This window comes from Cottoperca gobio, chromosome 4 (genome assembly GCF_900634415.1).
Source record: "Cottoperca gobio chromosome 4, fCotGob3.1, whole genome shotgun sequence".
NCBI classification, from domain to species: Eukaryota; Metazoa; Chordata; class Actinopteri; order Perciformes; family Bovichtidae; genus Cottoperca; species Cottoperca gobio.
The window spans coordinates 7,834,893-7,906,981 of NC_041358.1; the positions used below are offsets into that span (position 1 = coordinate 7,834,893).

The following is a 72,089-nucleotide window of genomic DNA, read 5'->3' on the forward strand; positions in this document are numbered from 1 at the left end:
AGCGTTCAACATGTTAGCCGTTCTCCAGCATCAGCATGACGTGAACCAAATGGCACTTTTCCAGCTCCTGTTGTCCAGACGCTCTGATACGTTTTAAATAAGTAAGCGATACGCTATCAATGTTTGACATACGTATAATAATTTGCTATGTATTCGTTATGTATACGTCAGCTACAACACCGCTGTGGAAAAGTTGGACTCTGACAAATTTTGAGCTACTTTTCATATACGCCAGCATGTTTCTGCCATACGGAACTGTGTGACAGGGCCGTATGTCTGGCGTGTTCGGCGTAACGTCTGCGTCCTTCGAACGATCACAACTTACCCTTAATTTATATCAACCTATTGCTGATATTTCGTATGTGCCGGCATACGTTTCTGTCATACGGATATGTGTGACAGGGCCTTAACAGAGCTACGAGGGGAAGTTCATAGAAGTGCAACGGTAACTTGTGGTGGTGTGTCCTGTAAGCGTCATTGTGTATGTTTGTAGAGGTATGTATGTGTGAGATGTGTAGATGAAGATTAATAAGTAATAGAAAAGGAAGTGAAAAAACAATGTATTCCAAGAGACTAATTAAGGATAATACTCGTAAAAAATAAATAAAAAGCATAGTAATAATGAAAGATAAAGTGATAAATATGAGTTCCTTTGAGATTCTCTAATAAATCACATTTGAGCCTTTTTTCTATTATCTTTCTCTTTTTATGTGTTTATTACACAATAATGGAAAATAAACTTTGTTGTATAATAAATCATGCTGTGTGTCATGGTAATAATAAGGCGTATTGAAATGAAGAGAAAAGGAGCGAGGAGACAAACCATGTTTGCTCTTCCATCCAATTATACATCTGCGATGTATTTAGAGTTAAATCTGTCATCATCTCAGTGCTTCTGAGCTCCATGTTTAACAATAACCCCCGGCTCGCTCGCTCACACACACACAATCAATATTCCATCTACATCTCAGCCATCAGCCTGAGCTTGGCTCATCAGAATGCTCAAAAGGTCAAAAATGACGTTTAAAAGGCGGCGAATACACACGCACTCTGACACACGCACTCTCACACACTCACACAACGAAATAGCGACTTCCGACTGATGGGTGGTAATAGCTAGGTTTGGAGCTGCTGATGACAGACATTTGTGTGTGTGTGTGAGTGTGTGTGTAGGCAATGAAACAAATGCTTCATGGGGGGGGCGCTACATGGCACTGTTGGCACTGTCAGTTAGTGCTTTAAACGCACACAATTGCCATCACTTTACATTCAGTCATATAATCCATCTCAATTAGACCTCATGCAAATGTTTTCATAAACACAAACACCTGACAGACTTTATTAACAGCAGTGCAGTCTCTCAATGTGACGGAGAGATGATGGATGTTGTGTTAATGCACCCTCAGCTGTTTTCCATCAGAATCAACTATTTCCACTACAAATGTGCTCGATAGATCATTCTGGTTCATTACAACTTGGTTCTTATGTTGTTTGTGCGTCATTTCAGTAACAATCATATCGTCAAGTGTTAATTATATCTGGGAACAAACACTTCAACAAAGTAGAAGAAACATAAAAGTCAGAAGATCAAAACCAGGAAGTGAGTCTCTAAATTGTGACGGATGACAGTTTCAGTCAGTTTTTGTCAGAATTCTGTTGTGCACTTCAGCGAGGTTTGGCTAACGTGGGTTTGTTTTCAACCCGTCTGATCGTCAGCAGTATCAAAATATTTCTCTTAGCAATGTCGCCATGTTCTCAGATATAAGCAACTACTTGAGTACGATGTTATCTTGTTAAAATATTTCTTATGAACTTGTATTTTGACTTGAGAGTCAATGTCTGAACTGCAGACCCACCATCAAAACATCCTGGGGGCTGGTGGGCACATTGCATGTCCCAAGAGAATACACAAATGGATTCATTTTTATTTTCATTACCAGATGGAGTTTTACCTTTTAAAAGTCTGCAGTGAGTTACCAAACATTATCATATGTTTGACAGTATAAAAGTTGACAATAAGTGACAGATTACTAAATTCAGTCAAGTTACAAGCAGAATTTTAGACAGTAGTGAAACAAGACAAAAGCGTCAGCTAATTGAACTGTAATGTAAAGAGGCTGCTTTGAAGGTGGGAAAATCACCTTTGAAAATGTAAACTCAAATATCAAGCTTTAAAAAACTAAATGTAACAGAAGTATAAGTTGTTCCAATAATTAGACTTCTTGCTTTATTACATCACAGGTTATTAAAAGTCAGAGCTCAAAGGGCAGAAAGCAGCATTTATCCTTGGCAAACCGCCGCGGCTGCAGAAATCCTCAGAGCCCCGAGGATTTGCATACATTTCACTCGCTGCATGAGTTTCCTTCACCGTTGCTCTGCCTCCAGCTCTCTGGGGAAATCTGCAGGCAGCACAAGGCCACACGTGTACAAAAATCTGAGCTACGGTACGAACAACAGTAGCTCCAAGTTTATTTAATGAATAATATGCACCGATAATAAATCCTTCTGTATGAATTATTTCAACAACATACAGTACGGTATGACCTCAAACAATAAATAAAGGAGCACCACTTTGAAAACCTCAGTAAAAAAAAACCTCTTTATTCATTTCCATGATAAAAGATATTATACATGTGTCAAACGTACCTTCCAAATCATCTTACAGCATTTCACCAAATCAAGCGTATTGCTGAGGAGACGATGGTTTCGTGGGACCCTTTTGATTCAACAGAGAAGCACACGTACTACTAAAACAACTAGAGGGAAAATAAAACGCCGATTCTACTTCTGCAGTGTCTTAGAAACCAAACTGAAATGTCCCCGACACAAAGTGACATTGATTCAGTGAAGACACGGGCTGCAATACTTCTGAATAAGTGTTTGTCAGACAGACTGACTGCAGATAGTAAATATGTGATTTTCTGGACACACAAATCCAAACATTAAAAATCAAACCACTCTGCAAATACTGATGCGGATTAGGGAGGAAAAAACGTCGAGTTACTTTGAAAGATATTCAAGTCGTGATCTTGATATAATGAAATACATAAGCAGCAACGACGATCCCTCTGAGCCTCCGTTCAAAGGTTTGAACCGTTTCATGGTCACATCTTGGAGTCTCTATTTGGTTGTTGACAAATGGCCGATTATATTTTAGATCAAACCTCCAAACTTATCCACCACAGAAAATCTGAAAAATAAGGCAAATAACAGAACAAATACCTTCCTCACTTTGTCAGCTGTAACAAAGACGAGTTCACGCCGCTGACAGCAGTTGAGTCATACAATACACAGAAACCCTTAAAATATCTTTAATATTTAAACTGTGCAAGCAGTCGGTTACCTGCAGCCTGCCAATCAAACATTAGCTTTCTGTATTGTACCGACATGAAGAGTGTGTGAACGGGATAAAGTCGCAACGTTCTGTTTAAGCGTTGAAGCCTCCAGCTGCTATGGTGGCTGAAAGAGGCCAAAACCGAGAGAAGGAGCTAATTGTTCACCGATTTAAAACATACGCTGCAAATAAAATACTGCGGTGAGCTCGCATCAGAAAAGTGTAATGCACATTGGTTTCCTTTGAGTGTTCAATGCTATTGCTGATACCAGACTTTCAACACTATACTTTTCCTGGAAGCTAACTTTGATAAAACACATTTCTGTTTTGTGTACGCTGTTTAAACGAAAGTAGCTGTGTAAGAATTTCATCTATTCCAAAATGTTTTAATTCAATTGAAATTCAGGATCAATCTGACCAAAGATATATAATTAGAAGAAAAAAAACTACCTTGTTTTTTGTTTGTATTTCATTGTGGTACAATCAGAATAATTGGACAGTATGTTGCTAAATCTGTGAATATGTTTTTATTTTTCTCTCTCTCAGCCACCATTAAGTTTCCCTCAGGAAACCTGATCCGAGGCCGACCCTTGCAGTCAATAGTAAAAACCCACAGGGCTGTTATCAACTCTTTCACTCAAACTCAATATCTAACGCTGAAAAATATGCTGACCCTTTACATTTTTCATCAAAAAATATATAGGCATGTATATACATTATTATTTCATTATCTGTAAACGTTAGGCTTTTAAAAATGCACTGATCTTGAGAAAAGTGGATCTTTCAAAAAAATAAAAATAAAAATGCAAACAAACCACTAAACTCCTTTTTGAGTGACAGATGGAAAATAAATAGAGATAAGTTAAAACGTATGTACAAAATGAACAAAGCACTCAGTAGTTTAAAAAACACAACAACTGCCTAAGTTCTGGTGAGTGTGTGTTTGAGTCATTTGTACCGTTCTTGCTGAAAAGTCACAGATATGATCGAAATGTAAAAGACCACAGATAAGCACACAGTTGTCACGGTAACAGAAAAAGACAGCTGTTGACAGTCATATACTGTTTCGGTTGTTCAGTCACGTTTAATCAAAACTGGTTTTAGCCTCACCATTCCTCCTCGAGCTGCTGGACGGATGTAGTAGTGCAGTTTGTAGTGTTAATCCCTCTTTCATTTAAAAATAAGAAAGGAAAAAAAAAGAAAATAGGACTCCGTTTCCCAGGTATCCTCTCGTACACACAAGTTCAACCATCTTGAAAAAGACAGAAAAGCTTTGTGGTTGTGGGTCCCTGGCTGTATTATTAGTGGTGGTTGTTGTTGTTGTTGTTGTTGTTGTTGTTGTTGTTGTTGTTGTTGTTGTTGTTAAGGCCTGGGGTGGTTGTAGTGTGCTGGGGGAGAGTGTAACATCAAGTCTACATCTGCTCCACCGCTGCTCCCTCTTCTTTGGGCGGAGGCTCTAAGTGAATGGGAGTGACACTGGCTGGTTTCTTCACACTGTTCATGAGACAGAGACATGGACAGAGTCAGATACATGGACAGAGACAGAGTCAGAGACATGGACAGAGTCAGATACATGGACAGAGACATGGACAGAGACATGGACAGAGTCAGAGACAGAGTCAGAGACATGGACAGAGACAGAGTCAGAGACATGGACAGAGACATGGACAGAGTCAGAGACAGAGTCAGAGACAGAGTCAGAGACATGGACATGGACAGAGACAAAGACAGAGACATGGACAGAGTCAGAGACATGGACAGAGACAGAGTCAGAGACATGGACAGAGACAGAGACAGAGACATGGACAGAGACATGGACAGAGACATGGTCAGAGACAGAGTCAGAGACAGAGTCAGAGACATGGACAGAGACAGAGACATGGACAGAGACAGAGTCAGAGACAGAGTCAGAGACATGGACAGAGTCAGAGACATGGACAGAGACATGGACAGAGACAGAGACAGAGTCAGAGACATGGACAGAGTCAGAGAGGACAGAGACATGGACAGAGACATGGACAGAGACATGGACAGAGACATGGACAGAGACAGAGACATGGGCAGAGACAGAGTCAGAGTCAGAGTCATGGACAGAGACAGAGACAGAGACATGGACAGAGACAGAGACATGGACAGAGACATGGACAGAGACAGAGTCAGAGACATGGTCAGAGACAGAGTCAGAGACAGAGTCAGAGACATGGACAGAGACAGAGTCAGAGACATGGACAGAGACATGGACAGAGACATGGACAGAGACATGGACAGAGTCAGAGACATGGACAGAGACAGAGACATGGACAGAGTCAGAGACATGGACAGAGACAGAGACATGGACAGAGTCAGAGACATGGACAGATACATGGACAGAGACAGAGACATGGACAGAGTCAGAGACATGGACAGAGAGGACAGAGAGGACAGAGACATGGTCAGAGACAGAGTCAGAGACAGAGTCAGAGACAGAGTCAGAGACAGAGTCAGAAACATGGACAGAGACAGAGTCAGAGTCAGAGACATGGACAGAGACAGAAACAGAGTCAGAGACATGGACAGAGACATGGACAGAGACATGGACAGAGACATGGACAGAGTCAGAGACATGGACAGAGACATGGACAGAGACAGAGACATGGACAGAGTCAGAGACATGGACAGAGAGGACAGAGACAGAGTCAGAGTCAGAGACATGGACAGAGACAGAGTCAGAGTCAGAGACATGGACAGAGACAGAGACATGGACAGAGTCAGAGACATGGACAGAGACAGAGTCAGATACATGGACAGAGACATGGACAGAGACATGGTCAGAGACAGAGTCAGAGACATGGACAGAGACAGAGACATGGACAGAGACAGAGTCAGAGACAGAGTCAGAGACATGGACAGAGACAGAGACAGGGACAGAGTCAGAGACATGGACAGAGACATGGACAGAGTCAGAGACATGGACAGAGACAGAGACATGGACAGAGTCAGAGACATGGACAGAGACAGAGACATGGACAGAGTCAGAGACATGGACATGGACAGAGACATGGACAGAGTCAGAGACATGGACAGAGAGGACAGAGACATGGACAGAGACATGGACAGAGACATGGACAGAGACATGGACAGAGACAGAGACATGGGCAGAGACAGAGTCAGAGACAGAGTCAGAGACATGGACATGGACAGAGACAGAGACAGAGACAGAGACATGGACAGAGACATGGACAGAGACAGAGTCAGAGACATGGTCAGAGACAGAGTCAGAGACATGGACAGAGACAGAGTCAGAGACAGAGTCAGAGACATGGACAGAGACAGAGACAGAGTCAGAGACATGGACAGAGACATGGACAGAGTCAGAGACATGGACAGAGACATGGACAGAGTCAGAGACATGGACAGAGACAGAGACATGGACAGAGTCAGAGACATGGACAGATACATGGACAGAGACAGAGACAGAGACATGAACAGAGTCAGAGACATGGACAGAGACATGGACAGAGACATAGACAGAGACATGGACAGAGACATGGACAGAGACAGAGTCAGAGACATGGACAGAGTCAGAGACATGGACAGAGTCAGAGACATGGACAGAGACAGTCAGAGACATGGACAGAGACATGGACAGAGACATGGACAGAGTCAGAGACATGGACAGAGACAGAGACATGGACAGATACATGGACAGAGACAGAGACAGAGACATGGACAGAGTCAGAGACATGGACAGAGACATGGACAGAGACAGAGACATGGACAGAGACATGGACAGAGACATGGACAGAGACAGAGTCAGAGACAGAGTCAGAGACAGAGTCAGAAACATGGACAGAGACAGAGACAGAGTCAGAGACATGGACAGAGACATGGACAGAGTCAGAGACATGGACAGAGACATGGACAGAGTCAGAGACAGAGACATGGACAGAGTCAGAGACATGGACAGAGACATGGACAGAGACAGAGTCAGAGACATGGTCAGAGACAGAGTCAGAGACATGGACAGAGACAGAGTCAGAGACATGGACAGAGACAGAGACAGAGTCAGAGACATGGACAGAGACATGGACAGAGTCAGAGACATGGACAGAGACATGGACAGAGTCAGAGACATGGACAGAGACAGAGACATGGACAGAGTCAGAGACATGGACAGAGACAGAGACATGGACAGAGTCAGAGACATGGACAGATACATGGACAGAGACAGAGTCAGAGACATGGACAGAGTCAGAGACATGGACAGAGAGGACAGAGACATGGTCAGAGACAGAGTCAGAGACAGAGTCAGAGACATGGACAGAGACAGAGACAGAGTCAGAGACATGGACAGAGACAGAGACAGAGTCAGAGACATGGACAGAGACATGGACAGAGACATGGACAGAGTCAGAGACATGGACAGAGACATGGACAGAGACAGAGTCAGAGACATGGACAGAGACAGAGTCAGAGTCAGAGACATGGACAGAGACAGAGACATGGACAGAGTCAGAGACATGGACAGAGAGGACAGAGACATGGACAGAGACAGAGTCAGAGACAGAATCAGAGACATGGACATGGACAGAGACAGAGACATGGACAGAGTCAGAGACATGGACAGAGTCAGAGACATGGACAGAGACAGAGTCAGAGACATGGACAGAGACAGAGACAGAGTCAGAGACATGGACAGAGACATGGACAGAGACATGGACAGAGTCAGAGACAGAGTCAGAGACATGGACAGAGACAGAGACATGGACAGAGTCAGAGACATGGACAGAGACATGGACAGAGTCAGAGACATGGACAGAGACAGAGTCAGAGTCAGAGACATGGACAGAGACAGAGACATGGACAGAGTCAGAGACATGGACAGAGAGGACAGAGACATGGACAGAGACAGAGTCAGAGACAGAATCAGAGACATGGACATGGACAGAGACAGAGACATGGACAGAGTCAGAGACATGGACAGAGTCAGAGACATGGACAGAGACAGAGTCAGAGACATGGACAGAGACAGAGACAGAGTCAGAGACATGGACAGAGACATGGACAGAGACATGGACAGAGTCAGAGACAGAGTCAGAGACATGGACAGAGACAGAGACATGGACAGAGTCAGAGACATGGACAGAGACATGGACAGAGTCAGAGACATGGACAGAGACAGAGACAGAGACATGGACAGAGTCAGAGACATGGACAGAGACAGAGACATGGACAGAGACATGGACAGAGACATGGACAGAGTCAGAGACATGGACAGAGACATGGACAGAGACATGGACAGAGACATGGACAGAGACAGACACATGGGCAGAGACAGAGTCAGAGACATGGACAGAGACAGAGACATGGGCAGAGACAGAGTCAGAGATATGGACATGGACAGAGACAGAGACAGAGACATGGACAGAGACAGAGACATGGACAGAGACATGGACAGAGACAGAGTCAGAGACATGGACAGAGTCAGAGACATGGACAGAGACAGAGACAGAGTCAGAGACATGGACAGAGACATGGACAGAGTCAGAGACATGGACAGAGACATGGACAGAGTCAGAGACATGGACAGAGACAGAGACAGAGTCAGAGACATGGACAGAGACAGAGACATGGACAGAGTCAGAGACATGGACAGAGACAGAGACATGGACAGAGTCAGAGACATGGACAGAGAGGACAGAGACATGGTCAGAGACAGAGTCAGAGACAGAGTCAGAGACATGGACAGAGACAGAGACATGGACAGAGACATGGACAGACACATGGACAGAGTCAGAGACATGGACAGAGACATGGACAGAGACAGAGTCAGAGACAGAGTCAGAGACATGGACAGAGACAGAGTCAGAGACATGGACAGAGACAGAGACATGGACAGAGTCAGAGACATGGACAGAGACAGAGACATGGACAGAGTCAGAGACATGGACAGAGAGGACAGAGAGGACAGAGACATGGTCAGAGACATGGTCAGAGACAGAGTCAGAGACAGAGTCAGAAACATGGACAGAGACAGAGTCAGAGTCAGAGACATGGACAGAGACAGAAACAGAGTACAGAGACATGGACAGAGACATGGACAGAGACATGGACAGAGTCATGAGACATGAGACAGAGACATGGACAGAGTACAGAGACATGGACAGAGTCAGAGACATGGACAGAGAGGACAGAGACAGAGTCAGAGTCAGAGACATGGACAGAGACAGAGTCAGAGTCAGAGACATGGACAGACAGAGACATGGACAGAGTCAGAGACATGGACAGAGACAGAGTCAGAGACATGGACAGAGACAGAGACAGAGTCAGATACATGGACAGAGACATGGACAGAGACATGGTCAGAGACAGAGTCAGAGACATGGACAGAGACAGAGACATGGACAGAGACAGAGTCAGAGACAGAGTCAGAGACATGGACAGAGACAGAGACATGGACAGAGTCAGAGACATGGACAGAGACATGGACAGAGTCAGAGTCAGAGACATGGACAGAGACATGGACAGACACATGGACAGAGTCAGAGACATGGACAGAGACATGGACAGAGACAGAGTCAGAGACAGAGTCAGAGACATGGACAGAGACAGAGTCAGAGACATGGACAGAGACAGAGACATGGACAGAGTCAGAGACATGGACAGAGAGGACAGAGACATGGTCAGAGACAGAGTCAGAGACAGAGTCAGAGACATGGACAGAGACAGAGTCAGAGACATGGACAGAGACATGGACAGAGACATGGACAGAGTCATGGACAGAGTCAGAGACATGGACAGAGACATGGACAGAGACAGAGTCAGAGACAGAGTCAGAGACATGGACAGAGACAGAGTCAGAGACATGGACAGAGACAGAGACAGAGACATGGACAGAGTCAGAGACATGGACAGAGAGGACAGAGACATGGTCAGAGACAGAGTCAGAGTCAGAGTCAGAGACATGGACAGAGACAGAGACATGGACAGAGACATGGACAGAGACATGGACAGAGACATGGACAGAGACATGGACATGGACAGAGTCAGAGACATGGACAGAGACATGGACAGAGTCAGAGACATGGACAGAGACATGGACAGAGTCAGAGACATGGACAGAGACAGTCAGAGACATGGACAGATACATGGACAGAGACATGGACAGAGTCAGAGACATGGACAGAGAGGACAGAGACATGGACAGAGACATGGACAGAGACATGGACAGAGACAGGGACAGAGACAGAGACATGGGCAGAGACATGGACAGAGACATGGGCAGAGACATGGACAGAGACATGGACAGAGACATGGACAGAGAGAGAGACATGGACAGAGACATGGACAGAGACATGGACAGAGACATGAACAGAGACATGAACAGAGACAGAGACATGGACAGAGACAGAGATATGGACAGAGACATGGACACAGTCAGATACATGGACAGAGCCATGGACAGAGACATGGACAGAGACATGAACAGAGACATGAACAGAGACAGAGATATGGACAGAGACATGGACAGAGTCAGATACATGGACAGAGACATGAACAGAGACATGAACAGAGACATGAACAGAGACAGAGACATGGACAGAGACAGAGATATGGACAGAGACATGGACAGAGTCAGATACATGGACAGAGCCATGGACAGAGACATGGACAGAGACATGGACAGAGACATGGACATGGACAGAGACATGGACAGAGTCAGATACATGGACAGAGACATGGACAGAGACATGGACATGGACAGAGACATGGACAGAGTCAGATACATGGACAGAGACATGGACAGAGACATGGACAGAGACATGGACAGAGAGGACAGCAGGTAAGAAAAGGAGAGGAAGAGACATATTTGTTGTGTTTGTTGCTGGGGATGGAGATTTTATCTTTTCTGTTCTCAAACGTTTTGTAAATGACAGATATTCTGAGACATGTTATTTTTGACGTATAGTTTGGAAAAAAGAACCAAATATCAAAATTGTTGTTGATGCTTTACTACAACTAAACTAACTTTGAATAAGACTACAAAAGAGGAAAAAGCCACAAGGAAGCACAAACAAAAGATTCAGTAAATAACTTTGACAGATGTTCCAGCGTTTAACTGGACAAAGGATCCGTCCTCCTTGATGTGCGTTGCTTAAAAAACAGCGACATTAGGACTTCAGTATAGTATTTAGTATAGTAACTTATATATTTCAAAACAGTCATACAAGTGTATAAGCCATGCTGAAAATGGGAGACAGGAGGATTGCACGATGTTTGATGTTGGCGTGTTGCTTTTCCTCCACATGTGGCGCAATAAACTCATGTATGACTTTAAGCTGTCAATCACTTGGTGTCATTCCGGAGACGCCTGTGAGAAACAACCAGTTTCCACGATGGCGCAACCATGATTTCCCTATTCCTTAAGCGGGAACGTGCCTTCACAAAAGTGCAGACAAACAGAGTTACCATTCTTACAAGCCGTCTCTGTTTCAGGTGTCTTTCTTTTTGTCTGAGTGAGCAGATACACTTCAAATGCAATCAGTCCAGCTCGACACAACATGAAAAGGAGACTCACCTCCTCCCAAGTAATCATTACTCAGATATTTTGGGAGAATTTAGCGTCAGGGCTGCTTTCATTATGCAGACGCTGTAAACAGAAGCTGTACTGTCTGAAGCCACAAAATGCAATACTGCAGATCGAACTGTGAAGCCGCCATTCGAGCAATATGTTGGATTTTAGCAGTATAATAAAGGCAGCAGAGCTGAGCACACTTTAATATCTGCTTATTTATCCCAACAACAACGTAATCTCATATGTTCCTCATGTTGTGCAGCCTGAACCCGTGTGTATATAGAAGTGGTGGAAGTGGAGATGGGAAGGTCATGATCCACTTCAACGCAGACAGCAGCTACACCTTATTGTGGAGAACATATTTGGTGCTTGCGTAGCTGGATGTGTTCATAAAAAAGGTGCAATTTTTGGGCTTCACACAAACACATGGGCAGAAGACGCCATTTACATCATGCGGACATAGCATGATATAGCAAAGTATAAATTCAGTTTACTTACGAGTATGGGGAGATTGGTACGGCCACCACCAGGACATGATTCCTTTTTCTGAAGAGTCGCCACATCCCGTTGTGGTATCCCCGAACATCCAGGTCCCAAACATGGAGGCACTGAGCAGAAGACGGAGAAAGACATAAATTTGTTCCTTATGGCATGAGCCGAAAGCATTAAACATACTGCGACAAAGACGAGACGTCAATATCAGTTTACAAAACAGCTAAGAATAAACTGCAGCTCCCCACGACCTGAACTATGACTAAATGTTAAGGATTATCAAGGATCATCTATCCACGATTAGCTGATTGTCATAGAAATTAACTGACACAATTAATAAATAAATTCCAGGATTAGGAATCTATCTTAACTGTTTGATGCGAGATGGAAGAGGATACAGAAAACAAATATTATACAAAAATAAAACGGGGAAAAAGCCAAACCTAATTTTATTTTTTTAAATCATTTTCTGTCATTAAATTGTCTTAATGTACAACTACTACTGTGATTATTAGTATTTCTATTTTTCTTATTATTATTTTCTTTTTTAGATGTTGGGATTGTGGGTTGAGGTGGGAGGGATATACAGTTACAATTATAACGTTTATGACTACTACTCAACAAATACAGAGTATAAAAAAACTATGGTATGATTTGGAAAATGGTCGGCATAGATGGGCTAATATATGCGGGACCACTGACATGGACCTCTTAAAGCTCCAGCAGCCAGAGTTCCTGCTCTGAACGAGTACCTTGGCGAGCTCTATCCAGGTGGATGTGTCCGTCTCCGTCTCCATCTTAATGAACATGACGTAGGTCTTCCCCTCGGAGTCTGGCAGGAACGAGTCCTCACACGGGTTCTTGGTGTGGTCCAGCACCTCCGCTTCCCTGGGAACACACACACACACCATAAATTATCCAACATCCATAAACCATCTCATGTCTTCTAAATCCTGTACAGGCTCAGTGTATCTTCTGTGACTCACTTCAGCAGGGTCTGGATCTCCACTTCATAAGCATCTTTCTTTAAACTGTGAAGAACATCAAGATTTATGGTCAGATTATTTCCCAAACAGTTTTAAGAACTCATGACAGGTTACGGGATCGGTGTTCACTGTGTACACACCTGTAAACGTTCTTCAGCGGCACATTGGGAACAGTGTTGAACTTGTGTTTCTTGAAGTATACCTCCTATGAGACAGAAAATGCTTTAAATATACATCTTAACTATACATCATCAGATAGTGTTTCACCTTGAAGAAAACAATACAATGCTGGTGAGCTGTTATTTAGCTTTTGAGTGCAGAACAGATTTAGGGGTCTAATGCATATTCATTTAATTATTAAGGCTTTAAATTAAGGGGTTTTGTTTTAGATCTTAGAAAAAATTGTATAAAAGAAGAGAATTGAATTGTGTTGCCCTGGGATACAATTTTAACTTGTATGATGGAGCATTACTATTGAACATTTTAAAATGAAGGTTCTCTTAAATCTTACATGGAAATATCCGTTCATGTTGAGGCCGATGATGCCAAAATGGTAAGAGCGGGACACGTCGGGGATGACGCACTCTCTGCCTTTCCTCTGCTCCGGCATTCGCATCCACATGTCCCAGTCCCACAGCTATAAACACACACACACACACACACACACACACGGTTTATAACCTCTTCAACACAATCTCGCACACATTTAAAAGGACCATGACTTCATGTTCCAACTCTACACCAAACCTTTACATACACATTGCTGACCATTTTCCAAATGTTTGACGTTTTCCTTCCTTTCAAGCTGCCACTAGTTTCAGTTAATTCTATGAAAATCAATTTGCAGCAGATAGAAAAACACAGTCGACATTTATTGGACCTTTTTTTTTGTCAACAGTCAAGTTCTCACAACGTCTGTGTTTGATTGTTGTTCTGGTCTTACAATACAGCACACATGGGCATATGCTTATTTTATTTTTTAAAGACAGGCTGTCTTCTGTGCTCTTGGATGTTCCAGTGTTGCTTCCTGCTCACAACTGCAGCAGGGTACATACTCAAGATTATTAATAATTGTTGTGGCCACTTGCTGTCAAACAACATTATCAACAACTTTCATAAAATAAAATAAATACCATACCAGTAATTCACTTTCTAGTTTCAAACTTTGTCTGCAAAAGTACACCTTGTCATTTTTAAAGAAATGAACTGAAACTGTTCATTTGATTTGAAAAATGGTCAGCTGGGATGCAACTGGTTCTTAAATCCTGCACCTTCTCAGGTGTCGGCCACTTTGGCTCCAGTTCATCCTTGTAGAGGCTCTTCTTCAGCACCCAGCCCAGGCCGGGCATACTCTCCACTCTGTACAGCAGGGCCGGGTCCTCCGCTGTGTGCTCATAGCCCTGTACCACAACAACAACAACAACAGCTGTCAGAGAGACATGCCACTTCTCTGTGAGCATCACGACTTCCTGCAGGTCAATCGGTGGGTAGGAATATAATGAAGCCACATCGGGAGGAGGAACATTAAACAAGGAGAGAAAAACGAAAGAGTGCGAGACTTGCTTGGATGTTCAGGAACATAGAACAAGATAAACAGACCCTGTGGTGTTAAGTTACACCCTCGGGTTCATCACATGTTCTATTGTTGAGTTCAAACAATCCTAAAACCTCCAGAGACGTTCGGGTTCAGTTACTGAACCATTACCAGCTAAAGAAAACACACATCTGTATCTAAACTGCGACAGGATAATCCTTTCTTATAGGTAGTCATGCCTGTTGCTGTCTGAACTGGGCAATTTGTAAAAGAGAATTTGTGGAATGAAATGAAGGAGTTACAACGCGGACAGAGACGGATAAATGCTCGTAAAAAAAACAGCACTTTTAAAACAGCTATGTCACAGAAAAGAGATGGGTAAAGGATTGGACAGGAGGAGAGTGGAGGCTTTGGGACAAAGGGAAGGTCGAGTGTGAGCAGGTGGGACTCACCTGGTCATTCCAGGCTGAGATGCAGTACAGGCTGTCATCCTCATCCAACAGGTGGACCGTCTGACTGAGGAAACTGCAGGAGAAACAGAGACGCAACATTAGACACAAACAAAAGCGGGTTTAGGTAAGCTTTCTAGAAATTGTCGCGGCCCAAGTACGTTATTAATAACTTAGAGAAACGTTACGTGCAATAGTTCATCTTCTCTTCACACACTGACAGTTGTGCTACTATAATGTTATTATGAACATATACAGTTGAATTTCAATTTTCGATGAAAGAAAAGTTACAAAAATGTTTGTGCATCCCATCAATTATAGGCTGGTTCTGAGGAAGAACATCTCTGCGACTTTGCAGGTTAATTAGTAGTCAGGTTTAAAACACGTCAGCATGTTGTTGCATTAGATTTGCTAAAATAAATCTAGTAATTGAAGAAATCATAAAATCGATCATGAACTCCAATGTAACTCAATTTCATATATTTAGGACTGTTCATAGCAGTAAAGATACAATAACAACAGGCTCGTCTGTGTTGACAGGAGTGGACCTTTTGGTTTTCAGAGCTCTCTAACTGAGAGCCCGAAGCTTCAGACGTTTCAGAGAGCAAAACAAACGCGTGTGAGGTGACGGCTGCGAGTGTTTCTGAACAGTTTGAAGTTGACGCTTCAAACGGGCCGGTCAGCCCAGGAGGGGAGCTGGATCTCTCACAGCCGCAAAACACACAGTTCAAAGGAGAGTTTGTCCATCAAAGGAAGGTTTGGTGTTTCTAACACAGTTCATAGCAGCTTCATCACTGCGGATCTACTGCCACCTAGTGGTGATTCTAGCAGCTGTGAGGGTCCAGAGCCCATGGAGGCCAAAACCTAAAAGGCATTCAATTTTCTTTCAAGTATGACAAAGAAAAGCAGCAAATCTTCACATTTCAGATGCTGGAACTTAAAGATAAAGATAAATGACTGAATTACCAGAGCACTAAAAAAGTTGTTTACCATTTTGTGCATCTCCTCATTGACTTATTATTTCCGCTCAACTCACGTATATAATTATTGCTCTGTTATCTTTAGTGTTTGTGCACACTGGAGGACGTACCTGAAGAAGTCGATGGAGATATCCAGGTCTTCTTCTAGGACGATGGCGTAGTTGGCCTCCTGATGAAAAAAATCAATAAAACACAAGCTTGGTCAGTGCTGTGGTGGGATGTCTACTGTGTTCACTGACATAACCGTCATAAACAAAGTAAAAAAGGCTTCATTTCAACTACACACATCTTACTGCTCATTCATCATCTACATGTGAGTAAGTGTTTGTACTCACTGGGTGAAGGTTGAAGGTTGCAGTCAGACTCGCCTTGTAGTGCTGTGACAAAGTACAGATTCTCACAATTTAAGCAAAAACTTACAAAAGCCAATGTGCTGGAGGTCTCAGCTACTTTAATGACATCAAATAGAGCTGAACCTTAAAACATATGACAGTTCTGAGTGTCGCACACGGTGGAAACGTGGTTATGATCAGGTGAAAATGGTTATTGGTGCACTTCTATTCAGTGACAATTAGTGATATGAATTCTGTGTCAACCCTTAAGTAGGGGAGACGGCTGTTACCTGGGACACTCTGGCATTCTTGATGCTGATGGGTGTGTGCTGAACTCCCTTCAGTCCAAACAGCTCTACGACGTCCATCGGCTCCTAGGTCAGAAGATACATGCAAAACTGTATGAGCACTGGGCGGGTTATAAAGCCACCAGGGGGAGATGATGCAGAAAGGCAAACTAGAAAATAATATTAATAAAATGATCAGAGCCTGAAATTATTTTGTATCTTCTGATCATTAATAGATTAAATAACAGGTTTCCATTTTTCCCATCCAGTAAAACGTAAGAACTTTTCAATCTTTTCCGGCACCTTACAGCTGTGGCAAATTAAATATTTATATACAGTATACCGATTATTTCCCTTCTTCATCACATTAAATCAGATGTTATTGTGCTATAAACAGCCAAACGCATGTATCGCGACAGCATTCTACACATGGCTGGCAAATTAAAGGCAGTTTCATGTTTCAAAGTGTGTCACCTGTCTGTTTGCTGTTACAAATTTCAAGCAGTTTCAAGCACTTTGTTCAAAATCCAAGCACCTTTTAAACCTTGAAAACGCCACATTAAAATTAAGAAGTGTATTCAAGGATTTCCAGCACCTGTACTAACCCTAAATATAGCCTCACATGGCTGTTACTGCGTATTGAACCTCAATATGATGGCAACAGAAGTAAGTTCACACCACAGACACACTGTCGTATACATGTTATTAGTTGGTGTCAAATTAAGCATCATTCTTTGCCTCGCCCATCATCACATTTGTTTTTAAATAGACCCAAACGTATTTGGACAGAGACATCCACATACTTTTGGCCATAGATTTGATCAATTATATCAAAAGTATTGATTGTGGTTTATTATTGCGTGTGGCTAACAACATAAATATAACTAAACTAAAGTATTTTAACATCCATATGTCACAATAATTAATGATGCATTCAATCTAAATAAAAACATCTGACCATACTTTGTGAGGTATTGAGGATTTACACCCACAGTACCATCATGTCAGCATATATACCGTGTACTGTCCGGCACCAATGATGAGAGAAAAAAGAAAGAGGAAACAAAAACCTGGTACCTCATAATATCCATCGATGAAAACAGTGATCATCTGCGGGTTGGCGCCGTGAGCTGAAAGAAGCGACCTCAGCATCCTGGAAACAGACGACAAGCGGTCGTAATTTTGTTTTTAGGCACAACGGACAAATGAGTGCAATTTACTTTTAGTATGAGGATGTGATTTGTTCCAATTTGACAAAGGGTGGACAGCTAGATTGTAATTTCCCTTCATATTAATACCAAATGTACTTCTAAGGAAGGGGCCGTCATCTTTCTTCATCCTGTTTCCACAAAAGTGGCTTATTGCAGCCATTACTCCGTTTCTAAACTGAGGTTAGTTCCTGTGCAATAAATAAAGAATGGCAACTAGAGCGACAAGTCATTTATATCTCGGAATATTTACCGTGTGTGTGAACCTCGTTAATCTTTATTTCTTTAGAGTAAAACGCAAAGATGCTGAAATGCAGTTTATCTATGAAATACCAACAAATAAGTACAAATGTTTTAATAGATGCCGAGAAAATCAAGAACGTAACTACTGCGTTTGGTAGGAAACATGTTTATGCGGTAACAAACGCATAAACATCTGTTTTGGGGCAATTTCTGAATCGTGTTGCTACCGTTTCCACTTCCTTTCATAGAAAAAGAACAACAATCCTCGTCATTAGTGTTCAGAGCTCACCTGTAGAGGTAGTTGGGTCTGTTCCCTGCTATGACGGCCACCGGGACATTGATGACGTTACTGTTGAGCAGCTGGAGAAAAAAAATATAGAGTGAAACAACCTCACTGTGACCTTGTGAAGAGGTTTATTTTGACGATTAAGTGTAGAGCGAAAATGACTGTGACTTTGGATCGTAAACGTTCTAAAACATGATGAGCTCGCTGTGTTCAAACCTTTGTGGGAAGACCTACAGACAACAAATGAGGTAATATGGATATAATGGAGCAAAAGTGGCTCTTTTCTATGCAAATGAGCCTCATTGCAAAAGAAACGTCCAATTCACAAAGATCAGCGCTAATAGCCGCAGTCACAGTGAAATGAATAGTCTTCAGAGAGCTGCTGGTAACTGAAGCGCATAAGGGGCGTCTGCTACAAGTCATTTATTTTGGGACGCAGTCACTGCACTGACACAGTGACAGTTGTGTCATGAAAAACAAATGAATGAAGCTCCCGACGTGTCATTTTCTTTTAAATACTTAAAAAAGTAAGTAAAAGTAAGTAAAGTAAAAGGAAATTATAAAATAATTAATTACGCTGCCGTGCGTCAAAGAGCACTTATCGTTTCTCCTGCGGTGGGATTGCTGCAGGTATTTGAATTTAGGTAAACTCTTAAAATAAGAGAATGTAATTAATATTTTCCTTATTAATTATGTATTATTATAGGGCTTCTGGCTCAGGCTGTGCATTCATACTTTTCCAAATGGATAATTGCCATCAAATTGAAAAAAGGCACACCTTGCACTAATTTAAGTTCAACTTTATGGACGCGTTTACGCTGTAACATCATTAGTGTAATATTGTTTGTGAATCGGCAGATAGAGGGGGCAACTTGAACGCAATTCATGGAGCCATTAGTGGCCGTAAGACATTCTTTGTGAATGTGCCCGAGGGCATAATCTGATATGAAAAGGGAAATTAACAAATAAATAATATCTAATGTACCTCTAATGTAAAATGTATTGTACCTAGGTACAACTGCTCTTCAGACAGGTCGTATTATCAATTAAAACATTTTTAAATCACAGGTAATAATAGAAAGTCTAATGCAGCCCCTGATACGGGTGTATCACATTCATGTTTTATATGCTGCGATTTCACTTTCAGGGAAATGCTCCATATTGTGGAGAATCTGCTCATTCGCTTCCTGACAGAGAGTTAGATAAGATGATCAACAGGACTCTTGTTTCTGTACGGGAAATAAGAAGAGAACGCCAGCAGCCGAAACAGGAAGCCTGGCTCTGTGGAGCCCAAACAAAATCCACCTATCAGCACCTCTAAAGCTCTTCAGCCTGAACACTGATACTTATCACAATACAAGTGATGTGGAAAAAATCCACAGTACTCTATTTATGCAAATATACAGTCAACTACAGCCTCCTGAGAAAGAGAAAAGGTCCAAAAATGTCGAACCAAAGCTTCCAAAGTTTATTGCGGAGCTTTAGAATACGATGCTAAAAAGTAACTTCATTTGAGAGAACCTTACCAAGAATGCTTTTAATTGATGTTAATTATGTTAGCTCCGTACTTATTTTCTAAGCTCTCCTGTCCGTCTCGATTATGTGCAGCACAATGAAACAAACATAAACGTAAAGAGTCCTGCTCGGTGTCTTACAGGGTCAGGGTTGAACTCGATGGGCGCCGGGTCTTTGCAGCTGCAGATGCTGCCGTATCCTTCCACTTTGCTGCAGAAGAGCTTCCTCCTCCTGTTCAGCTCCGTTTCTGCCCAGTGGCACTCTGCCTCTGCAGGACGGCGGACATGCACTTTGTTAGACATCTTCATTGAGTGCTGGCAGGTGTCGCTTCAGATTTAAGACAGAGAGCATATTCCACATTTTTACAGCCCAGATCTTTTAGTTAGGTTTTGTTTTGGCCTTCAAAGTGCATCGCTGATGAATTAGACATTAGACGCTACAATTACCTTCAGAGGCGGTGAGCTGCACCTCGGTCTTCAGCAACACCGGGTCTCCCCAGGTGGACAGAGCTGGGGACTTTGAGTGCTTCTCTCCATACACCTGACCTGGAACCCCAAACACAGTCAGGAGGTCAGGACAGGCGATCTCATTAAGCAAGCTCCATTAGTTGATTAAAGTCATTATAAAACAGAACTTAATCCTCGCCTGCCACCTTCACTGAGCTCTCATTCTATTCTCATTCTAATACATGCCAATGTAAAGTGTCGTGGTAAACTGGAGTGGAGACAGCGTCTTTTCCTGGAGCCAAAATGAACTTTAAGACCGAAAACAGCACAGTATAAAAAAACAAACGGTCTTGCATTGGTGTGTGTGTGTGTGAGTTGCTACTTGCACCAGTAAGACAATGAAACACAATCGAGACATTTTAGTCTGAGTAACAACAGGATCATGAGTTTTAATGAGTTTGTGTACCTTATATGATCTTAATTATCTTTAAACTGCATCATCAGCTGATGTGAACACTCAAGAAGAATTCCTCTACAGGCTGCTTTGTTTTTACAAACTTAATAAAAATAAATAAACATAACCTGCATAGCCTGCAGTTTATAGGCTTTTCTGTTCAACATACTTACATAAATCTAAGCATGCAGGGGCCTTAAAACAAACCCTGATTTACTGTTGCATCAGCAAAAAGATCTGAAACCTACAACCTCTTCAGACATGTTGCTGTCCTTGTTGGGAACCACAACAGACTTCTGTCCACCTCCATTGTATTGGAGTGCCAATAAACTATTTGAAAGAGTTACTTGTACAGTGAAAGTTTGCTCCCCCACCTCCTTTCTTCACCACCAGAGTCCACATGTCCCTCCAGCTGAGGTTGAGGGACACCTGGCTGCCCAGACTCTTCAGCAGGTTCTTAGCGACATCCTTCAGGTGGAACGTGCCCTCATCCTGCAGGACAAAAACACGTCGTCTTTTAGTTTCTCACCTGTCAGTATGGCGCATGAATGTCACAACTGATTCAGTGGCTGACCTTTATGGTGAAGATGAGGACGCGACCCCGTGTCACCATGTTGAGGAAGAGGATCATGGCTTCATCCTCGTGAGGCGAGTAGGTGTCAAATATCCTCTTGGCCATCACATGACCCTGAGACAAACACACAGAGCAGGACTTATCTGACCCTTCTGATTTGACCTCATTTCATTGAAAAAAAAAAGAAGAAAAAAAGATTCATTTTGGCTAAGTGCTTCTCATTTTCTTCCATTTAGGAACACCATTTTTGCACCAGACTGCAAAATACTGTCATCAATTCAGTGCCTGCTTTTCAATATTACAGCACATTCAGAAATATTATCAGCACAGCCAAACAGTGGGAGAAATGGATAAAGAAGTAATTGACGATAATTACAAACAAATAAAACACATAACACTGAAAAGAAAGGAAGTCATTTGGTAACTTTAAACATACAGTTGCCTGGTTGAGAACTATCACATGGATGCCTCTGCCCTGTTCCCGCATGTCATCCTCCAACACCTGCAGGAGATGAGCAAAATACAGATATGCTGTGTGCTTTATAGTTTATACTCGTCCTGTAAAAAACATTATTTTTCTCTGAACTCACAGTGGTGCCGTCCACTGCCACGTAGACCTTGGAGCGGCTGGAGTAAACCTCAATGTCCAGGACTTTGTGTCCATTAGCCGGCCTGCGAGGTGTCTCCATGTTGGGTATTATGTCCTCTAAAAAAGGAGCATAAGACCAAGATAAGGTTCTCCACAGTGAAGCCATGCTGAGATGCAATACATTTTTATAACAGTGTGTCAAATAGCTACACAATACCTGTTTGATGAGTCAATGAGGCTCTAAGTTTAAGCAATAACAGACTTGGACAAGCAATAAAAAAAAAAGGCTTTGTTGTCTTACGGCAGTCTATGGTCTGTCATTTCTGGATAGCAGATTACTATATGGATGCAGCTCTTTAGCGAAAAAAAATCAAGTCAAGTTGTTGATTTATTTGGTAAGTAGTGTAATAAGCGGCTAATGTACAGTGCACATCCTATAATTTCCAAAGATATCAAATATTATGAAGAGGCATCTAGAGTCATGGTTTTAACTATTCCACAAAGCTTTGATGAGGCATTAGAACCAGCTGATACTGATAAATGTGTGACAGTGCAGAAAATGTTTCATGTGTTAAATTTGAAATCAGGTGAGTTTAAGGGTGTTGTCAAACGTTACTCTGGAAACCTTGCCCACCTACAGTAACACTACAGAATTGTTTCCTGCAGATCTCATTTGAATGCCAATTGTTACAATGAAACCTGTGACCGGTCAGATTCTGTGGCACCGAAGGGTCAACCCAGGACAAGAGCCTGATGGACAGACCAAATCTAGAGGAAGAGACTATATATATATATATATATTTCTAGAAACAGGCTTATACACCAACAATGTGTGCTGCCAAAGTACTATATGAGCCTATTGAAATATGTATGTAGGTAGGTTTAAACTTTGGAAAGAAAGCTTAAGGACTATCATATTTTTAGCTTAATTCTAAAACCGGAACATACGGTTGTTGTGTTAGTCCTAACGGAAAATTAATACTGACGAAAAAATAATTAGCATTTTACATGTTTCTCACCATATTCTTGAGCTGCTGCATCTTCATTAGCTACTCTTCTTGTGTCCAAGATGAGTTTAATGTTTACTATGACAGTTATCAGCAGAAACAGCACAGCGCCAGCCTGTGGAAGGGAAGGACAAAAAATGTCCAAAGACAACCAGTGACATTAAAGGAAAAGCTACCGTGGTATAAATTGTATTTCCAAAGATCAAATTTCTTAAGTGTAGTTATTTAGGAAATCAGAATAAATATGCATTTTCTGAAAAAATATTATGAATGAAAGCAAGTTGGGATCAGCAATTATTCTTGCAACTGTGACGACCCCCCCCCCCCCTCTTTTGGCTGCTTTTCTTTGTCTTCATGTTTTGTGTTGCAGATAGGTGTGGTCGGGTCATTGTTTACACCCCACTCGCACCATGGAGGAGAGAGAAAGGGGACACTGCTGCGTACACTCCCCATCCTTATCTTACTTTGTTCTTTTACCACACTCCACTCGCTGTTCTTTCATTCATGCATACACACTGCTGACTTACTGACTGACACAACTCATAACATTTGGAAATTCCTAGTTGTATGTGTTAGTTTTAAATAAATTAATGTTTTTTTTTGCTGTAATTCTTGTAAACTTTATGGTTGAGCAAAGACCAAACTTTTAATTTGAAAAGACAAAGCAGCATTTCCTGAGGAGAGTTTCCATTTTACTTTAACATATATATACTTTTACAACTTGTTTACATCTCTATATAGGCTATTTGTTACTACTCATTCATTTGTGTTTACACATTTAGTTTACTCATTTTGCAATTACTGTACACCACAAATATATAGTAATTGATTTGCATTTTAACTGTAGATTATAACTTCTTCACTATTTTATCTTAATTTATGTGTTTAATGTGCATTGTTGGAGGGAGCCTGAGAACTATGAATGCCATTGCAACTAATAAATGACAATACTTGACTTATTTAGACAGTTGAACCATTAAAAGAGTGAGATTAGGAGGTTTGGTGAATCAAAACCACATGGGGAAGAATAACTACCCAATTACAGTTTTTGTAAATTTAACGTGAGTACTTAAGTACTTTATGTTTAGATCAAAGCGTGTGCAGTTTTTCAGACAGCATGTCAATGGGACAACACAAATCAACAACATATTTGAACAGAGCTCCATCTTCAGAGGTGTTTTCTACATACCTGACAGAACCGACGAATCGTCCTCTTGTTGGTTAGTTTGTATTTCCAGGTGAGGTACAAGCTTCTTTGCTGGCGGGGGATGAAAGGCTTGGCTCGGGGATTGGGGGTCCAGGTCTCCATCCCGTACACAGACAACAGAGCTCAGACCCTCCACCTGCCCTCCTCCACCTCCTGCGGCATGCACTGCTCCACAACACCACCAACTGAGACACGGCTGGCAGTCACATCGTCATCTGAAACACACCAGTGAAGCACGACACGGGTCAGAAGTAAAGTTAGCTAAACACCAAGTTCAGCTAACGATAGCTAGCTGAATATCTCCAGGTACTTGTAGCTCACTAGCTCAGTTTAACACTCTCCGTCTGTCTCTCCTCTGCTGACATATTAACGTTACTACTCACAGGGTCGTCAGTAAACCTTACATTATCGTTTTAATCTCGTAGCCAGCAGCAAGATCCAGAAAGGTCGCTTGTGACTGCTACTACATGCTACACGGTTTGTGTCGCAGAGCAAACTACGTCCCCAGGCTTCTTCTTCTCCTGTAAAAACAGCTGTTAGTTCCTGCAGTATGAACGCTGTTAGTCTCTTTACCGCCATCAACAGGATGCATAACAAATTACCTCAGCCGCCATTCATTTTCCTTTCAGATAGCTCCAGTTTGTGACTCTCATGTACTGTATTAACCTTATATTCCAGCTACAGTTTGCTTTTGAAAAGGTAAATCTTGTAAATAATAGACCCATACGTGCCCTATTGGAAAGAAGGTCTGGAAGCTTCATCATAAATACTGCTCTTCCTGTGAGGAACACATTGTTCTACGATGACACACACAAAGACTCACAAGGTGAAATCAATACCAGTGGCTGGTAGAAAAGCTTCCATTATTTCTGTAAATGTATTCCTCCAATTGTCCCGCAGGATTAATTTGGTGAATTTTGTGTAATAACGTGTTTAGGACTTGGACTTGATTTGGGATTTGTTCGTCTTGACTCTGGAAAATAATAGATCTGAGCTCCATGCAGATATGTTGAGTCATGACTTAGTTGTACATTAGGTTCACACATAAGTTGAACATTACAGATTTAATGGTGCCGCACCCAAAGCAGCTGCGTTCAAAGTGTAAAGAGCAAACGCCAGAGACTCAGATTCAGCAAACTACGGGTAGCACCTGGATGATGAGGTGAGTCTGAACATTTTTAATATGTTAAACATTCTGGATCTCTGTTGGATTACATACCTTGGTATATATATATATATATATATATAGATTTAGTCTGTTACTGTTTTTATAGTTTGTTATATTTCTGTATACTTTATATTATGTTATATTATATTACTACCTTATACTCATATCATCTCATAATTAACTATATGATACTATATTATGTTAATATATTACAAACCGATTGCTTCATATTCTGTATTATATTTATATATCATCTCTATATTAATACAGAAACACACCAGGTACCATTAAATAATCATAGCATCAGTCTTGTGTACACAGTTAACATAGAACCGCTGAGTCTTCTGCTAATAATCACACCACTGTCACTTTAATTTTGCCTTAAATTGCTCTTGTAAAGTTTCTATTTTTACTTATTTTCTTAATTTAATTTTATATATCTCTTATTATAACTTTATTTTACTTTCTCTGTTGCTGTAGATTCAAATAAGAGCTTACCTGTTGGTGTGATGTGTCTGATACGCTTGCGGTCTAGTTTGGTTTTTGTGTTCATTTGATCAAACATAACAGCAGTGGTTGTAGCAGAGATGAGTGAATTGACATTTGTTATATCTCCACCAGTGCTGCTCAGAGTCAAACAACACTGGTGTCCAAACTGGAGGCCCTGCAGTGCCACTTCACCTGGGATCTAGACCCGAGCAGAGCCAAACTTTTCTGTCTCAGGGACAAGCTGGAGGATATCGGCACAAAAGAGGGATACAGCTGGCTGGGTCACATTTACAATCTGCAGGGGTTCATCCACTACCAGCTGGGATTCACCGAAGATGCCCATTGTTTCTTCAGCAGGGCTGCAGAGGCCTTCCGCCAGATGAGAAACACTGTCTCAGATGAGGGTCCCTGGTTAGTGGTGAACCACGGGAACCTGGCTTGGCTGCACCACCACCTGGGAGACCCTGCAGAGAGTGAGGCTTACCTGACAAAGGTTGACGCCCTGATGAATGAATATCCATCTCCATCCCATGACGAGCTCCACCCAGAGATATACGCTGAAAAAGCCTGGACTCTGATGAAGTTCGGCACAGACAAAAAGCTGCTGGCTGCAGAATACTTCCAGAGAGCCATCAGGATGCAGCCGGACATGGTGGAGTGGCACACCAGCCACGTCATAGGGTTAGAGAATGCTCTTACGCACAGCGACAAAAAGCTGGGGGCTGACATCTCAACCCTCTTTGAAAAAATGAAAATCGCCAAGGAACATGATCCAGAGAACTTGTACCTTACTGCTCTGTACTTTGAGGCATGTGCTAAAAAAGGGAAGAAAATAGGAAGTGAAGCACGTGAGTTGGCTAGAAGGGTTTTAAGAAAGCCCATCAGCAGCTACAGTGGTATTAAACCATTGCTAAGGCTGTACAGAATCTATATATCTGTGGATGAGGCCATTGATTTGGCAGAGGAGGTTCTGGAAAGACATCCAGATGCGCGTTATCTGAAGAGATGTGCCGCAATCTGCTACAAGAAGAAGATCTTTTTACACAGGGACAATCCCTTGGAGCCCGGCATCATCGATAGAGCGATCAGTCTCCACAGAGAGGTGATAACTCTTTATCCTCTTTCTTCACTTACAAGAAAAATATCTCTTGCAAACATATATGCAAAGTCCAATCACCAAGGTAAAGCTGACGAGATATACGAGGAACTGCTGGAAAGTGATCTGGATGCTGAGGGGGCACAGATGCTTTACAACTACTACTCAAAATATGTACACTTCATGCGAAAGGAGAGCTACAAGTCGATAGAATATCACATGAGGGCGGCAGCGATACCGCAACAAACGTCCTTTCGTAAGGACAGCATCAGAATTCTGGAGAAGATTAGAGAAAGAGACAGAAACCGAATGTGCAGAGAAATAAATGAGTTTCTGAATAACCTGCAAGACTAAGAGCCTGTAATGAAGAGGGAATTGTCAGTTGGTACTGAGGCTAAATGTAAAGAAACCTATTTGGAACATTGGAAAGGAGCAACTAAAAGCCCAAATAGATCAGCATATTATCTGGACCTAAAAATAGATTATTAATTATTATTTTTATGAAATATCTCTCTACTGTCAGAAACAGATCCTAACCAAGTACAGGCCCAGTGACAACATATTGGCAATTCAAAAAAAGAGGACACAAAAAATAAGGCAACCAAAAGCAATCAGAACATGTGGTTACTGTTAGACAGGTGAGGCTGAGACAGCGATGAGCTTACTCCTACAATGTAAAACATTTAATGACACACATTTATTTGAACAAGTTCAACTTTGTAATTTCAGATTTCAAATAGCTTAATGACTTCTCAAAATAAATAAAATACACATAGGAGAAGGAGACAAGGCATATCTTGCTGCAATTGAATGCTGCAGGACTAAACCCCCCAAAGTCCTAAAAACCCAGAAATCAGTTAGTATTTTTGCACTTCTGGTTCCTTCATCTTGAAAGACGTTTTATTTATTTGTATGGGCTTATGGTGAAATGCCTGAAATAAGTTCTATGTAACCAGGCTTAAGATATTTTAACCTTCTGTTCCTCCACATGAAAAAAATCAGGAAATACCCCACTTGTGAATTTTGAAGCTTTTACATGTGTTAAGGCTGTTGCTAAGACGTGGATAAATGAGACTACTAAACGTTTTTAGCATTTTGCCTATTGATAATTTAATTGATAATAATAATAATAATAATAATAATAATAATAATAATAATAATAATAATAATAATAATAATAATAATAAATCCAATGGAGAAATCCCATTGGCTTTTTGTCAAGGGAGCCAATTGGCCGACAACCCCCAGAAGTTAGCACAGACTAGACCACGGTCACATGACTTCAACGTCACGACAACACCACCAACATGGGTTTACCCGTGTCCGGCATGATGACGTTTGATATCTCAGACAACCTCTGTTGTCTCATTTAGCCACTTGTTAGCAACCACCTTTTTAAAGTAAAGGCCCTGTTACACATATCCATATGGCAGAAACGTATGCTGGCAGAAATGAAAATTTGTCAGAGTCCAAATACGTCCAACTTTTCATCGGATCGGAAAAGTGAACATATACAGATCCGCATGTCTAACCTATTGACAGTGTATCACTTACTTATACAAGATGTATCAGACGAATACCCAACGAATGCATAACGTATATAAAAATAGGGTGTATACAAAATATCGGCAATACGCTGGTATACGTTGATATTAGGTAAGGCATACGTAGTATTCGTTAAGAGCACGCTGTGTTACGCTGGGGTGAGTTGTTGAACGCTGAGGCTGTGAAAATGTTTTGAGCATGTTCAAAATTACCGGACGTACCCAACGTGTGCTTCATAAGTTATGCAGACGTTACACATAAGTTACGTTACGTTGGACATACGTAAATACGGAATACGTACGTGAATACTTACCTACGTAAATACAGTACGTGTATACTTACCTAGGTAAATACAGTACGTAAATACCTACGTAAATACCTACGTGACTACATTAGAGGTACGTTAGATATAGGCTACGTCGGCTGACGGTGAACCCTACAGCCACCTTATTGATAACGAGTGGATAACCTATTCGTGACCTATGTTAAACTTATCCCTGACGGAGTAACTTATTAAACGTGTTTCCACAGTACAGCTAGCGTTCAGCTAGCGTTTGGGGAGCTTATTGGGGTTTGAATATAGTATATAGGGTCCCTGTGAGTAGCTCATCCTCACTTCTTCACAGCAAGTCTTGATGAATACATCAACCCATCATCAGAGAGCATGGAGGATGCTGAGAGGCCGCGACAAGAGTACATTCTAGCCGTTCTCCAGCATCAGCATGATGTGAACCAAATGGCACTTTTCCAGCTCCGTTGGCCAGACGCTCTGATACATTTTAAATAAGTAAGTGATAAGCTATCAAAAGGTTTGACATACGTATAATCATTTGTTATGTATTTGTTATGTATAAGTCAGCTACAACACCGCTGTGGAAAAGTTGGACGTATTTGGACTCTGACACATTTTGAGCTACTTTTCATATACGCCGGCATGTTTCTGCCATACAGAACTGTGTGACAGGGCCGTATGTCTGCCATGTTCGGCGTATCGTCTGCGTCCTTCGAACGATCACAACTTACCCTTAATTTATATCAACGTATTGCCGATATTTCGTATGCGCCGGCATAAGTTTCTGTCATTCATATGTGTGACAGGGCCTTTAAATCTTAAGAAATAGTGGGGTATTTACTGACATATTTTATGTTGTATTACAAAATGTTAAAATCATGAGCTTGTGTTGACAATAGACCTAGACACACACATGCATGCATTCACACGCACACACACACACACATACGATCCATAACATTACTGTTAACTTGAGATTCATTTCAATATGGTTACTATAACCATTTATCCTTCCCCAAACATAAACCATTCCCTGTTATCGTGTACTGTCCAAAAAAAATGGTCAGATTGTATTTTGATGCTTTAGCAACATTGTTTTTGAAGCTTTCATGCCAATAAAGCCCCTTGAATTTGAACATATTTACAGTACTCTCCAACTGACTGTTTGTGACACCATCGGGTGTAAATCAAAATGAGTAATTAACTGATAACCTTCGATCTAGGTTCTACGATACCAGACTCCTTTGAACTTTGTCTTCACATTCATTTGATACAATATAAATAATACTGATTACAGCCACTTTCAAGGGGATGACATCTAGAAAAAAATGCTAGATTGAAATGTCTTCACATGCTTATCTCACCAGTCAAGTTGCACACGCTATGAACTCATTATGTAAACCAGGTTCAACACTTATAAAGAAAATCCTTTTCATTTCAGCTTGTTCACCTATTTAATATAAATATATAAAAAATGTAAGATATTGACAAAGATCATTTATAAACATATAAATAAAATAACTCAAACAATCTGGCTGTTTTGTTTTTTGGATGTAGTATATTTTGATATTACATCTTTTGAAATGTTATCTCTTTTCAGATTATCACCACTACCTTTGGACTGAACTCTTCCAATGGCATATTCAAGGAACAGCAACTCTTTCACCTTCATGTTAGAAATGCAGCCCTATTTCTCAATCTTTTCTTTTACACTGTATTTATAAAATTTGTCAGACAAGACATTGGCATAAGCTATCATCTCAAAGTAATTGTACAAAGAGATAAGGAATACTGTAATGAAACAAAAACACACCGTATCACAAGTTCCTGGCTAACTACACATGTCCTGAGCTAAAAATGTTCACGAGCATCTGTAAATCAAATCAAATCAAATCAAATTTATTTGTATAGCCCAATATCACAAATTATACATTTGTCTCAGTGTGCTTTACAGACTGTACAGGTTACGACATCCTCTGTCCTTAGACCCTCGCATCGCACAAGGAAAAACTTCCTAAAAGAAACCCCAAAATTAAAGGGGAAAAAATGGAAGAAACCTCAGGGAGAGCAACTGAGGAGGGATCCCCCTCCCAGGACGGACAGACGTGCAATAGATGTCGTGTGTACAGGATAAACAACATAGTACAAATACAACATTTGACAGAAATTATGTTGTGTTGGAAAAAAAAGAAATAGAAAGTTTGGATGAATCCAGGAAAATGTCAATAAGGCTTCCCGGTGTCCAGCAGGACCAGGTCAGCAGGCGCTGTCACGATTCATGATCCTGACGTAAACTTTATCAGTGGCAACCTGCCACATGAGAGGCAGACACTCCGGGGATGATACCCCGGATGGTGAGTTAGTAACATACATTTACATAAATGCATACAGATAGAGAGGGAGAAGAAGAGAGAGGGAGAGAAGGAAGAGAGCAGGGAGGTGTCCCCCGGCAGTCTAAGCCTATAGCAGCATAACTAGGGGCTGATCCAGGGCAAACCTGAGCCAGCCCTAACTATAAGCTTTATCAAAAAGGAAAGTCTTTAGCCTACTCTTAAATGTGGAGAGTGTGTCTGCCTCCCGAACACAAACTGGAAGCTGGTTCCACTGGAGAGGAGCTTGATAGCTGAAGGCTCTGGCTCCCATTGTACTCTTAGAGACTCTAGGAACCACAAGTAACCCAGTCTGGGAGCGTAATGCTCTAGTTGGTTTATAAGGTACTATGAGATCTTTAAGATATGCTGGAGCCTGACCTTTAATTGATTTGTAAGTCAGGAGAAGGATTTTGAATTCTATTCTGTATTTTACCGGGAGCCAGTGCAGAGCAGCTAATACAGGAGTAATATGATCCCGTTTCCTTGTTCTAGTCAATACACGTGCCGCTGCATTTTGGATCAACTGAAGAGTCTTAAGCGACTTTTTGGGACAACCTGATAACAATGAGTTGCAGTAATCCAGCCTTGAAGTAACAAATGCATGGACTAGTTTTTCTGCATCATTTTGAGACACGATGTGTCTTATTTTTGCAATGTTACGTAGATGAAAGAAGGCAGTCCTTGAGATTTGTTTTATGTGGGAGTTAAACGACAGATCTTGATCAAAGATGACGCCAAGATTCCTTACAGTGGTGCTGGAGGCCAAGTTAATGCCATCCAGAACTTCTATGTCATTAGAAAATGCGTTTCGGAGGCGTTTAGGGCCAAGTATAATAACTTCAGTTTTGTCTGTGTTTAACATCAAAAAGTTGCTAGACATCCAAGTTTTTATGTCCTTAAGGCATGCTTGAAGTTTAGCCAATTGATTGGTTTCGTCTGGTTTAATTGATAGATATAATTGGGTATCATCTGCATAACAATGAAAGTTTATAGAGTGGTTCCTTATAATATTGCCCAAAGGAAGCATATATAAGGTGAATAGAATCGGTCCAAGTACAGAACCCTGCGGAACTCCAAGACTGACTTTGGCTGTCATGGAGGATTTATCGTTAACACAGTACAAATTGAGATCGTTCAGATAAATAGGACTTGAACCAGCTTAGTGCGGTTCCTTTTATGCCAACACAATGTTCCAGTCTCTGTAGTAGAATGTCATGATCAACAGTGTCGAAAGCAGCACTGAGGTCTAACAAGACAAGAACAGAGACAAGTCCTTTGTCTGATGCCAAAAGAAGGTCATTGGTAACTTTCACCAGTGCCGTCTCTGTGCTATGATGAACTCTAAATCCAGATTGAAAAACCTCAAATAAACTATTATTATGTAAAAAGTCACACAACTGTTTTGCGACTGCTTTCTCAAGGATTTTAGCGAGAAAGGGAAGGTTAGATATCGGCCTATAGTTGGCTAAAACCTCTGGATCAAGACTAGGCTTTTTAAGAAGTGGTTTTATTACAGCTACTTTAAAGGATTTTGGTACGTAGCCAGATAATAGAGACAGGTTGATCATATTTAATAACAAGGTGTTAATTAAGGGTAAAACTTCTTTAAACAGTTTAGTTGGAATCGGGTCCAAAAGACAGGTTGATGGTTTAGACGATGAGATTGTTGAAGTTAGTTGGTTAAGGTTGATTGGAGTAAAACAGTCTAGATATATTTCAGGAGTTACAGATGTTTTTAAAATTCCAACAGTTGAAGTTAAGTCATTACCAATTGAGGTCAGGAGGAGATTAATTTTGTCTCTAATAATTATAATTTTATGGTTAAAGAAACTCATGAAGTCGTCACTACTGAGAGATATAGGAACAGAAGGCTCTGTAGAGCTGTGGCTCTCTGTCAGCCTGGCTACAGTGCTGAAAAGAAACCTGGGGTTGTTCTTATTTTCTTCTATTAAGGAAGAGTAATAAGCTGCTCTGGCATTACGGAGAGCCTTCTTATACGTTTTAAGATGATCTAATCAGACTAAACGAGATTCTTCCAATTTAGTGGAACGCCATTTACTTTCAAGATTTCTCGACTTTTGTTTTAGTTTGCGGATTTGTAAATTAAGCCATGGAGCTTTCTTTTTCTGTTTTATGATCTTCTTCTTTAGAGGAGCGACAGAGTCGAGTGTTATTCGCAGTGAGGCTGCAGCGCTATCAACAAGATGATTAATTTGGGAGGGACTAAAGTTAGCATTGGAGTCCTCTGTTATATTGATATTGAGTCCTGGTATTGAATTAAGTGCTGATGGAATCACTTCCTTAAATTTAGTCACAGCACTTTCAGATAAACATCGAGCGTAGGATATTTTGCCTACTGGCTTGTAGTCCAGTAACAGGACTTCAAAAGTTATTAAAAAATGGTCTGATAAAAGAGGATTATGTGGACACACTGATAAACTTTCAATTTCAACACCATATCCCAGAACAAGGTCCAGAGTGTGGTTTAAACAGTGAGTTGGTTCATGTACATTCTGACTGAACCCAATTGAATCTAATATTGAGATAAATGCATTATTAAGGCTGTCACTATCAACATCCACATGAATATTAAAGTCACCTACAATAATTACTTTATCTGTTTTAAGGACTAAATTTGATAAAAATTCTGAGAATTCAGATAGAAATTCAGAATACGGACCAGGTGGGCGGTACACAGTAACAAATAAAACTGGCTTTATTGTTTTCCATGTTGGGTTTGAGAGCGTAAGAACAAGGCTTTCAAAAGAGTTATAGTTTAGTTTAGGCTTAGGATTGATCAAGAGGTTTGAGTCAAATATGGCCGCAACTCCACCTCCTCGGCCAGTACCTCGAGGAATGTGAGTATTAATATGACCAGGTGGAGTAGATTCATTTAGACTGACATATTCTTCATGTCTCAGCCAGATTTCAGTGAGACGAAATAAATCAATCTTATTATCTGATATTAAATCATTTACCAATCCAGCTTTCGTTGATAAAGATCTGATGTTTAAGAGCCCACATTTAATTTTTTGATTTAGTTGCACTTTTGCAGCGGTGGTGTTTATTTTAATTAGGTTTTCATGTATAACTCCTCTTCTGTTAACCATAGACTTGATTAGTTTCAGTGGTCGTGGGGCAGACGCAGTCACTATGGGGATTTGAGTGGGTGACTGCCCGGAAAGAAGCACAGAGAAGTGTGTAAGACTGCAACTCTTTGTCCTGGTCCTGTAACTGTTGATACGGCATACTGTGTTCTCCTCTGATTCAAAACTGCTTAAGTACGCATGAAACATAACTTTGGTATGAAGAACAGACAAGTTTTAAGTGACGTTTCTGTTCCAAGTGCGTCCCAAGCCCAGAACCATTCCCAAGACTGGGATCAACAAGAGCAATAAGAGCAGGCTGCAGACTATGGACAGGAGGATAATACAGGCACAGTAACCACATAGTGCGAATACAATACCTAGTGCATAGGTCTTCAACAGGGGGTCCGCAGCAATTTTTACATTCACATTCCCTCCTCCGCTGTGTTTCGAGAAGGGTGGGACCTCGCTTCTGACACACACATACCGCACGTACACACATAGTCGCACGTACCTCATCCAGACTAAACAGCACCCCCCCTCTCTTCAAGCCTCTTCTATACAATATATACAGTAGGGGGTCCCTGCTCCAACCTAGTGGTTTGTGTGTGTGTGTTCAACCATATTGGAGTGTGTGTGTGCGGATGTGTGTGTATCTGAGTGTGGCAGAGACACAAGTATTGTGTGTGTATGTGTGTGTGTGTGTGTGTGTGTGTGTGTGTGTGTGTGTGTGTGTGTGTGTGTGTGTGTCTGTTTGACATTTACTTTTTAAATACTCATATTTCGTGGAAAACATCTTTAAGTTTTATGTGAAATGTAATGGGAAAATATACATTTTTTTTCTTTGTGTTTAGCTGTAGAGACTTGCAGGGACAGTTTGGTGAATCTTCTGTTGACGTCTCATGTGAAAAGCACACATGGCTTCTCTGAGTGCTACTGTACATGTAGTTTGAAGAAAAGCTAGAATCAAACCTGCTATCAGCATGGCATGAAGGCAACCAATAATCTTATTTCTTTACAGTTATTAATCCAAGTCAAGAATATGAAAGAAAGTTACAGAATTTAGGAGATTTGTTTTGTGTGTGTTTTTTTTTATGCTTACATTTTATTTCTGCGTTGATGCCTTTGTTTGCCCCTGGCTCAGATCCAGAGGAAGAGTCAGAAGTCCCTCAGAGTTTCCTTATTGTCCTTTATTCTTCCAATCCTGCTCCTCTTGTCCTGATGATACACAAATATATCCTTAAATACAGGAAGAGCAACTTCAACTTGTCTACTGAAATATGTTGTTCCTTGGTCCAAACATGGACAACCACACTGCAGTATAGTGGACATTTTCATCTGGACTATGATGTGATTTGCAGCTTTTCTTTCCTAGGATTGTGTGGCTACTCACCACACACTGCCCTATACGTATAACAATATACAACACTTTATTTAGTGATTGTAAATAAAGAATGTGAGACCTATGAACACCTTCATCTACATAACTAAGAAAACATTTGGTACCCGAACTAGTCAATCACATTTGGCTGAACAGTTCCATCTAGTGGCAAAATGAAATAAATACACTCTCAAAAAACTGACCCATTGACACATTTAAACATTAGGTTAGCTTATAATTGTGTGTGTTTGTTTTCTACAAAATCGCGTTTCTCTGTAGTTAACTGACAGGCAGCAGTCAAACTCAAACTTAGCTCTTTCCCTTTCTCATCCTCTTTAGTACCACCTGCTTGCACGTGAAGTTGGATCTCCTTTGACCCAATTTGTCCAGGTAACGTTAGTGACATAAAGTATGCTAGCTAACAGTCATGTAGCACAACGTATTAACTTAATGTGTTCACTCAGCAGGTGAACTATCAGTCAAACCAGGGGGTCTACTTTCTTACGTGTTAATTTATTTAGAGTTTTACTTACTTCCTTCTATAAATTGAGACTGAGACTATCTGTTGACCGAAGTTTAAATAAAGTGAAGTAAGGGGATGTCAATACAAAAACAAGTGTAGGCTATACATTGTGTCTGTACAATATAATAGTGTTGCTGAACCAGGAGGGAATAATTACATAATAATGTAAATATACAACATCAATACTGATATTGATCAGGCCAGTTGGATCTGACGTTTGACGTTTGACGCTGGTTGCTATGGAATCCATATATATTCAAAACATTCCAAAATCATAATTTCACTCTGAGACTTTGGACGAGAGACTTTCACTCGACGATTTCTATAAAACTGAGCCAGTTACACCTGAAAAAGGATCTCATCTGAACCCAGAACAACTATTCTACCGATTTATCGTGGAAAATGTAAGAATATAACAAGTTTAATATCTTTTAAATACTTTTCAGGCCGTTATATGTGACGCATTGGGGCATCAAATCCCCACAGTCATCTACCTGACTTTCATTCAGTGTTGTTTAAGTAAAATATAAGTTTAAGTCAAATATAAGTTGTTTAAGTCAAATATAAGTTGTTTAAGTCAAATATAAGAAAGTATTAAATATGTAATATCACAGTAAAGTCGTTGCTGTAAATAACTAACGTGAGATTCGTCTTCGTTACTTCTTTCCTCAAACAGTTTGTCACAGTGTTTACTTGTCAAATCTCTTTCAGAAAATACAATATTGTATATTGCACAAGACCATTTTTAAGTGATATTTTCTACTGGCAGCTTAGTGTAACACAGTTGTTCAATGTTAAGTTAAATATAGTTATGTTGAATTGAGTAGAATACATTCCCAAACTGTATGTTCATCATTACAGATGTCTGACGTGCCGTCTCACCTCCTGGACCACAACTACCAGAGGAGAGAGCCCAGCAGGAGCCCACAGAGCACCGACATCCCTCCAGGTAAGCTGGCACTTGCTTTGTGTTGTCTGTGATGCTCAAAGTAAAAAGTGTATATCATGTTAGACCTGTTAGGAGTGTGTGCTTATTGTGAACTGCATCTTTAGTGTGTAGTGCTTTGATAACTGATATTTGTAAAACACTGCAACTGTCATGTCATGTTTGTGACACTAGCTCAACCATGACATGGCAAGTTACAATGTTTGATCATTTCTGCCTGTTGTGTTTGTTACATCTTAATTTAGACTTACACATTTACATTTGTATCGTAATCTTTTAAGTGAGTGCTTAGGCCATGAACAAAAATCTATATTTTACTGATTTATAGCATCATTGTATTTTCAGCGGACACTTAGGCCATGCATTGTGTTAAAATGAAAAAGTATTGAATTAGTTTAAAATAAATGTAAGAGCAGCAGATACAGAAATGCTTTTTGTAATATGTTGGCACAGCTTTAAACTGCTGTAATGTCAAAGTTAAACTGTTTAGTAGTGCGGCATAGTTATTGTAATAGAAAGTCGGCACTGTCATCATCAAGAATCAAGTGAGGACATTAAAGGACCTTCCTGTATGCCACTCTGCGGTCCAAGCATTTCTCAGGACACGACGCCTGTCTGCACAGGATGTTCAGCTGCATTCCCAAATATCCTGCCAGTTTAACTTCCTCCTCTCCAGTGTTGCCATGACAGCCAGAGGTGTCCCTCTCCTGGAAGCTGCAGTAACTTCTGTCTTCAGTTCCTCTGGCTGTTTGTACTGCAGGACGCTGACCCACTGATTGTTTGTTCCCCTACAGGCCTTCACGCGCTGCCTGGATGAAGAAGTATCGTGCTGCCTTGCGTTTTGGTTGCGCCTCGGTACGCGCTTTACACTAAGTGATGAGTAAGTTCGATGTGTCGCCGCTCGCTGAGAGACTCGTGGGATTGGTTGTATGATGAGAAGTGTGGAGTGTGTGCTGGAGTGTTACAAGTCTGATTTCTGTTATTACTGTGGGAAACTTCGCCCTTGATTGTCCAGCAGGTGGCACTAATAAAATATCAGAGCTGATTATATATATTTTTTAAACTTTGCGTAAAACAATTACAAGTCATGCATCAAGTTAGTCAGTCTGTTAACTTGCACTTTCTGTCAGTATATATTATAGAGTTATAGTATTACTATAATAAATGACTGTTAACATTAAAGGAAAACTTAAGAAGTAATTTTGGTTGAAATACAAGGATCCATTTAGTTACACAGGTGATGTTCAGTCTGAAAGGATTAAAAGTGAAGTAGTTTGACCTGCTCCTTTACTTACTCCCGTTGTTCATCTCTCTAACAGGTTGCTGACAGCAGGAAGAGGCAGAGGGAGGACAGCTGCTCCAGAGGCCCTGAGGAGCCTCCTGAGAGAAGACTCCGTGGGGATGCTGCCGTCCTGTCACAGCGTAGCTCCAGCCCGCAGCCCTCCACCTCTTCCTCTACCCCACCACAGGCCAGGCAGGAGGATGTCCAGCTGGAGGTGAGTCCTCTAAATGTGTACATGAGCATTGGCCGGTGGTCACCGTGCACATTTATCCCACACTACTGCGTCAGTCCAAAGGATGTAGCTGGACCAGTCTGACCCCCACCCCCCTCTCTCTGTCTGTCTAAGGTTCAGGTAAGACAGGTGATCCAGCCAGGACCCCTCCAGGAGCCTATGGAGGACAGTCAGCCTGACGACGACGCGGCCTTGTCCCTCCTGCCGGAGCCTCGTGGTCTCTCACCCTCTTCTTTTCTTACAGTGTCCGAGAGCATCATGGCCTGGATGTCTGACTGTCCATTCAGCCGGGAGATGTGAGACTCCTGCAGGAAACAGGCCTGGTGCAGAGCTCCACTGCTGGACCAGCCAGTAGCTGTGACAGGACCACACACACACAAACACACCTTTCATTTGAACATTTGATTTTTAATTCCATATTAATTTATAGATAAGATTGAAGTATTTCACTTTTTAGTATGTCAATAAGTTTTACATTTTTTATTCTTTATTACTTTATAGATAAGTTTTAAATGTTTCTTTTTAGTATGTTGATAAGTTTTACATTGTGAAGGCACCTCTCTAACTTCTGATATCAAGTTTGCTTTTGCCTGTTAGTTTTCCCTTTTTCCTTGAAGGTACCACAGGAACGTATTTGCGACAGACCTGGTCCGAGCCTCCCAGGGACTAAAAGCCACTCGAGTTGCTCTGGTCTCTCTTTTCACCTGGACTCACCGCTGCCAGCAGCTGTACATTTAACCTTTGTCTTTTACTGACGGACACACTTCACATTTGTAGCTTTTTGTTTGCTTGTTTCCTTTTTTACAATCCATTGTGTCCCTTTCCATGTTTGTCTTGGCCTAAGAGCCGGGTTATGACACCACAAAAAAGTATATTACAGTAGACATAGTATCATTTGTCATAAAAAAATTGAATATAATGTCATTAAATATTCCCATTATGAAAAATATTTTTTAATATTAGCATGATATAGAACAATGTCAAAAAAAGTCTTTAGAAAGTCATAAAAAAAGTTATAGTATTTCATGAAAAATGTGAAAAGTAGTCTGATCCCTTCAATATTCATTATACTGTAGATATTAAACCATGTAGATAGTTTTAACTTCTAAAAAGAAACAAAAACATAAACATTTTGCTATATTCTCTACATGAAGGGTGTCGTCGTCTCTCATTGGTCCATGTTGGCGCGGTTATGCCCCTTGGTGGGTCGTCTTGTTGTGACGAGATGGAGGTAGACCTGAAACTCTTTGAAGAGAACCTACAGTGCTTCACATTCATAACTAATATAGTGCTCATTATACATTTGTGCAGAAATACATGTTGTGCAATTATACATTTTGATTGAGGCTGGACGAGTGCATGTGATAATCATTAAATGTGACACAATACAATCAGGAGTTTATTTACTTCACACTAGCACAGACCTGCTAAACAAGGCTTCGCAAGGCATACATTCCCTGTAGATGTTTCACAGAAAATAATGCAGTTCATAGCAACAATTTATAATTGTTTCAGTGAGTTTAACCTAATTGTACTTACCCTGTGAACTGCATGAGGAGAGAAAATTGAGCAGACTTGTCGTAATCTCGTCTCCAACCGAAGCAGTGACATACAGGGGCGGAGCATAATCACGTCTCTGCAGAGTTGGTCTAACTCTGACATGATTAACATTGTGAAATAACTCCAACAATAAAAAACATTTGAATCAGAAAATGTTAAAGTAACACTTCGTGAGTTGAAATCAACTTGGAAATGTTTAACCCTGAAATGTCAACTCTCCAGTTTTTACTGTGAAGTTTAATGCTTGGATCCATACAGGATGACCACACTGCAAGAGTACAATTGTAATATTGTATTTAGTGCCATCATCGGGGGAACTTTTGTATTTTTTTATATATATGTATGTATATGTATATACATACGTATATATATATATATATATAATATATACACGTATAAATACAATATATACACGTATATATATAATATATACACGTATATATACATATATACACACGTATATATACACATATATACATATATAACGGACCAGATTTGGACAGAAGTAGCACTGATCCATTTCTAAACTGCCTTTGTTTCCTCTGGCAGGTCTGCATGATCTGCCTGGACTAATAAAGGATTTCTGATTCTGATTCTTCTGACAGGATGGATGGATGGGAGGCACCATGTAGCTACTTCGGGATGGCAAACCCGGCCACCAGGCGCTCGCTGTCGGGCCCTCCTTCTGGGCCTGGCTCCAGACGGGGGCCCTGGGCTTCCTCCGGGCAGGGTCTCTCCCTATCTTTCCCTCTGATTCATACGGTTGTGTTGAACCATTCTTAGTCTGGCCCCTCGCCTGAGACCAATTTGCCTTGGGAGACCCTACCAGGAGCACCTAGGCTCCAGACAACACAGCTCTCAGGTTCATAGGGACAAACAAACCTCTCCACCACGGTAAGGTGATAGTTCCCGGAGAGGAATTAATGCACATTTTTATATTAATTCAATTATTAATAAGCATTAATAATGATGAAGCAATACAGTCTCAAAGGGGTTTTTCACTGACCGTCACAGCCAGCTGTTATCACAACACATATACCGGTACACAGATAATCACATACAACTGCTCTTTAAAGTAGAGAAAATAAAGTGTATTTTGTCCTTGTGATTTCTTCTGTTTACGTCAATTTATTAAACTTTAAACAAACAAGGCATTCATTTTGACCTTGTAATCGGCGACAGGACGTAACATACATTGGTCCTTGTGTTTTATTTTTAGATAAACCAAGATGGTCTTAATATTTGTTTTTTTTAACCTCTACTTACAGGACGCGACTATGTCAACGACGTGAGCTGTAGCCTTAAGAGATCTTTTGTTTGTTCCACGGACCCTTCACGGATACCAACATGAGGTCGCTTCTTCAGTGATGTCACTTCCATTAGGATGTCGGGCCTCGATGACATCAGTGCTTCGAATATGTATTGACTGATTCATTAAAATATTTTTATTGATAAACTGATGCACCCTGCTAAGCAATCATTCTGTATAACAGTGTGACCTGAATGTTTCTTTGTCATTCTGTCCTATAATACTGAAGCTTAGCAACAAAGCTGCAATGCTCCTTATTTCTATGTCTTCATGTTCCATCAACTGGTGAGGGCACTGACTTTCTCATTTCCTGAGAATCTGCAACAGAGAATGGGAAATAATGTCCACTGCTGTCAGGGCTGGCCCTAGGATTATGGAGGTCCTTAGGAAGATTTTGTTTGTGTCCCCAAAACACTGCCAGCGAAACCCCAAGTCATATACATTGCTCATAACTGAATAAACAAACTCAAACTAGAGGTGGACAAATTGATTCACAAATCTTTTGCTTTATTAAACAATGCTAAAATTATATTTACATTGGGGATTTTTTTTTTTTTTAACTAACAATTGCAAAGTACAGTGTTTTAACATGTACAAGTGACCGGTTGTGTCAAAGGGGTGCGTTGGCAAATTGACTCTGCTGGTGCTCTCTTTTTGAAATGAGGGCTGAAGGGCCGGTTTATCAGTGTCAAAAACACATTGGTTTATAAATGATGCTTGTAATTGATCAAACTGGTTTTATCAAAAGTCATGCATACAATAACACATGCAGGCAATTTAACATAATCCATTAGCTAACTGGACCTTTTTATTCACAAGTTTGAGCTCTGAGAATTTATCAACTGGCGCAAGACACAGTACAAGTGCACAAGGGCAACAGTCAAAATGAATGGGTGTCAGTGGGACGAGATGTGGATTTTCACTATCTACATTGAACCACTTGCTGCTGCAGTCCGACAGAACAATCTCATTTAAAGGTCTACAATCCACTACGATTAACCATAAAATAAGTGAATACTTACAGAACCCTGCAGTTATTAAAGTCTCACTTCAAGAAACTATAAAACCAGTCAGACTTTCAAAAATGTCATGACTCAATCAAATGGTCAAAATCAACACTGTTACAACTCAAAAGAGCAGCAATCCTGCTGCCCTTTCATCACACATCCCTCCATTCACAGGCATAAGATATCTAGGTGTTGGTACATCTCCAAAGCTTTAGATCTAGTATCTAAATAAATTACCTTTTCTCTCTGATTTCAGTTTACCCATGCCCCACATGGTTCAACTCTCTAGACTGAATAACACAATTGTATTGGAAAAATAAAAACAAACATGAATCAAAAACATTACAAAACCCCAAAAAGCTTGGAGGGCTAGATGTACCAAACTGTTTTTGACTTGACGAATGACTGACAAGACGTGACTAAACAACAAAGAATAAATGAACTATACTGAACATGAACCTGACTAACAAGCTAAATCTGACGAGGAAATAAAATACAACATGAAAACTTTAACAAACTCGACGAGACATGACAGGCTCCTGCTGTTGCTAGGAGACTTTTTGCAAATAAATTAAACCTGACCCGAAGAGTTTTTATTTCTTCTATATACTCAGACCAGACTAAAGTGACAACGCTGTGTTCACCTCCCATCTAATTTAATGTACAATATCAGAGCTGATTATATATATATTTTTAAACTTTGCGTAAAACAATTACAAGTCATGCACCAAGTTAGTCAGTCTGTTGACTTGCACTTTCTGCCAATAGGCCTATATATATATTATGGAGTTATAGTATTCCTATAATAAATGACTGTAAACATTAAAGGACAACTTAAGAAGTTATTTTGGATGAAATACAAGGATTTCCCTTTCCCCTGTGTCTCCTGCTTGTTTCTCTCTCTCTCTCTGTGTGTGTCTGTGTTGTGTGCGTGGCGCTCCCCTCTCACTCTCCCTTGATTGCAGTTCAGTCAACTCACCTGCTCTAAGCCTCACTCCTGTCATCCATTGACTCATCAACCCGGCAGTATATCAACCCCAGTTCTTCCGCCACTTGTCGCTAGATTGTCTACTCAGCTACAGTGGTAGTTTGCGTCTCTGGCTCCTTGAATTGTGTATTCAAGTACTATCTTGTGTGTTTTTTGAATCTGCTCATATAGCTCTTTTGTGCTACATGATCCCTGGCTTCCTGTCCACCCGCCTACCTGCTACCCATTTCACCCTCTGCCTCTACGAGCCGGACTTTCCCCGTCCTCCATCCCCTTTCCCTGGAAAGCCCTTCAATAAACCTCCCACCTATTGCTCAAAGTCTGTGTCCTGCTTTTGGGTCCTTCCCTTATTTCACCGCATCGTAACACATGCATGCTTTGACACCCCTGACCCAGAGGAAAGCTTTACACAAACAAATAGATATGTAAAAGTAATATGTGTTAGGTGACAGACTTCTTTACACGCAAACCACAATACAACTTAAATGACTTCAATGTTCATCACGTCATAAAAATATCAGTGACCTCATATTCTATTTGTTGGATTGTCAATTCCTGTGTAGTTAAGGGGCTTTTTCTGTAACTGTTACTCAGTTATAAAGGACAACAATGTAAAACAATTCCCTGAAGTCACACGTAATGACACAACTAATAACAATTGAAACAAATATTTTCTCTGTCAGTAAACGCTACGCTACTTTGCACAATTCCTTCTGAAATGGAGGTATTCATTTTAATGTTGACGTTACCGTATAGCCTCAATAACTAACTCCAGCTCAACCAAATGCATATTGCGATTTCTAGGTTAACATTAATTCTGGAACCAAACTGAAATAATACACACGCCTTATTGTGACGTTACTTGCACACAGTAGGCCACTATTGAACATAACGTTACCTTGTCTTATTTTTTTTAACATTACCTAGTCTAGCATGTAAAGTTTACAGTGTACATTACATAACGTTACCAAACTAATTATCTAACGTGGTTAACCTTTATTGTTCAACCTCACACAGACTTTTGTTCAAAAGTATTGTCACTCATAATTTTAACACTTCTCTATGTTTTGACTTCATTTCCCTCATTAACATCATTACCACAGCTGTGTGTCAATTAGCCAGCTACATACATACCTGCTCTTTAGTACTAACATATAAATACTTTCACTTACAGAAAAAACTGGAGCACAAACTTTTTCTTTGTTAACTGAACAGCAAGTCATATTATTAGTTCACTCAAAGCATCCACGGCCTTAATTATGCAACACTTAAAGCCTAAATAGTTTAAACAGGTGAGTTCTAAAAAAAATTACACCCCCCCTACAGATGTCATGAAGGGGGATATAAGCTACAGAGACCTAAACCGTTTTTTGTACCAAGCTGTAAACATGTTTATTTCTGCTGGTGTCTATGGAAACTGCTCGCTTTTGGAGCCAGCCTCAAGTGGCCATTCGATGAACTGCAGGTTTTGGCACTTCCACAAAGGCTTCACTGCACCTCAGAGTTTGCCGCTTGCTCCATACGTCTGCTCCATGTAGGGCTAATAATGGCACTAGATGTGCATATGTTTCATTATTTACCCTTTTCTATTGCTTATGTTTTTAATTTCCTTGGAAAGCACTTGGAGTGCTCTATAAATAAAATTATTATTTCTGTCTCATCTTACTTCTGCTGTCGAGGGGGCCAGTGCTGAATGACGAGGAGGAGCCAGCTTTGTCACTGGAGGAGGCCGCAGTGGAGGTCTGGTGGCTGGGGCCCTCAGGGGGTCTGGGGGTCTTTCTGCTGCTCTTTTCGGGTCCCTCTCTCTCCTCAGACTTTCTCTTTGTGCTCTTCCTCTCTTTAGCTTCAGCTCTGATGCTAATGCTGGCGGAGATCCTCTGAGTTTCTCCTGAGCTGGTGTGAAGATCTACAAAAATAGAAAAAACAAGAAACACAAGCAACTTGTAGCTGGATTCAGAGTTGAGATACAAGTGTGAGGAGTTGATAAGGGACTGTGCACACTGGCATCCACACTAATCACACACATTTAGATTTTGGACGACTAAAACATCTGGTGATTTCAATAATCTGAATACTTCATCCAGACATTAAATTCAGCACGAGTCTGATTTCAGATAACTTTGCTATGTTTTCACTTAACTGTGACTGAAGTTTAAGGAGTCAACTTTAGTTGATTACTCAATAAAACCTTTGGTGAATGGATTAAAGTTAACAGAATAGCCTCTTACTGAGGCTTGACTTGATTTCCCCTTTGAGTTTAGCATTTACTAGATAGAGCGCAGATATAATGAAGTGTGTGTGTGTGTGTGTGTGTGTGTGTGTGTGTGTGTGTGTGTGTGTGTGTGTGTGTGTGTGTGTGTGTGTGTGTGTGTGTGTGTGTGTTATAAACCGAAACATTTATTTTATCAGAAATAAATATATATTATATGGTGACAGATTAGGATTCTTTATTCTTATCAAATCGGAGGCCAAATCTCATGAGGAGTCTACAAACATTATAATAGCCAATAAACCAGTTCATCAGTATCCCTCAATAGGAATCACTTTTCATCCCGTCTATCACTGTATGCAGCAGCTTCAAGGAGATTATGCTTTACTAAAGTGGTGCACACATTCTAACATGTTATTTGACCGCTGCAAGATGTCTCTGAGGTCATTTAGCCCAAAAGTGAAACTAGCATTTTAAAACATGTTTTAGCTTGGAAAATATTATATACTATTTACAATTCCAATCCCATTCATCAGAGCCATCACACGCATTGTGCTCTTTCTCTCTTTATGTCTGTCTGTCTCAGACTGTCTTAAGATTCTGATGTCAGTATCCAAATATTAATTTACAAGGAAAGAAGTAAACTTATTTTGTATTTGAGATTACATGAATCAAATGCCTTTAAATTTGTTTGTTTTGTTTTTTTAAGTCTCTGTTAGTACAAAACTAAAATGCCATATGTAGGTTGAAAGAGTTGTTGGTGTCTGGATCATTCCTCTTGTCCATAGATTTCTTTCAAACATGACTACAATGTAGGGAAATGGTAGACAAAATCAAAAGTTTTCATTTTGTATTATATATACAGTATATATATATACACACACACACACACACACACACACACACACACACACACCTTTCATTTCCATCGATGGAGGGGAAAAATCCTAAACTAGTTTGAACTGCTCTGTTGTTGCAATGTTTCAAATTCAGGCTCTGGAGGAATTTGGAGTCCAATGCCAAAGTTGTGCAATGCACCAATAACAAGTTATTTTTGTGCAAGAAATGTGTTTGTTGTGCTTATTGCCATAGTTGCTTTTAAAAAATGTGTGGTAGTAAGTGTTATTTTAGACTTTAGAAAGACAAATACAAATTACTTTAATCAGAAACACTTAAACATGGAACTGATGTCTACAATACATTTGGATATAGGTCACTAATATTTTATTTCTTTAATACATTTTTAAATGTAGATGTACGGGACGTGTTATTAATGGAAGGTAATGGAAATCACATGTTTGATAATAATTGATCATCATATGCTAATGTTGTCTTTAGAGCTTGTCTTTCATGTGTCATGCACATGAAAGATTCATTTAAGAGAATTAAATTGTGTGGAACCATGGTCCATAATTATATAATGTAAATCCAATACAATTGAAAACAGTTATAAGAAAATAAGTCCATACATTTAATTTTACATGATTGAATAACCTCAGACAACACAGCTGAATTGTATAAGACTAACTTGATCAAGATGTGTTTGTCTTGAATCATTGAATCAAGTTTGATATACTTGATCTGTACATGTTTAAACTGCATAATTTAACAAGTAGAACACATTAAAAATACTTTATTAAGTTGTGTGTCCACAATTCAATTTCGTAAATTCAAATAAATCTGGCCAAATCAATACAAATCCGAAATAAGGCAGGTTTAAATTTTTCCCCGATTACAAATATGTACATATTTACCTTCATATCTAAATGTGGCTTCTGGTCGTGGTGGTAACAGTCCAGGCAAGATACCACAGGCATCATGTCCTCCTGCTCCTCCTGAAGACATTCCCAGGACAGAATATACAGGAGGTGCAAGAGAGCCAAAAGAAGAGTTAATATTGGTTCCACATTTGTCAGGTGGACAAAACATAACTTTAGATTAACTGCTGCTGCTGTTTGGTACTAGGCAGGCCGTGTACAGAGGGTTTATTCGGTCTTGAACAGCTTCCTGTCGCTATGAGGAAACGAGGTTGTCGAATGAATCTAGAAAACCATTCGGTACTGCAGTACTGAGACATGATGCCCTTTGGTCAGGTCACATCTGAGATGTTAACATAAATATTTTCATCTTAAGTAAAATCCCAAGTCAGTTTGGAAAAACGCTCATGATACATTGAGTATGCACTCAACACAATCGAAGTTCGTGGAAGCTCATTTTACTGTGGCTCGTTTCAACTTCCTCCTTCCCTTTAGGTTTTGAGTCCAGACCTGTCAGCGTCAAGTTTGATGTTGATATATTCAAATGTTTGAGTTTGACATTTCCCATCAAAGACTTTCCATTGATTGAACCTGTTGATTTCCATACTGCTGCCAAATGAGCTGAAACCCATGGCTACCTAGAGAGAAGGAAATGAGTCAGACTTCCTTGTTTGTATAAAAATAACATTGTTCCAACCTTCAGCTGACTCCAAATGTCCATCCTCCAGACTTTCTCCACACTGGGTCATGCAATATCAAAGATCACATCAAGTAATTTATACATCAAAAATGAAAGGAAGATTTGTTTTATATTTTATATTAATTATATTGTATTATCATCCTCCCACCTATAATATGTGAAATCAAGTATAGCTTCCCAGTGGTGAGTTAATTGTGCTAAATGTGTTAGAATGACCTTAAACAATTAAACAATGGGATAACATAAGCATATCTGAAATGTGGTGAAATCATTGGTCGTCATTCCAAAACGACCCGGATTGTAATATTCTATTTACATATCCAGTCGAACATGATTTTCGAAATGTATGAATTATTTTTCGTTTAATAACTCTAAGCAAACAGATAAACCAGGAACCATTTCAACATAACACTCCAGAAGCTTTATTATGGTGAGTACGTATTACAGGAGTTATTCATATATATTTCAAAGCTCACTGCACAAATATGACAAGAAAATAAATATTTGATTCATAGTGTGCATTTAACATAAGCCACAACACAGCCCTGGTATAGAACTCACAACCTTCAGTGTTGTATTTGGAAGCCAAACCATTGGACCACTAGACCACCTCCACCACAAATTCGACTTACATTCATCATGTGACACAAAAGCGACAATAAACAAATGTTAACGTTTGATGTAGGGGTGTCGCGATATACCGGTGTTGAAGATAACCGTGATATTTAAAGAATAAGATGTGCAATAAATGGAGACAAAATGAACAATACTAACTAAGTTAAAGAAAGAATTTGAATGATTATAATTAAATTATTATTTGTTTTTAAAATGTTCTATAGATATCCCGATAATGGTATGATCGTGATAACATCATTATTTTGGGCACAATAATCGTGTAGTGAAAATTTGATATCGTGAAAGCTCTAGTTTGATGGATGTGTAGAAAGGCAATTGCTTGCAAATACAAAGCAAGATTATTTTTTGTATAATTATTTGTACTACTTGTTATTGTCATGTTCTGTATATCACAACCCTGCATGTATTGATTGGTGTTGTTCAATCTGTGTACAAACACGGAAGTATACCTTATGTATTGGTCAGGATGCGTCCTTGGTGTGACTGCTGTCACAGACTAAGACGGGATAATATGACACATGTTAATGCCATTTTGTTAAGATTCAAATTTTGAATTATAATAAACATATCACAAACAAAAAAATATTATAATAGGTAACTCCTAATGTTCTAATCCGATGTTTTTTTCAGTTTACCTTCCAGCTATATTAGGCCTTGCTCTTTTTTTTAACATGCAACAAGCACAATGAGTCCAAGCAAAAAAGGAAAAACATTCAGTTTGACGGTCCAGGCTGAATTACAGTAGGTTCCACTACATGTTGGTCCATTGGAGAAGTTATTTTGGGCAACCGGCAAAGACGGCATAGAAGCAGCTTCAGACAGGTTTTTCGAGGCACAGACAAAGACTTTCTTGACGATTTTCCCAACTGTAACTATGGATGACAGAATCATTGTTATACAGATTTCGGAAACTGGACATGAAGGGAATAGTTGAAGGCAGCAGTAACACATGCTGAGAGACTATCTTTGATCAATAAGCAGTATGAGGACTCACCAGTCCAGTCAAGGCAGCGGTTCTGGTTTCCCACACACAATAATGTCTCCTTACAGACCGTACTTTCATTATCATAACAGGTGAAACACTTCAGGCTGTTTGATTTTTGAACACCAGGGTCTGAAACAAAACCGGAGACACGCAAAAACAACTGTTGTGATAACAACATTTCCTATTTTCTCATCGTAGTAGTCTGACATTTGACGGTAGTCTGTTCCATAAAGGTGACTTCCTTTCTTGAATATTAACACTTCTTCTTCTTACTTACAAGACACATTTTCACTGTTGCAGTTAGTTGTGTTGCAGCATTGAACAGATGCAGTGAGGTTATCAGAGCCACCAAAGTTGTAGGAAAATGTCTGATTGCAGATGGAGGACGCCACACATGACTTGAATTTTTTAATTTCTGAGGTGGCTGTGAAATCAAATGCAATTTGTAAATGTTAAAAAATAAAAGAAATACACAAAGTAAACACCGTAATTCAGAAATATTGTTAAAAAAGAAAATTGGAAACGACAGATTTATTTTTACACTTACCTTGTGTGGCAACTGCTGCACAATGTTCATTTGATTTACAGGTGGGGTTGGTACACTGAAGAACTCCACCTGCACCAAGGAAATATTTATCAGTTAAATAATGAATGTAAGATGAACAATGAGCATAAATGATATGACCATAAAACCACAGATTTATAATTGTACCACAATGAAATACCACCTGAATTTATTTATTGGTAACTAAAGGCTATTTATAGGGCTGCAGCATTTACTGTAAGTCTACGTCTACCGTCTCCTTGCCCCTCCACCTCACCCACAGCTCTGCATCTAAAAGTTTTCTTTGCCTACATCCTTAATCACTTTGTGAAATTACATGTTTGCTGGATTACAAGTATTTTTGTGATCAGTAAAGTGAGGCTCATGTTTATTCAAAATAAAAGTTTAACCTAAACCACTATGATTACATTTTTAATTACATTCCAGGTAGTATTTAGTTTCTTAAAAGTTTTATATGAGATTATAGCTGCATAAACCCTGATGTAGGAGTGAGTAGAGTTACCTGTGCTGGAGAGCATCCAGATGAGGGTGAGAGACAGAATCAGCTTCATCATGATGAGGGAACATGCACATACTGGTTTGACACCTTACAGGTATATGTGTTCACTTATACTTAAAAAGAGGAAGATATCATATTGTGCACAGGAGAAAAAACAGGAACTGTATACAATAATTTGACTTTCAAATCAAAAAACAAATGTTATTTTAAAATTTGCATTGAGCTCATGCTCTCCTCGTCATCATCTTTTGTGAGTCTTTATAGGTACGGTAAACTCAAATTTGTGAACATGTAACTAAAGTGGCATTAATTGTTTTGCTCTCAGTTTAGAAATGTCATCAATTGCTGTAAATTGGTCCAATTATCTTTATTTTCCTGGATTGGATGCTGGGTTTTGAAACAGTCTGGCTGTTTGGTGACAGAGAAAAAAGGGTACAAACGTCTCCTTTGTTAGAACACCGACAGTCATCAGTCAAATTAGTGCTGACAGACGGGGAGTTCCGCATTTCCGTGAAGTGTTGAAATGTGAAGGACCTTTAAAAGTGACACATGTACATTTGGCAGATTTGTCACTAAAGCATCCGCGTATCTTATTCCAAGTGACAAACTGAGCTGGTAAACAACTGTTGTAATTTAGTGAAGCTCAGCAATGGGTGAGGTCTTTACTTATTACCATATTGACCTGAATAAAATGGTATTTATTATATATTTAATAAATATATATATATTTTTTCTTTTCGTAGAAGGATTAAGTTTGAAAGAGTCAGAGTCATCTCATATTCGAATAGTAGGCAAGCATGTTCCCAACTATATTCTTTTAGAATAAAGAGAATAACACCGGCTCCTATACATACTTGTTTTCTGTCCTGCCCTGTACCTGCCGAGCTCTAAACGTCATTATCAACTGTTCTTGGTTTCCTGTGTGCTCCATTTGGGTCCAAACCCGCTCCGTGACACCAACGGCACTATTCCACTACAACAATATACAGATGGTACATATATAACTCACAATTTCACAATATTGGCTCCTAATCATAACATAATAATTACATAAATCTGAATGTCAGTAACTCACAAGTGTCAATATTTGGTGTATGTAAGATATGTTATAGTTTATAGAAACATCACTTTTACTGGCTGATGTTACTATTGTAGATGCTGTAAACTATAGTCAAAGTAACAAGTCAGAGCCAGAATAGCTGTGCAGCCATAGAAAGACCATAGCTACTGCCAAAAGTGATATTTCAGTGCCCAATGAACATCCAGGTGTCATTTCTTCGCTGGTTATTTGTCCGCCAGCCTCTCACTGTCCTGTGGCTGCTATAACTCAGGCACACGTGCTGCTTATACAATGAACTGTGGCTCCCAGTAAATACATTTTAAATGTAATTTAGAAGAAATGTGACTGAACTTTTGTTTTTGTACTGAAACAATGATCAATCTCACAAAAGTTCTTCATTTGTTTGTACACACACATTAAGATGTATACATCTGCAATACTGTGAGTACCCATGCAGTACAACTAATATCCGTATATACTGTGGATAAGTATATATCCTTATATACTTATATATATATAATATACTGTGTGTAATATATGGGTATCCATACTGAGTACAGGACTGTCTCAGAAAATTAGAATATTGTGATAAAGTTCTTTATTTTCTGTAATGCAATTAAAAAAACAAAAATGTCATGCATTCTGGATTCATTACAAATCAACTGAAATATTGCAAGCCTTTTATTATTTTAATATTGCTGATTATGGCTTACAGCTTAAGAAAACTCAAAAATCCTATCTCAAAAAATTAGAATAGTTCCTCAGACCAAGTAAAAAAAAAGATTTATAACAGCAAAACAAAATCAAACATTTGAAAATGTCCATTAATGCACTCAGTACTTGGTTGGGAATCCTTTTGCACGGATTACTGCATCAATGCGGCGTGGCATGGAGGCAATCAGCCTGTGGCATTGCTGAGGTGTTATGGATGCCCAGGATGCTTCAATAGCGGCCTTTAGCTCATTAGCATTGTTGGGTCTGGTGTCTTTCAGCTTCTTCTTCACAATACCCCACATATTCTCTATGGGGTTCAGGTCAGGGGAATTGGCAGGCCAATCGAGGACAGTAATGCCATGGTCAGTACACCAGTTACTGGTGGTTTTGGCACTGTGGGCAGGTGCCAGATCATGCTGGAAAATGAATTCCTCATCTCCATAGAGCTTTTCAGCAGACGGAAGCATGTAGTGCTCTAAAATCTCTTGGTACACAGCTGCATTTACTCTGGGCTTGATGAAACACAGTGGACCAACACCAGCAGCTGACATGGCTCCCCAAACCATCGCTGACTGTGGGAACTTCACACTGGATTTCAAGCAACTTGGATTTTGCTCCTCTCCAGCCTTTCTCCAGACTCTGGCGCCTTGACTTCCAAATGAAATACAAAACTTGCTTTCGTCTGAAAAGAGGACTTTGGACCACTCTGCAACTGTCCAGTGCTTCTTTTCCATAGCCCAAGTCAGCCGCTTCTTCCGTTGTCTTGAGTTCAGAAGTGGCTTGACCATGGGAATACGGCTATTGTAACCCATTTCCCGGACACGTCTGTGAACAGTGGCTTTTGATACCTGGACTCCAGCTTCAGTCCACTGTCTTTGAAGCTCCCCCAAATTCTGGAAGCGACTCTTCTTCACAATGCTGTTAAGGCTGCGGTCATCTCTCTTGGTTGTGCAGCGTTTCCTGCCACATTTCCCCCTTCCAACAGACGTTTTGTGGATGTGCTTTGAAACTGCACTCTGTGAACAGCTTGCTCTTTGAGACATTTCTTTTTGTGTCTTACCCTCCTGATGGAGGGTGTCAATGATGGTCCTCTGGACAGCAGTCAGATCAGCAGTCTTCCCCATACTTGTGATTTAGTTTACTGAACCAAGCTGAGTGTTTTTCAAGGCTCAGGAAACCCTTGCAGGTGTTTCGAGTTAATTAGACGATTCAAGTGATTCGTTGAACACCCTACTAGTATACTTTTTCATGATATTCTAATATTTAGAGATAGGATATTTTAGTTTTCTTAAGCTGTATGCCATAATCAGCAATATTAAAATAATAAAAGGCTTGCAATATTTCAGTTGATTTGAAATGAATCCAGAATGTATGACATTTTTGTTTTTTTAATTGCATTACAGAAAATAAAGAACTTTATCACAATATTCAAATTTTCTGAGACAGTCCTGTATATCTGCAATACTGTGTGTAGTTCAGTGAGAATCATGCAATACTGTATGTAGTACAGTGAGTATATCTGCAATACTGTGTGTAGTACAGTGAGTATCTCTGCAATACTGTGTGTAGTACAGTGAGTATATCTGCAATACTGTATGTAGTACAGTGAGTGTATCTGCAATACTGTATGTAGTACAGTGAGTATATCTGCAATACTGTGTGTAGTACAGTGAGTATATCTGCAATACTGTGTGTAGTACAGTGAGTTTATCTGCAATACTGTGTGTAGTACAGTGAGTATCTCTGCAATACTGTGTGTAGTACAGTGAGTATCTCTGCAATACTGTGTGTAGTACAGTGAGTATCTCTGCAATACTGTATGTAGTACAGTGAGTATCTCTGCAATACTGTATGTAGTACAGTGAGTATATCTGCAATACTGTGTGTAGTACAGTGAGAATCATGCAATACTGTGTTTAGTACAGTGAGTATCCATGCATTACAGTAAGTATCCCTGCATTACTGAGGAGCATGTTAGTGGTATTGGGGTCACAAGTGAAACACTGGAGACTGTTATCTGGCTCAGTCAAGGGACTGACTGAGATCAAGGACTGAAACAGAAAAGGAAATTTGTTTGAGGAAGAGAGAATCTTAGAGCGTCACAAATAGAAAATAAAACACAGCATAATGCCAGTGTTCTTGTCCTATCTATCTTATCTTTCTGTATCTCTAATAAGCTACGTATACATCTGTACTTACAATGTAGAAATTCTGTGTTGCAGCACTTAGCAGATGCAATTAATAATATCATAATGTAATTGCACTCAGCACACCCAAGTTTGCTGAAAATATCTTGGAGCTTGTGGTTGGACACAGGGAGGACGATGCACACGCCTTGGAGATTTGCAGATGTTTGTTAATGTCGACGGAGAGTACGCATAACTTCACAGTACATGTATTCCAATGGAAGTACTAGATGACATAAAGAAATGACTACCTTTAATGGAAGCTGTCACACACATCGTCTCTGAGGAGCATTTTAGTGGCGCTGTGAGTAAACACAGCTGATCTATGTATGTTCGACACTGAAGTGCTCCAACTGCAATGTGGAGGAAAACATTCAATGAATGATGGTCACAGATTTTAAATGTAAAATCAAATGTCTGAAGTGTATTGATGGTCTGTAAACTCTGGGAACTCTTCTTCTTATTGTGTAAAAGGGATTAAACTATATTATATAATTATATTATACTTGCACAGGCAAGTATTGTCATGTATGTAATGTTTAAATATATTTTGAATGTCATTTACTTAAATTTCTTATTTCATTAATTTTTCTAAATGATCAGTTTTGTACTGCTTCAGTCTGCCTTTTGTACTGCTGTAATGTAACATATGAATGTACCTTCTGGGGATGAATCAAGTCTAATCTTATCTGTATCTTATCTCATCTATAATTTTCAATGATGTGAAATGTGTCTTGACTAATTAAACTAAATTATCTGGTTATATTAAAAGTAAGATTTAAAATCTTTTTATTTAAATCAGCTCTGGTAAATTGAAAAACGTCTTGAAAGTTTTAAATTAGGCTCTGTCCCTGCAGAAACTGTATTACAAGAATACGAGGAGTTACCTGTGCTGGAGATTGCCCAGATGAGAGTCAGAGAAAGGATCAGCTTCATGATGATGAACAGGTAAGTACTGTAGATTAGTTTTTAATAATGACAAAAGTTTATAAAACATTATACTCTTGTTTTATTCAGATATATGACATTTGACCTTTTTATCAATACGGTACAACGTTGATATTCATTTTGCATCCTTGGACAGTTTTGTTCAAGATATTTACACACAGGTTGAACATACATTTACACATGTGACACTTTCGAAGGCATACAAAAGCACAATCAAACAGTTATGCCAATTAAACTTATCACACTCAGAGCTCAACATTAACGCTCACCTGCTTGGCCGGGGCAAGTAAACTCTGTGTAGAGGCTAATAGAATGCCTCATTGCCTCTGGCAAGTGAAAATAATAAATCTGATCTTTATCAGTTTTTAAATGTTGAACCATTTTATTCAGCTAATTTAATGTTTTTTCCTTGACGACAGCAGAGTCCTGCTTGTCCAATTAACTGAGCTAACACCTAACGTTACCGGAGGTGCTATTGACTTACATTAAGATGCGTTCATCGTCTATTCAGTAAAAATAAGCATTTGCTTAAGGTAAATTATAATGTTATGATGTGTTGTAATGTAATCTTTTAAAATGTAGTTTTACTACATTCTCCGTTTCAGAGAAGTAAGTTTGGCTATCGGGCAAGTAAAACATCTCAGCTACTTGCCCGAGGCTTCAAAAGTGTCTGTAAAAGCTTAATGTCAAGCCCTAACATTATATCCTCTGGATTCAGGTCTCATTTAGCAGCACACACATTTCGGTTTAGCAACAGGATAGGGTGATGTATGAAAGATTTCTTCAGCCTGTTGCAACGTATACAATCAACAATTATAACTTCTCTTGTATTGTGTTATATCATTTTATATTTATAAACTTTTGTCATTATTAAAAACTAATCTACAGTACTTACCTGTTCATCATGATGAAGCTGATCCTTTTTCTGACTCTCATCTAGGCAATCTCCGGCACAGGTAACTCCACTTATTCTTGTAATATCGTTTCTGCAGGGACAGAGCCCAATTTAAAACTTTTAAGATGTTACTTTTTATAACCAGATCATTTAGTTTAATTAGCCAAGACACATTTCACATCCTTGAAAATGATAGAGATAAAATATAGATAAGATTAGACTTAATTGATCCCCAGAAGGTACATTCACATGTTACATTAAAGCAGTACAAAGAAGCAGAATACAGAGGTGGACAGATAAAGATAATTTAGAATAAAAAATACATACAAAAAAGAAGTGAAGTCATTAAGTAAATAACATTCAAAATATACAGTATATACATTGTATACAATACAATAAGTAGGTAACATACATGACAAGACTTGGCTGTGCAAGTATATATGTGCAGAAGTAAAGAGTTTAGTAGTGCATATTAGACACTTACAACATCATGTCATTTAAATCCCTTTTACACAATAAGAAGAAGAGTTCCCAGAGTTTACAGACCATCAATACACTTCAGACATTTGATTTTACATTTAAAATCTGTGACCATCATTCATTGAATGTTTTCCTCCACATTGCAGTTGGAGCACTTCAGTGTCGAACATACATAGATCAGCTGTGTTTACTCACAGCGCCACTAACATGCTCCTCAGAGACGATGTGTGTGACAGCTTCCATTAAAGGTAGTCATTTCTTTATGTCATCTAGTACTTCCATTGGAATACATGTACTGTGAAGTTATGCGTACTCTCCGTCGACATTAACAAACATCTGCAAATATCCAAGGCGTGTGCATCGTCCTCCCTGTGTCCAGCCACAGGCTCCAAGATATTTTCAGCAAACTTGGGTGTGCTGAGTGCAATTACATTATTATATTATTAATTGCATCTGCTAAGTGCTGCAACACAGAATTTCTACATTGTAAGTACAGATGGATAAGTAGCTGATTTAAAATGGTAAAATATAAGATGAATAAGTAAAGAATACTTTGATCCTGCCGTCTGACACTTTATTTTCATTTTGTGACACTCTAAGATAGGTAAAGATGTTAAAATTAGCTTCACTTTAACCAGTTACACATTATAATCCAATACTATGAAGTACAACAAAAGAACTCTGAGAGGGAAAGTACTTTAAGTATAGTTTTACATTGTGGTATGGCTTATTGTAATCAGGCAAAGGATCGGAATACTTCTTCCTGAGATTAGCTAACTGACAGCAATAGAAGTTGCATATAAAAGGGATTTTTGTTTACAGTGACAAGTGGATCCAAAACTTCTCCGGTTTTTGGCCGTGCATCTGCAAACCTGTGCGCAGCTGCTGCCCGCCTGGGTAGACTACAATCAACAGTGGTCTACCCTGTTGTGGGACCAGTTTGTGTAATACTGCCACAACTAAAATAACTGCTGCCCCAACAACCACAACGTCAGCTGCAACACACATACATGCACACAAGGGAACACTAGTTTTTATCCCACTATCATCTGGAAAACTATTTGTCACAAGGCATAATCCTCAAAATAAAAACACATTTTTGCATTAGATCTACAAATATAAATGTTATTTTATAACTAACTTATTTAATTCAACGGTTTGTCTGTTGTCACATATTTCTCATCCCCATTAATTTAAACTATCTAATATTGTATATTAAAACATTTGTAATGTTTACTCACATAAATAAATGTTACAGTAGTTTGGTGTAATGTGATGGCATCTACTGTACTATATTAATAATAAAGATTTTCTGATGTCCGAGTCAACAGTTTGTGTCTTAGCCAAAACAAAACAAGAATGAACCAATGAAAATGTATTTTAATTTTAATTTTTTACAATTGATTACATGCAGCGACGTAGCACAACAGTCTGACTCTGGAACCCATATGTATTTAGCCTCTAATACATCCATTGTTACACATTTAAAAAATATCTGAGTCGACAAGTAATCAAAGGCATCTGTATTAACGTAATCAGTAATGAAAATCTGCAGTCTAAAATCTCAAGTTTATTTTGGCCCTCAGCATTCTGTAATAACTGTTGGCGGTGCCCTCTGCAGCTCTCTTTATACAACCATGATCTGAAGACAAACCATTTGTTCATTCTATTGCATTGGAATAAAATATGTGCACTTTTCTACCAAACTATTTATTCAGCCAACAGTATATGTTCTTTAAAATGCTAATAACGTTATTTTTTCGATTAGCAAATTTCTAAAAAAAAAACAGATAAAACCTTTTAATTCCAGGCCTTTTGAGGGTCAAACCCCATCCGTGTGCCCCAGGTACTTCCACTATTCCACTATCCCCTCAGCAGTGGTTATGTAACGGACTAGAGTAGGGAAAGGGCGTGCTCCAGCCGGACTGTCGATAGAGTGCGGCAAGGAGCATGAGGGATCCGATCCGGTCCGATCTGCGGGGAGGCAAGAAAGCAACTGTCCTGGGAAACAACAGCTGAGGAGTAGCCGTGCGCGGCGAGGGAACCATCCTTCCAATCTGTAAGGTCTGCATCCTGTCCGTTCTGGTTCAGCAGGTAATCTGGCGTATTTATAGGGGAGTGGAGTCGGCAACTGGCGAATGAGATCGCTGATTTTAGCTGGGTTGAGGTGTGTCAATTAGCAATGCTGGGTTCAGGTGTGTCAATTAACAACGCTGGGTTCAGGTGTGTCAATTAGCAACGCTGGGTTCAGGTGTGTCAATTAGCAACGCTGGGTTCAGGTGTGTCAATTAGCAATGCTGGGTTCAGGTGTGTCAATTAGCAATGCTGGGTTCAGGTGTTTCAATTAGCAACGCGTCTGTGTGTCTTTGTTATGACAGTTCGTGGAAAAGGTTAAAAGCATGCAAATATTTATACACAACAAGAGTTCATCGCCAACAACATTAAAATCACAACAATATATATAACATGCAACAGTCATAAAAAGGGTTAACCATACATCACACTGTCTCAAAAGATGGCTTTATGACACTTACACACACTGATTTAATTACACCGTTCTCTTTATCAACATGCATCTTAGCACAACAGTTACTCTCACATTCAGAGTGCACTAATGCAACCAAAACGCCACACAACCAGTATAACTGTTGTTATTGAAGTGACATTTATGTTTTTTTCACCTGAACCAACAGGATCATTACAATAAACTAAATTGCACTTAACTTTAAAGTCTGCTTTATGTTCCAGAAATGAGTCCGAAATGCTGGCTGTTACAAAGTTTTCACTCCATCAGGCCCCCTCCTCTTCACAACCTACATCCTCTCCCTCGGTCAGATACTCCGCCACTTCAACCTGGACTTCCACTGCTATGCCGACGACACACAGATCTACCTCAGCACCAAATCCTCCATAACCCACCCCTCTCCCACATCGAATCATGTCTCACAGCCATAAAAAATTGGATGCAACACAACTTCCTCAAACTTAACAGCAACAAAACCGAACTCCTCCTCATCGGCTCCAAATCCACACTCCAACCTGACACTCACCATTGATGGCACCACTTTTTCCCCCTCCTCTCAGGTACGCAACCTCTTCGACCCCACCCTCTCCCTTGAGCCCCATATCCGCCATATTGTCAAAACTTCCTTTTACCATATATATATATATATATATATATATATATATATATATATATCCGTCTGCCTGAGGTCTTTTGCTTCCCCCATGTCCTAATACCAGGATGGGTTAAATACAGAGTCAAACTTTCAGTGTGTGCTGTGTACATGTGACGATTAAACTTTTCCATTAAAGTAAAAATATTTTCACTGCCTCCTGCCTTTGACTTTGCATTTGGGTTCTTCTTCCTGTTCTGCTTCAGCGGCAGTAACAGGTTAGACATTTAAAATGTTCTGTTTTTCATAAGGAAAAGTACACAAAATATTTGTGTTCTGAAAATGTCTATTAAGTAACACTCAAGCGCAAGGTATCACTCATCACAGTAAAAGTTTATTCCACAAATCAGAATGAATAAAAAACCAAACGCATAACCCACATGTCTAACAGATAGGAGAAGAGATCTTTGGCTTGAGGCTGCAACTTCAAATGTCAAACACCTGTTATAAACATTTAAAAACATAGTGGCGTTTCATCAGTGCTTTCAGAAAGCAAGTCAAATCTGCTTTCGTTGTGTGACTTGATTTAATGGTTTATTCAAACAAAGTCTGATTGTACAGGTAACATATCTCTGTGGTTCATGTACCAGTTAATGTAAATCTAACCTTAACACTAAAAGGACTTTTAACAGATGGTTAAAGCTCTTCCTTCTTCTTTAGGATTATCTGCCGCACCATTTCAGCTATTTTGGGTCGGACTTCTTTGACAGAAACTTTTGGTCCCCATGCATCCATCACTTTTCCATTTACATCAATGAGATACTTCCAGAAATTCCAGTCCGGCTCGACTCCAGAAGACTCTGCAATGAATGAAAGGAGAAAAATAAGTGAAAGCCTCCACAATTCAAAAACATTCTTTCAAACACCTGTGTACATTAGTGTTGTCCATTTGGGCTCCAACCTAGAAACACTTTCTTTATACCCTTCTTACTTATTTATTACCATTCATTATTTTTGTTTAAGGGACTTTTCTTTTTTAAATCTTGTCAGAGTTTCCAGGCTATTTTACCCTTATTTGCAAACAAACTATAAGACTTTGACTCATCCTTTTTCACATGATTGCTCATTCCCACATCCCCCGCTATCCCACAATGCCTTGAGAAGTAATCCTCTCGTGTCCAACAGGGTGAACAGTGAGTCTTCATGCTTACCTTCCTACATCATTTCTTGGCCTCTTAATAATAATACAGTTATTCCTTTATTTCATTGCTTAGTTTTTCTTCTTTCCTTTCCCTTCCATTTTTTTCTTTTCTAGTATCGGTCTGTTTTTCTTCTCTTCTTTCCTCCCTATTGTTCTTCATTCTTACTCTCGTCGTACTTTCAACACTCCTCTTCTTCTGAATCCTCTCGCTGCTACTAATTTTACAGGTTGTTCAACCGATTATTAGTTCTTGATTCATATGGAAATGTGTTGATTTTTATATATTGGGGTATTTGGTTAGTGAAGGACAAGTGTTCACACAGTGTTCTGCACAAATAAAATCTTCCCCTGTGGTTACCACTGTAATACTTATGTATATACGTATCAAATATACTGAATGTACATTAAACGATCTGTTATTCATGTCATGTGTCATTTCTGAATATCTAACATTTCCCAATAATGATGTGATCCTCCAGGTTTCACAGTGTTAATTATAAAGAAAACATCTTCATGTGATGCAAGAACAAGCTCACACCATCACATCTCACTCACCAACAAGATGCTTGTAGACATTGTTGGCTCCGGTTCCGACGACAGCGATTTTACTGAACAGGGGGAAGGAGACTTCGTAGACTCTGCGCACAAAGCTGTCAATGTCCTTGTCGCTGCCGGGCTCCTGCTGCCCAAACTGGTTGCAGGGGAATGCCAGCACGTTGAAGTGATACGGCCCAAAGTCCCGTTGGAGCTGCTGCAGGTCTTTGTAGTGCTCCTCAGTGAAGCCACATTCACTGGCTACATTCACCACCAGGGACACCTAAAGCCACAGTAACACTCTGAAGACACAGCAGTAACAGTCCTGACAGTCACAAAACTACAATCAGCAGCGACGGGGAAACTGTGAACAGCTGTTCACATACCTGAACGAGAGATGCGCTGTGCACATCATCTGTTAGTTTTGTACCGGGGTTTATGCATGCTTCAAGGTTTAGTGATGCAGTTCTCCAGCAGAGCAAAATAAAACCAAAACATTCAACGACCTTCTTGATTATTTGCAGTTAACACGACAGCACTAATCGTAAGACCTATGTACTCGTATTAAAGACAAAGTTAGAGCTTTTTATGCCTCAGTTTCAGACAATTGAATACAAGACTTGACCTGTGTAAACCCTGATTACACAATAGATGGAGCTTCAAAAGAGAATGCTTTACAATGATGATTTGTTTCAGATACTTTAAGAGATACTATTTTTTATTTCCACCTGATTGTTTTATGTTTTGCGAGTAACTTAACATGCATGAGCAGAAAGGTTTAACCTCACTTAACCTCTCTGGTTGAATGTTTCATGGCTGTTTCACCTCAGGGTGTAGTTGATTTCACCTTTAGGTGATTTAACAGTGCATTGACACACCTGTACATCACTCAAGCACCGTGAGAAGTTAAGCACAGTACATGTACTCAAGTACTGTACTTACTTTATTGGAGTATTTCCTACTTCACTACATGTCAGAGGGAAATATTCTACTTTTTACTCGACTACATTTACCTGACAGCTGCAGTTACTGATTACTTTACAGTTAAGGTTTTACATAAATTACATTAAATTACATTAATTAATAAAAAGCAATAGTAAACCAACGGTTCCCAACCTTATTGGTATGTAACCTCTTATGAGAAAGTGATATCTAGCTGGGGCCCCTTGTCATGTTCTATGTGTCGGTGAGTTTCCCCGGGTGACTTCCTCAATAAACTTCTCACATGGTTTCATTTAAATAACTTTTGAAAGAGGTAAACATGATCCTCTATTTATTTTCTCAAACAAAGCAACAATTCAGTCAACAGTCCAACATATAAATACAAATGTTTATCTGCACTTTTTTTCTTCTCCCTGCACCAATAATGATTTCGCAACACGTTACATTTTTCTTGTGGCTCTATGGTTGGGAACCACTCGACTAAACTGCTAAACTGCATTTACAGTATAAAGTAGTTTTAACTAGCCCCACCACCAGCAGTTACAATGTTGAAATGCTAATTATGCACTGATGCATTAACATTAACAATCAATAATGTCAGATATAATAATGTATCCGTCACAGAGGCTTAACCGTGTAGTGGTCATGGTTGGACCTGTACAGATGTACGGCATACAGACAGTATGTTAGTGCAGGTTAATGCATGTTAGATGTTGCAGCTTCATGCTTCAGCTCACAGTCTATCAGGAGACAGGCGGAGTAGCTCATTACAGGAAAAGCAAGCACATGCATTCTTCAATTTAGACTACAGACTGACAGTGTGACGATCCCATCATCTAGTGCTGACATCTAGTGTCAACATGAAACATGTCCAAGTGTGATGTATCTGCAAAACCTCATAAAGTTATGTGCATTATACAGTAGATCAAATATACAAACCAAATCCTGAACAACCACAAGATTACACACTATATATATCTAAAATGTTAAAAATACAGTGTGTGTTAATTGTGGAAATGTGTAAGCATCTGGGACCTTTACGTGGGACATTAGGGAGGATACATACTTTATATATATTTTTTTATGTGTTTAAGGGAATGTTTTGTACCGTATGCCTTCTGATCATTCCCTGTATGTATCTGCTGCTTGTGTGTGTTTGCTTGCTTGTTTGTTTGTTTTTTTCTTTCCCTGTCACCTGTTTGTTTCTTAGGTGTGTGCATGGAGCGGTTTGTAACTTGTAGGTGTTAGTAATCTTATTGTGTTATATTATTTAAAAAGATTCCCCCACCTATTTTATTTGGTTATTTTGTATTCATTCATCTCTTTTGTACTCTAAATTGTACTTATGTGATATATATCACTTTGTTATTAATGTTATTATTACATTGTTCCAATTATGTTACTTCTATTTCATTTTTGTACAAATCTCTGTAATTTGTGAAAAATCTTCAAAGTCTACTATTATTACGATACATTCTACACAACCCCCCTGAGGGGAACAGGGAGCATGAAGCTCCGTTTAGAGAACAACTGAACATATAAAAATACACATAGTCTGGTATATCTTTTATTCATTTCACTTTTTATTTTAATAAAATTATTTTAAAAGAAATTATACTTTAAAACAAATGTTCAGTGATGCAAATACTATGCTGCCCACAAATGAACTCATTTCAATACTTTTGTATTCTGTCTACATTGCTGTCACGTCACGTGGTGTCTTTTGTTATGAACTGTGTTGAACAATAATAAGTAGAAACCTAGCTGCAATGAAAACCCTGTAAAATCAATTTCATTTAATGAATCAAACGAGATGGAAAATAAAATCTGCAGTAGTTACAGGTAGTGTAATGAATCAATCCCTTGTAGGGAGATTATTAAAGATAATCCGGTCTACTGATCCGTACCTGAAGTGAATGAAAGCTCTATGAAGCTCCTGCAGCTGCAGGGGCTCTGCAGGCCTCTTGCCACGTAGGCTAGCGGGGCTATATGATGGGACATCCCGAGCAGGCTAGTCAAACTGATCCGCTGCAGTACTGTGTTAGTTACATCTACCATCAAAATGCTTAGTGGGAGAAATAAGAAAACAAAAACATTCCCATGCAACATTCATTCATGCAACTGGTTGACATGCAGAGAGACCGGTTGCAGAAAAGACTCTACGCAGTAACGTTATATACTGTAATATTTATCTGTTCAGCCCAGACTTACCGAACCACGGTACTTTTCCAGGGACACTAACTTCCCCCTGCTGTTCACTACTTTAAAAGTATAAACGTCTTTCTGTTTGCTCTCAGTGAAGCTGAATAGAGTCAGCAGCACGGTGAGCGCTCCGGGAAGCATCTTTAGTCAAACTGCCAACGCAACAGCAGGAAACTTCTTCAAACTCCAGCTGCAGCGGATCCCGAGTCCCGACTCCGGCTGTCAAGTTACAGTGAGTTACAGACAGGAAAAACAACACTTCCTGGTCCGGCCATCATTTACAAAATAAAAGCCTTGTTGACGAATTTGTGTTGCAGCCAGTGCAGTGTCAAAAGTTATTGTTGTTGTTGTTATACATTACGTCAGAATAAGTCTCAAACAGTGGTGGGTTGTCAGGGCCAGCAAGGATATTTTTCCACAAATATGTATTCAATTATTCCCCATAGTCTATTCTCTTCATTTCATAGCTTTCCTCTGGGTTGTGCTGCTTCCCGCCTCAGATAGAGATTTGGAGGTCTGGCCTTTATGTTAGAGCTTTTATGCAATCATATTTCAGCCATGATGTGTTGCCAGGGTCCAAGAAATCTGCCCTTAGGCCTTCAGAATCAACAGTGCGGGCGCCTGTCGCTTAAAGTGAACGGAGACAAAACTGTGGCGTTAACCAATCAGATTTCGAGTTGGGGACACTGGGGCCAGCTAGCAGGCGTACGATAAAGTCAGCCTGTGCACGTCTTTTGATTGGATATGCACTATTGAGAGGCAGAGCTATGCAGAGCTAGCAAACTTCGAACGAGCTAATTTGTGTAGATTTCTACAAACTGTTTTTTTTCAACCCACAATGGCTGAAGGAGAAGAGATCGATTTGGTCACAGATATAATTACAACGCCATTTTCAAGACAAACTTTTCAAGAAAAGATAGACATCGTGAGAAGAGAACGGCCAACCCCGACGCTAGCGAGCCTATCACAGTTGGGAAAAGGGTTTGTCCGGCATTTTCAAATCACTAACTACAAGCAGTGGCGGGCCGTGCATTTCACACCTAGGCCTTCAGTGATGTCCTACACAGTCCTACCTGAATTATTCCACCTCTTAATACCATCATTATGACGCCATGGCTCTAGAAACTATACATTTAGACAGAAACGCAGTATAACCAGGCGTTGCATCACCCTAACAACAGAGTTATATTAATATTTCCGAAACGTTTAGTTGTAAATAGCAGGCATTCCCAGCAGTACAATGTGCAGTGCCTCTCGGAGGCTGTGAGCCGGGGGTACCGCTCGTAGTTAGTTATTTGAAAGTGGCGGACAAACCCTTTTCCCAGCTGTGATAGGCTCGCTAGCGTCGGGGTTGGCCGTTCTCTTCTCACGATGTCTATCTTTTCTTGAAAAGTTCGTCTTGAAAATGGCGTTGTAATTATATCTGCGACCAAATTGATCTCTTCTCCTCCTTCAGCCATTGTGGGTTGAAAAAAAACAGCTTGTAGAAATCTACACAAATTAGCTCGTTCGAAGTTTGCTAGCTCTGCATAGCTCTGCCTCTCAATAGTGCGTATCCAATCAAAAGACATGCACGTGCTGATGTTATCGTACGCCTGCTAGCTGGCCCCGGTGTCCCCAACTTGAAATCTGATTGGTTAACGCCACAGTTTTGTCTCCGTTCACTTTAAGCGACAGGTGCCCGCACTGTTGATTCTGAAGGCCTAAGGGCAGATTTCTTGGACCCTGGCAACACATCATGGCTGAAATATGATTGGATAAAAGCTCTAACATAAAGGCCAGACCTCCAAATCTCGATCTGAGGCTGGAAGCAGCGCAACCCAGAGGAAAGCTATGAAATGAAGAGAATAGACTATGGGGAATAATTTAATACATATTTGTGGAAAAAATAAATAAAAATTAAATGTATATTTTGATTATGTTTAGGCCAGCAGAGAAGGCCTTGCTGGCCCTGACGGCCCACCACTGACTACAAGCGGTAACCCCCGGCTGACAGCCTCCGAGAGGCACTGCACATTGTACTGCTGGGAATGCCTGCTATTTACAACTAAATGTTTCGTAAATATTAATATAACTCTGTTGTTATGGTGATGCAACGCCCGGTTATACTGCGTTTCTGTCTAAATGTATAGTTTCTAGAGCCATGACGTCATAATGATGGTGTTAAGAGGCGGAATAATTCAGGTAGGACTGTGTCGGACATCACTGAAGGCCTAGGTGTGAAATGCATGGCCCGCCACTGGTCTGTAATGTAATTCAAGTCGAGCCACTCAGTCAAAAGTTTACATTTGAAGATGAAAACATTAAAAGAGATACTTGAGTACATTTTTACATATTAACTTGACAATCATGACATAGTAATACAGAATTAAAATTTCGACTAGCTCAAGTTTATAGGCCTTTGTGCTACAAATTGATTTTTTTTCTCATTTTGTTTTTGAAATGCACACAAAATATCTGATATTTAGATATTTAATTAATAATTTAGATTAATGGGTATTTTTTGTCATTTCTCATGGTGTAAATAATCTAATCGGTTAAACACAATTATTTAAGTGTTCCCACATATTTATGTTTATCAAAATTATGAGAAAGTAAATAAACATTATAATTTTGACTCAGTATTTTAACATTTTGACTTATCATCGTATAATGTTGATAATGTTCAAAATTATGAACTAGTATGTCAGAATCTTGTCTTTCAAAGTCAAATTTCTTAACTTAAATATTTAATAATAATGACCTACCATGAGTATATTTATTATTCAAACTTTTGATCAACCTCATTCTTTTTGTTTTGTAATAAATAAATAAAATACATTGTTGTTGTTTATTTGTCAGGGATAAAGATCAGTAAAACAGTATATCTATACACAAGCCAGATTTATCCTGCAGGCTTTTTCATGTTGGTCAATGACTGCCATTAAACTTTAAATGTCAGCCTAATTTTTTTAATAAAATAGAATTTGGCAGCTCAAAGAAAGAAACAACCAGTGTTGGACAGTTATTTTTTCTGGATTTAATATGTGCTCTTTTGCAGATGAGGAGTCTCAAGTTTTTATTTTGAAGGCGTGGTAAATAGAGAAGAGCTGGAACTGGAACAAAAACATTTCCGCCTCTCACTCGCAGCTCATTAGGCAAATGAAGGCATGCACACCATGGCCTACTTTTCTTCTGGATGAAAACAAATGAACACAAGCCAAAAATACAGAACAAAACCTAAACTCTCTGCATATTAATTACAGTCTTGTTCCGCTGCAAGAGAAGTTTTCACAAACTGGTTCTCATTTGTGTGGGAGTTTAGGCTGTCACATTCCTAACCAGAGGACACAGACTTGAGAGTAAGAAATATTTCAGCTGTTTCCTGTGATCTGCAACTTTGCTTTGAGTGAATGGCCTTCAAACTGTATGACAAGACAACCTCTTTTTGCATATTGCACTACCCAGTATCCAACTTCTTTTTTGAAAAAGACTGTGTTCACAGTATGTGAACAAGGGGGACCTTTTCAACAACTAGCTGTGTTTATCTTTATGTACAGACAGATGCTTCCTTTGACCAATACATAATAGAGTGAAAGAGAAGAGGCAATGTACTTGTTTCAACTCTTAAAAAATAAGTATTTTAGATTTCTAATCATTCAAGTTTACTTGAGATATTTGTAGTAGGTAATTATGCATACAAATAATAAAATAAAATAAAATAAATAAAATAAAATAAAATAAAATAAAATAAAATAAAACAAATAAAATAAAATAAAATAAAATAAAATAAATACAATAAAATAAATAAAATAAATAAAATAAATAAAATAAATAAAATAAAATAAAATAAAATAAAATAAAATAAAATAAAATAAAATAAAATAAATAAATAAATAAAATAAAATAAAATAAAATAAAATAAAATAAAATAAAATAAAATAAAATAAAATAAAATAAAATACTTCTTTATAATAGTTTCCGAGTGGTATTTGAACCCAGCATGCTTCACGCCCCTCTTCATCATCACGGGCACTCCCACAATGCAGCGGGGTAATGCATTAACATGGCGTCAATGGTTGCTATTTTCAGCTGGGCCGTGGGATTTGAAAAACATTATGTAGAATAAAGCCATGGAGACAGCAAAACAATAATCCGTAATCAATTTAAGAGGCCGAAAGTAAGTGAATACGTGCTCTTCTGTGTTGTTCTTGTCGAAGTCGTTGTTTCTGTTTTTAATGACTTGCTGATGTGTGGCATCTGTGGTGCCAGTATTATTTATCTCCAGTTAGCTAGCTCAGCGGACGACCGGGGGCACAGCAGCTAACGGTAGTTTAACGCTAGTTTAACGAAGACGGCTAAAGAGTCCCAGAAAGTCACCGTGAATCCTGCCTATAAAAATGTCTGGTTTTAATGGTGAACATTTATTTTAGTTGATAATATCTGTGTCGGTGATGACCCCCGCTTCTTGTTCCTGTTTTGCAAGTGAAGCTAACGTTCAGTCCCAGTGTTGTGTCGAAGTCTGTTTTCCCATCAGTTTCGTTTCCTCTGAACTACCTGAACGTTAGCCCTTAGTCTGCGCCGCCTAAACATAACGCAACATTACTCCAGATTATTCCCCAACACCGACCATGTAGGTTGGCGGGACGGAATACACACAGTTACAAGAGGAAGACTTCGACACAACACCACTGCTCGGTCTGCTTTGGCTCTGCAACGAGATGTTTGTGTTCAGGGCTCACTTTCGTTTTACATATCTAGAAGCCCCTCTTTTTAATCATATACAGTGACGTAAACCCCAGGAAATGTGTGAATATCTTTTAATGGTGAACGTAAAATATGTACACATGAAGTGAAAGTAATGGTTCCATGTCTATAAGATACAACATAACATAGATAAAGATTACATTTATTATTTTATTTTTTATTTTTAAATGTATAGACTGACCACGGATACCGACTTTTCTTTGTTATTACTGATTTGGAAAACTTTTTGACACGTACAATTGGTAAAGTGTTGGATGTGAGACTTTTCCATGTTTGTCCACAACAATATGAATTAATTACCCTACAAATGAAAAACGACACCAACACATGTCATCTTTTAATTTAATTTAATTTTAACCACACCATGTAAGTCAAAATAATGTTATGTGTAATTCACTGCTTATTATTTTACTTTGTATATTATTTTTACATGATCATATTCTCAAAGCAAAATATCCAAGCAATTCTTTTCCATTTTAATTATAATTCAGAAGCTGCAGCAATAGTTTATGTACAATTGGTAACACAACACCAATCAGAATTTTGACATATAAGTTGACCATTACGTTTGTATTGTAAGACCTTTACTCTTATTTTCGATTTGACTGTTTGTTCCATTGTATATTAATTTCTGAACATTTGTGTAGTTATAACAGGCTAATGTATATAAGCTCTAGTAAGTTACATGCATAATACATCTATTTGTGTATTTGGTTAGTTTGCTTAACCTGAATTGGTAAAACAAGACACAACAGTTTATCACAATGTAGCGTAGTCTTGCTAGTAAGACTTATAGTTATGATTTCTTCTCTTTTTCTTACTAAGACTTTAGGTGAGCTGCCTTCCTAGTCATCCTCAGCGTGGTGTTGACTCCACCAGTGACAGGAGCAGCAGGAAAGGAGGGATGGATGAGTCCAAGAGTCCAGTAAAATCAGTCAAACAGTCTCAACCCAGAGGACCCAAAGCTGTGTCCAGTGAAAAGTCAAATAAAGAGGCTCCTGCTCAGAGAGAGGGTACCAAGTCTGCAACCCGCAGCAAAGAAAACCTCACTGCTACTAAGGATGAATATAATATAGGCTTTCAGGGAAGCCGCGTGCCAGGCAAGACTTTCACAGACATTCCCCAGGACAAGAGGACAGGACGGCCATCCAGGCTGACGAGACTGACTGGAAGACCGAGTTCTGGGGAGAGGGGGAAAGGAAAAGCAGCAAGCTCACAACTGAAGCTTGTGGCACAGGCTACTGACTCCAGGGTGTCTATTTCTGCAGACAGCAGCCCCTCAGCAAACAGAGAAACCTGTTCTCCTGTAGTGCCTGGTACACCTCAGAAAGGCTTCACAGAGCAGGTCAAGAGCTCAATTGTAACTCCAGCAAAGGAAAAGTCCCATGGTGAGTTTTCACAAAGTTTTTCCTGAGATGATGATGTCTTCTTCACCAAATATATCTCTAGTAAACTGTCTATGTTTGCAGGGGTGAAAGTTGCTGCGTTGATGCATCAAGAGGTGAGGCCCACTGTGGAGGAAGGGCTCCTGACAGAGCAACAGCTGGGCCTCCGCCAGGCAGAGGAGCGTCTCTACAGAGACTACATCCATCGACTGTTGAAAGTAAGTAAACAGTCCAGTCAAGCCTCATATACAAGAAACTCATTCCTCAGCTCATCCCAGTGACTGTATTATGCTTCCAGCCAGTATACATCTGCGATAGATAGATAGATGTATTAATTGTATATATTGTAAATTCATTGTTTCTGGGATTTTTCAATGTGGGGGAAGGACAAGAGGTAATTTTAAGAATTCTTATGAAGGTACGTCAACGTGTGGAAAAAACAAATCGGACAACTTTTTTTATTCCAGCAGAAAAACATCTTTAAAACTGGCTGCAAAAACAAAATGAGATCTGACATGTTTTGGTGGAAATATTTCCACACACGAGCTGAAATCTACTTATGTTCTTGGTTGTTTT

The 72,089-nt window shown here is 39.7% G+C and overlaps 3 protein-coding genes and 1 pseudogene across 4 annotated transcripts in view; 2 read left to right on the forward strand and 2 right to left on the reverse strand.

Annotated features, from left to right (window-relative positions):
- Positions 1-2,580: 2,580 nt before the first annotated feature.
- Positions 2,581-25,028, reverse strand: pomgnt1 (protein O-linked mannose N-acetylglucosaminyltransferase 1 (beta 1,2-)). 2 transcript variants are annotated; one of them, XM_029430194.1, is made up of 22 exons: positions 24,882-25,028; positions 24,460-24,692; positions 23,283-23,385; positions 22,265-22,380; positions 22,111-22,176; positions 21,675-21,788; positions 21,475-21,592; positions 20,647-20,745; positions 20,341-20,468; positions 18,689-18,759; positions 18,026-18,101; positions 16,952-17,035; positions 16,665-16,706; positions 16,440-16,498; positions 15,353-15,425; positions 14,638-14,766; positions 13,878-14,003; positions 13,507-13,571; positions 13,367-13,411; positions 13,133-13,268; positions 12,387-12,496; positions 2,581-4,828 (listed from the first exon to the last, which is right to left on the reverse strand). In XM_029430194.1, exons 2-22 carry the CDS (start codon positions 24,577-24,579, stop codon positions 4,747-4,749), a joined length of 1,962 nt encoding a protein of 653 aa, XP_029286054.1. In that variant the 5' UTR covers positions 24,580-24,692; positions 24,882-25,028; the 3' UTR covers positions 2,581-4,746. The 2 variants fall into 2 exon arrangements, with proteins under 2 accessions (XP_029286054.1, XP_029286055.1); XM_029430195.1 differs by having other exon boundaries at positions 24,861-25,010.
- Positions 25,029-25,544: 516 nt separating this feature from the next.
- On the forward strand, positions 25,545-39,626 carry LOC115006940 (interferon-induced protein with tetratricopeptide repeats 5-like; annotated as a pseudogene).
- Positions 39,627-60,877: 21,251 nt separating this feature from the next.
- Positions 60,878-65,604, reverse strand: gpx7 (glutathione peroxidase 7). Its single transcript, XM_029429455.1, has 3 exons — positions 65,392-65,604; positions 62,260-62,521; positions 60,878-61,363 (listed from the first exon to the last, which is right to left on the reverse strand). Exons 1-3 carry the CDS (start codon positions 65,521-65,523, stop codon positions 61,200-61,202), a joined length of 558 nt encoding a protein of 185 aa, XP_029285315.1. The 5' UTR covers positions 65,524-65,604; the 3' UTR covers positions 60,878-61,199.
- A 3,798-nt stretch (positions 65,605-69,402) lies between these two features.
- Positions 69,403-72,089, forward strand: part of tut4 (terminal uridylyl transferase 4) — a 17,228-nt gene continuing 14,541 nt past the window's right edge. Inside the window, 3 exon segments of the mRNA XM_029429454.1 lie at positions 69,403-69,541; positions 70,954-71,516; positions 71,598-71,731. Coding sequence (XP_029285314.1) covers positions 71,033-71,516; positions 71,598-71,731 — 618 coding nt within the window. The 5' untranslated portion in view covers positions 69,403-69,541; positions 70,954-71,032.

Excerpts from the sequence above, each read along its gene's own strand:
- gpx7 (XM_029429455.1), bottom strand. The coding sequence starts at position 65,523 with ATGCTTCCCGGAGCGCTCACCGTGCTGCTGACTCTATTCAGCTTCACT. Across the intron at positions 62,522-65,391 it reads TGGAAAAGTACCGTGGTTCG|GTGTCCCTGGTGGTGAATGT; the intron begins GTAAGTCTGGGC and ends CTGTGGCTTTAG. Across the intron at positions 61,364-62,259 it reads TGTCTACAAGCATCTTGTTG|AGTCTTCTGGAGTCGAGCCG; the intron begins GTGAGTGAGATG and ends CATTCATTGCAG.
- pomgnt1 (XM_029430194.1), bottom strand. The coding sequence starts at position 24,579 with ATGGAGACCTGGACCCCCAATCCCCGAGCCAAGCCTTTCATCCCCCGC. Across the intron at positions 23,386-24,459 it reads CGATTCGTCGGTTCTGTCAG|GCTGGCGCTGTGCTGTTTCT; the intron begins GTATGTAGAAAA and ends TCCCTTCCACAG. Across the intron at positions 13,269-13,366 it reads GAGATCCAGACCCTGCTGAA|GGAAGCGGAGGTGCTGGACC; the intron begins GTGAGTCACAGA and ends GTGTGTTCCCAG.